This window comes from Symphalangus syndactylus, chromosome 15 (genome assembly GCF_028878055.3).
Source record: "Symphalangus syndactylus isolate Jambi chromosome 15, NHGRI_mSymSyn1-v2.1_pri, whole genome shotgun sequence".
Lineage (NCBI taxonomy): Eukaryota > Metazoa > Chordata > Mammalia > Primates > Hylobatidae > Symphalangus > Symphalangus syndactylus.
The window spans coordinates 59428688-59500776 of record NC_072437.2 but is presented as its reverse complement, the minus strand read 5'-3'; the positions used below and the strand labels follow the sequence as shown (position 1 = coordinate 59500776).

The following is a 72089-nucleotide window of genomic DNA, read 5'->3' as shown; positions in this document are numbered from 1 at the left end:
ACTGCTGATTTTTTTCTCCTGAAACTTTAACAAAATCATTTATCAGTTCTAAAAACCTTTTGGTGGAGTCTGTATGGTTTCCTAAGTGTAGAATCATATTGCCATTGAAGACAGATAGTTTGACTTCCCCTTTTCCTGTTTGGATGAATAGGAGTGGTGAGAGTGGCTATCCTTCTCTTGTTCCTGTTCTCAAGGGGAATGTTTCCAGCTTTTGCCCATTCAGTATGATGTTGGCTCTGGGCTTGTCATAGTTGGCTCTTATTATTTTGAAGAATGCTCCTTCAGTGTCTAGTTTGTTAAGGGTTTTATCATGAAGCGATGTTGGATTTTATTGGAAGACTTCCCTGAATCTATTGACATGATCATATGATTTTTGTTTTTAATTTTATGTGGTAAATCACATTTATTGATTTGCGTATGTTGAATCAGGCTTGCATCCCAGGAATAAAGCTTACTTGATTATGATGAATTAACTTTTTGATGTACTGATGAATTCAGTTCACTAGTGTTTTCTTGAGAATATTTGTGTCTGTGTCCATTAGGGATATTGGCTTGTAATTTTCTTTTTCGGTTGTGCCTTTTTCAGCTTTTGGTATCAGGGTGATGCTAGCTTCATAGAATGAATTATGGAAGCATCTCTTTTCCTCCAATTTTTGGAATAATTTCAGCAGAATTGATTTCAACACTTTTTGTATATCTGGCAGAATTCAGTTGTGAATTCATCTGGTCCAGGGCTTTTTTATTTTCTGATTCATAAGTTTTTTTATATTACTGGTTCAATACATGATCTCGATATGTTCAGGGTTTCAATTTCTTCCTTATTCTAACTTGAGAGGTTTGTGTTTCCAAGAATATATGCATTTCTTCCAGATATTCTAGTGGGTGTGCATAGAAACTGTCTGAGAATTTTTTGTATTTCTGTCAGATTGGTTGTAATGTCACTTTTGTTGTTTCTGATGGTGCTTATTTGGATATATTTTCTTTTTTACTGTTAATCTAGCTAACTGTTGATCTTGGTTTCCTTTGAAAGAAACAACTTTTGGATTTGTTGATACTTTGTATGAATTTTTGGGTCTCAATCTTATTCACTTCTGCTCTGGTTTTGGTTATTTATTATCTTCTGTTAGCTTTGGGATTAGTTTATTCTTGTTTTTCTATTTCCTAGGTGCAATGTTAGGTCATTAATTTGAGATCTTTCTAAATTATCAGTGTAGGTGTTTAACACTATAAACTTTCCTACTAACAGTACTTTTAGCAAATTTTTGAAGTTAGATCTCTGGTAAGCAAGTAAGCAAATTAAAATTACCATCTAGGCATCTATAATGAGTTTGATATATTTTGTTTTCTATAATTCTAGGAAGCTCATAAATTAATTTATTCTAGAACTTTTTTCTTTTCCATTAAGTAATTGATATTTCAGGTTGAACCTAAACTGAAATTAACATTTGATACATACGTGTTTCGACCTGCCTAAGTCAGTCCCAAATGAGCTAATGCCTAAAGTGTCCTTTCAATGTTGTTGTTGTTTTACAGGGAGCAGGCAATCTCCAGAGGAAAATTACATTAATAAATATCCCCAGTGGCTTCTAGGTATTGCTGTTGAATGGCATTATTATTTTGTTTGTGTGTGGTGTGTGCTCTAGGGGAAAATCATATTTATATATCAGAACCTATGTAGTTTATTATCTTCTCTGAGGAATTTTTTTATTATTTTATTGTTAACTATAAGTCTCTTCAGATTTCAGTGGGACTCAATGTGAATAAAACAATTTAAGATATTTGAATAGCCATGAATTCAATTTATCTTTTTGAGACTGTAAACTGAACTCATCTATTCCCACAGTATTTATTTATTTTATATCCCTTGTACATTTTGGAAGATGAGTGAGGATTTTATATTCTAGTATACACTCATAGGGCCTTTCTATAAAAAAATCGTGATTTATAGCATTTATAAAAAATCAGAAAAGAAGCCAACACTATGTAGAAAATAAATCTGATAATTGCATGTTTCATAAACGGTATAAGAGTCAGAAAAGATGAGTGACAGAGCTATAATTTAGTGTATCATAGTGAGTATATGAAAATGAAACGTATTTTTATGTTTTATGATATTGCTAGAATTTCATGATGGATATATAGTTCTATAACTCAGAGTAATCTGTTACTGGGTCCATGTTTAATTTCATTGTTTATATAAAGACATTATTATAATAAGAAGTGCTCTCAAAGACAGGAAAGAGCAGGGTAACATTATGCGTATGTCATCATTCATATATTAGTGAAGAGAGAGTACACATTAGTAAATTAATCATTAAATAAAAAAAAGAAAAACCATATAATATATTCTCTTGCTTGAAAGTCATTATGTTAAGTGAAATAAGACAGGTAGAGAAAGATAAATATCACATGTTTTCTTTAATATTTGAGAGCTAAAACAGTATATCTCATGGAGATAGCGAGTAGAATGCTGGTAACCACAGACTGGAGGAAAAGGGGTAGGTGGAATGAAAAGAATTGGTTAAGGATTACAGAAATATGGCTAGCTAAAATGACTAGGTTCTAGTATTTAATAGTACAGGAGAAAACTGTAGTTAACAAAAATTTGTGTATATTTCAAAATAGTTAAAAGAGAAAATTTGTAGTGTTCCTAATACAAAGAAAAAGGTTTGAGGTGATGGCTATTTCAATTATTCGGATTTGATAATTACACATTGTGTACAGGATCAAAATATTTCATGTATCTACAAATATGTACAACTATTATACATCAATTTTAAAATGAAAAAGGTTTTTATTTATAAGCATTCATGAAAATTCATGATTTGTTTAAGTTTTTATCATTTATTTAAGAAAAGTTATAATAATAACTCAACCCAAAGGGAAAAATGTTTTTAACATATAGAGGATTTTAGTCATAGAGGTTTAAAAAATTACAATTCGAATAACAAATATTTTGTTTCAGAGAAATAATAGATCATCAATACAGACTTTCAAGTATGAAAATATGTTAAGGTAACAAAATTTTGTGAGGTGAAAGAAGGTAACTTCAAGAAGAAGAAAAAAGAATGTAAATCTTCCCAATAATAAAAAATGTTTTGTTCTCATATTTTTAAAACAAATTATAATGACTATTAAATTACTATTCCATCAGGCATTGGAAAAATGATGTAATGCTTTTATATTTAAATTTTAGAAAATTGCATCCTTTGCCACTCTTTCAATTTCTGATGAAAAATTTACATGTAAAATTAAAATGTGCAAGTGAGTACATGGTTTTGCAAATTCTTTTAGGTGCTTCATGAGCAAAAAGTTTGAAAACTGTTGGCATTATACCTTATACTAATATTTTTTAAGGATATCTGTAAAAGTGCTAACTGAATAATTAAGGCAATTCTTCAAGAATAATTATAATTTTGAATAGCTCTTTTACTGAGAACTAATTGAAAAAAGTTTTATACCTGTCACTTATCTGCATAATTGACTCACTTTCATAAATGTGTAGATATTTATGTATAGTTTTAATCTACATGATGGATACAGGAAAGCAAAGTTCTTTTCTGGTGGCACATACAAATGACTTTTTCTTCCTTGTTGCTTCTATTAGGTTGGTGCAAAAGAAATTGCGGTTTTTGCCACTAGCTTCAATAGCAAAAACCGCAATTACTTTTGCAACAACCTAATACTACTCCATTCTTACGTGTCTGTGCATGATGAATTTGGTCACTAGAGAAGATATGGGTGTAGGAAAATAATATTTATTGAGTGAATTTAATTTTTCTTATATAAACACAGTTAAAAATGTCAAATTTCTGAAATGTAAAGTCTTTGTTTGATATTTCCATCTGAGTCATCTTAAGGTTGAAATCTCTTGATTTCATTTTGCCTTGAGAATTTTTCACAGTTTCTTGGCTTTTTTTAGGTGAATAACTTTGGATTGTATCCTGGACAATTTAAATATTACATTGTGAGTCTCTCAGGCCTGTTAAAATTATCTGGAGAATGTTGATTTTTGTTAGCTTGTTTTATTATGAAATCAGCTTGACTGGATTCAGACGGTTCTGTATCATAGATCGAAAAGTAAGAGCTAAAACTATAAACTTCTATGCAAAAACACAGAAGATCATTATTGTAACATGGGGTTCGGCAAAATGTTCCGGTATAAGACAGAAAATGCAGAAACCACAAAAGAAAACAACGAAAAATTTTTATTTCATCAAAATTTAAAAACTACTGATATTTGAAATATACCATCTAAAGAAAAATGAAGAGACTAGCCACAACTGAGAGAAAATATTTGCAAATCACATATTTGTCAAATGCCTTTTATCCAAAATGTAAAAACCTCTTACAACTCAAGAAGACAACTCAATTAAAACATGGGCAAATGTGTGAACAGACTCTTTGTCAAAAAAGATATACAAATGGGAAGTAACATGAAATGGCAATTGGTATCACAGGTTATCAGAGAAATAAATAAAATGAAAAAATAAAAGCCAACACACTGAGAAGTATGGATAAAATTAAAAACATACAATAAAAAGTGCTGGTGTGGAGAGGAACTAATAGGATTGGAAGATGGTACAGCCATTTTGGAAAACTTGCAGATTATTATAAAGTTAAATACATACCTAAGGAGAGCCTCAATAATTCCATTTCACCCAGGAGAAATGAACAACATGTTTACAGAAAGTCATACCCAAATGTTGAGAGCAATTTTATTTGTAATAGTCCAAACTAATAAACAGCCTAAATGTCCATCAGCTAGTAAAGAGATAAACAAATTGTGGTATCTATGTACAAAAGAATACCACTAAATAATAAAAAAGATATAAATTGCTGACATATAAAATTACATAAATAAATCTCAGTAGCATTATGCTGAGTGAAATAACCCAGACACAAAGGGCTATTTGCAGTCAGTTCACTTCTGTGATATTTTGGAAAAGGTAAAACCACAGAAACTGGAAGCTAGAGGGACAGATCAGTGGTTGCCAATGGCTGGCTGGTCAGGGTAGGAAACTGACAACAAAGGGGCATGAGGGAAATTTTTGAGTAATGAAAATATCAGTTATGTTAGTGGTTATGTAACTGTGTGTTTGCTAAAACTCATCGAACTGTACCTAAAAAGGCTGAATTTTACAGTATTGGCATTATACCTCAATAAACCTAAATTTTTAAAAAAGAAAAGAAAAACTGAGTCATTTTTATCATATAATATAAACACCTAAGATCACACAAAAAAATACAGACCTTAAGAGTGAACTCCTTTCTTATTCCTCCTAATAAACTTATCATGGAGTTGCAAGGGGTGAGAGTAAGGGTGTAAATCACTTCAGAAAGCAAAGGTGTTTTGAAGTGCTAATATTCACATTGTGTGAACTGAAATAACTATAAAATAACTGAAATAATATAGAGTCCATGAGTGAACTCTATAGCTTTTGAGAAAAATTGCTGATTGAGCCTTGTAACAGAAAATATTTTTTGAAATATCTATGTGTTTACAAATTAGTAGAAATGATAAGTGATCACTGACTTCATTAAAAATAATGAGAAAAATTAGAAACTCCTAAGTTTATCATTTATTCTTGACATTTTGTCTGAATTAAAAAAACACTAAACTAAAAAATACAACTATCATATGATACAGCAATGTCATTGCTACATATATAACCAAAATAAAGAATACCAGTATATCCAAGAGATATTTGCATGCCATGTTTATTGCAGCATTGTTCATAATAGCCAAGATATGAAATCAACAGCATAAGTGTCCATCAACAGATGAAGGGACAAGAAAATGAGGTACATGGCCGGGCATGGTGGCTCACGCCTGTAACCCCAGCACTTTGGGAGGCAGAGGTGGGTGGATCATGAGGTCAGGAGATCAAGACCATCCTGGCTAACATGGTGAAACCCCGTCTCTACTAAAAATACAAAAAATTAGCTGGGCGTGGTGGCGGGTGCCTGTAGTCCCAGCTACTCGGGAGGCTGAGGCAGGAAAATGGTGTGAACCCGGGGGGCACAGCTTGCAGTGAGCCAAGATTGCGCCACTGCACTCCAGCCGGGGCATAGAGTGAGACTCCGTCTCAAAAAAAAACAAAAAACAAAAAACAAAAGACAAAAGAAAATGACATACATATATACAATGGAATATAATTCAGCCATAAAAAGGATGAAATTCCATGACTTGCAGCAACATGGATAGAACTGGAGGCCATTATGTTAAGTGAATTAAGCTAGGCACAGAAAAAAAATTTAACATGTTCTCACTTACATGTGGGAGCTAAAAATTAAAAAAGATTGAACTCTTGGAGATAAAGGGAAGATTGATGGTTACCAGAGGCTAGGAAGGGTGAAAGGAAGCAGGGGATAAAATGGGGATTGTTAATGGGTGTAAAAATATAGTTAGATAGAATGAATAAGATTTAGCACAATAGGCAATAGGGTGACTATAGTTAACAATAACTTACATATATTTAAAAATTACTAAAAGAGTGGAATTGGAATGTTCCTAACACAAAAAATAGTGATACATGCTGGAGATGATGATTGCTATAATTACCCTGATTTGATCATTATGCATTGTATACCTGTATCAAAGTGTCACATATACCCCATATTTTTATACAACTATTGTGTACTCATAGTAATTAAAAATAATACATAAATAAATATAATTCTTTTATTTGTAAAAATTTAAAAAGCAGAGATGTAATATTTTTAAAAAACATGATTAATCACAATGTGATTTTATTCTACTACTTTGATGGCCTGGTGTAGTAGTATTCCACATTAATAAGAGCTATGTAAACCCAATATGGATTTAAGCTAAATACTTCTTGAATTTACATTAAGGAATGATTGACCAACTAACGATAAGAGAAGTAATTGCAATAATACAGGGGAAAATATTTTCTGAAATGTATCTTAAGAGATTTAAGATTAAAATAACATAATATACACACGGTATTTGACATACTAGTAAATGATTTATAATGAAATAGCTATCATTGTTATTTGATTAGTTTGATTTTTTTTATGCCTCCTGATAAACTTATTATGGAGTGGCAAGGGGTGAGAGTGAGCATATCAATCACTTCAAAAGGCAAGGATATTTTGAAGTGCTAATAATTGGTTAACTTGCAGAGAAAATTGAGTTAGAATGAATATGTACATTAGAAAACTTCAAAATTCAAGGTTTTGAAGTTGTATATCATTAGTATATTATTGCAAAGTATATTTTCTTCCTTAGTTGTATGTGCTAAATATGTGCAAACCAAAAAGAACAAAACTTGCCATTCTGTTATTGTCATATTCTCTTTATCATAGAAATAAACAATGTTTAATGTATGGTGAACTAATTTGCTAATCTGATCGTTTACATAATCCTTTGCTGAAGATCAACGCACATCTCTTTCACCACTGCCTTTATTGATTTTTCTATTTGTTAGGCTATCTTTGCTGGCCATCTTGTAAGTACTTCATTCAATGGATGGAATTTACCTTTGCGCTAATTATCTACAAATTTACCTATTGTTTTAAAGTTTTTAGTCAATCCTAGGTATAGAAGGTGATCTGTAGTAGAGGATATTAGTGGTGGATTCTCATGCTCCAACTTGTTCTCTATTGTTAAGATGTAGGTACAGTTTCCATGTGTGTTTCCTCAGAATCTCATGTTGAGATGTGATCCTCAGTGTTGGAGGTGGGGCCTAGTGGGAGGTGTTTGGGACTTGCAGACAGATCTCTGATGAATGACTTGGTGCCCTCCTGGCAGTAATGAGTGATTTTTTGCTCTGATTTGTTTAAAACAACAACTGATTGTTTTAAAAATGTGAGATTTGCTTGTTTAAAAGAGTGTGGCACATTTTTCCCCCTTCTCTCTTGCTTCCTTACTTGCCTTGTAATTTGATGGCTCCTCCTTTGCCTTCTGCCCTGATTATAAGTTACCTGAGACCTCATTAGAAACAGATGGCTGTACTGTACTTTTTGTGCAGCCTGAAGTACCATGAGACAAATAACTTTATTTATTTCTTTATAAATTACCCAACCTCAGGTATTTCTTTAAAGCAATGCAAAAATGGACTAATGCAGGTATCTTGAGTGGTTATATGACTGGGCAAGAGATGCGGAGTAGAAAACCAACCAGAGTAACCATGTCTTGGGATTCATGGGGTGACGCTTTTCTGGCTGGAAATCTCTGTGGTCGGTGGTGCCTTTGCCCAAGTTTTGTTCGCGCCAGCTAGGCTCGTTCCACCCACTTGGTCTGGCAGGCTGCACTTTGCTCGCACTCCCAGCCTGAATCCCATGCCTACCAAGAGCTAGAGGAGCGGCGAGGGCTGTGTGCACAAGCAAGCATGGGGTCCAGCCACCGCACACAGCCAGGCATACTGGCTGCAGCGGGGCTGGCAGCTCCCGACACTGGCTCTTTGTGAGGCTACAGCTTGACCAGGTGTACTGCAAGGAGCTTCCACAACTGGCACTGGGAATGCGGTGACACCCGGAAACTTGGGCCGCCCGGGAACTTGGAGACTCCAGGAACCGCAGAGCCCCAAAAAGGGTGTCACAGCCCTGGCTCAGGGAACTCCTAGGTCTGGGCTCTCCCTGCAGCTGTTCTCTCCCTCTTTTTTCCCTCCTTCTCATCACCCGCAACACAGTGAGCAAGGGTCATGTTTCAGCCCTGTTTGTGTTACAGCTCTTTTAGCCCCGCCATTTGGGAGGACTCAAGTTCTTGTCCTGCGTCCAGGAAGAATGAGGTATGCAGACAAGTGGAGGACGAGCAAGCTGAAGAGGAGCTTTATTAAGAGACAGAACAGCTCAGAGGAGACCTGCATTGGTTTGCTCCTCTGTGCAGGCAGGGTGTCCCGACCAGTGTTCAGCTTTCAGCGGAGAGGAAACCCTGAAGTGGGTAGTTCCTCTCCACAGGCAGGTTGCCAGTTTTCTCTGAGTCTGGCTGCAGGTGGGCGGGGTTGTTGGGCTTCAGACTGGGGGAAGTGTGTGCCAATGGGTTCATGGGCAGCATGGGTGGGCCCAGAAAAGACATCATATGTTCCCATCAGCCCAGACCCTAGGCTTCAGGCTGTCCATCACTTGAAGGTGGGGCTTCACTGGGGACCCCCACTTTCTACCCAGGACCCTATCTGACTCCTGCGGTTGCCCAGGTTATTTGTGCCAAGGGGCAACTGCAGGCATGTGCTGAGCCACCCTCAACACCCCTTCAGCCTCCCTTCTTTGCCTGTTGGCACACAAAATCTGGAGAGGGCTGAGGCGCAGGGGGCTGGCATGTCAGCACTGCCTCAAGCTTGCGCACGTCCAGCCGGGTTGCAACAGCTCCTGGGCTCTGCCTCAACTTTGTTCCAAGATTGAAGTGGACACGGAGCAGGAGGAGGCCAGGCTGAGGGAGCAGGCAGTTCCAGGCCTGTGGAGCAGGCGCCAGGAGCAGGGAGAGGCCAGGCAGTGGGGGCAGGCATTTCTAAGCCGCGCGGAGAAGGAAGGCCTTTTGGGGCCCCTAAGAGTGTAGAGCTTGGGTCCACAGCCATTGCCTGGACGGCTGCAGCTGCGCCCAGGGAGCGTGAGGCTCCTGCCTGTTCCTGGCCGCCAGGAGTACAGGGATGCCCAGGTCCACAGCCTCAGGTGGGAGGCTGCAGCTGGGATAGAGCTCCTGCCCTGCCAACTCAGAAGGGGCTGGGCTTCCGCCTGTTCCCAGCTCCTGCCAACTCTGTGGAGCGTGCAGGCCCCGCTGTGCCTCCCCGGCTGCAGCAGCCGCTCCAGACAGATCACCGATGCCATCAGCAAGAACAACTCTATCACCTTTTCTCTAATTTTCTTTTGTTTTCTTGTGGTCAGTTAGAAAAAAAGCTACAGGGAAAAATTATATGACTTTTAAAAATAAATGTCTATCTGTGCAAATATTTCTTTACAAACTCATAAAATATTTTCTTAAGCAGTTTGATAAAAATATCATGCACCAAAGTAGAATAAAAACATTAGTTACTGCTAACCCTGAAAAGATCAATTTAATATTTTATAGTTCAGGAAAAAAGCAATTTTAATTATAAATCATTCAAAAATATTTAAAAATAATTAAATTTTTCATTTTTATTCTCCACTTGATCTCAGTCAAAAGGCCTAAAAGTGATTCATTTTTATTCTCAACATGACAACATAATGAGCTAAATTTTAAAAAGGAGGGGAAAGCCGAGCTAAATCAAACACTTATTCCTTAAGAATAAACCTAGTTGTTAGCCACATAAAGTATTGTTTTCAGAAGTAGGAGTATCTTAAATGCTTTATAAACTGTTTTGCATACACAATTCACTGTATAGTTAGTATATTGATTTTAAAAATTCCTGTGTTTCCATTTAGAGAAACAGTTAAAATATAATTTTTGCTTAAGAGTGGAACACAATTGTTCCAGAACTAATTATTCTCTGTAATAAATATAAAACATTATATTGACTAAAACAATGGGTTTGTGCATGTACATTTAATTCATAAAATTGGGTCATCTTAAAGGAAATATCGTTTCTTTTAATTTTGTCCTAAAATGACAGTTATAATAAATTACCAACAGAAGCCAACTATGTAATCTAAGGCTAGCATGGTGATTATTTGTAGGAGTTGCTGGTCTAAGACCAGAAATAGGCCAACATAAAGTAAGGTAAAAGGGAAAGGGAGAAAATGAGGGACTTCTCTGATATTTGGTAGCTAACATTTATGGAATCCTTAGAGAATTATACCGTGGCAGCCATTCTTATCTATTGTTTTTTCCTGTTACTTCTGATAAAGAAGTGCTCTTCTGCTTTGAAATCTACTTATCATAGGAATTAGTTCATGGAAAATTTGGTTTGCCTTTATTCTGAACTTTGCTAACCTGTCCATAGATGATACTTTAAAGTGTTGGTATAACTATTATCACTCTTCCTGTTTCAATGATTTTGAAACACAATGAAGTTTGAAACACTTCTTTCATTTGTGTAGAACAGAATATATATCTGGTATCATTTTCTCACAGTATGAACAACTTCCTGCAACTTCCTTCTTGTTATGCAGATCTAATTGTGATACATATTCTCTGTGTTGTCTTTTTAAAATTTACTTTCATTTTTGAATTTTTTCCTGGACATAGAATTCTAAGTGTACAGTTTGGTTTCGTTTTTCTCTTTGTCGTACTATGTCTGTTAGTTTGTGTGAATTCAGGGAAGTCTGAGGAAGCATTGCACAATGCTACTCAGCACAAATTGTTCTCTCCCCCTTCCCTTTAATTTTAAAATTTAATCACTGATTTTTGGAAATTTGAATATAATGTACCTTGGTTTGATTTTTTTATGTTCATGTATCTTGGGAATTATTGATTTTCTTGAGTTTGTAAATTTAGATTGTTGTTCAATTTAGAAAATATTTGGTAATTTTTTTCTTCAAATATTTTTATGTTCCCTCAACCAACCCACTTCTAGAGTTTGCTTGATATTATCTTCTTCATCTATAATGATCTTTTCATTATTTTAAAATCTTTTTTCTGTCTTTGTGTTGTATTTGAATGGGTACCATTTCTGTGGCTTCTGGTGCACTGATTTATTTTCTTCTTCTGAAATTTATTTATCATAAATCTCATCTGGTGAATTTTTTATTAAATTAATTAAAATTTCTACCTCCAAAATTTTTATTTTTAATACTCTTTATATTTAACCTTATTATATTAATCTTTTACTAAATAATTAAGCATATTTATAATATTTAGAGTAACATGTTCAAATGTTTCTCTGTTAATTTTATCTCTACATATTTGTATTTTTTTTCTATTCTTGGGGCATATTATAACAGTCTTTTTCATATTTACAGTTTTGGATAGAATGCTATATTGTGAATTTTACATTGTTAATTGCTGGATTTGGCTGATATATTTTACAGTGCTGGACATTGTTGGTAGCAGAGAATTAATTTACTTATGGATCTAACCAATATTTACTAAATAATTGTTATGCATAAGATATTCGAGTTACAAACATAAAGCACACATTTCATAAACAATACCTAGGGAGAGGACAATTGTAAAAAATACATGACTAAATACAATGTAATATTTATTATCATGGAAATGCGATGGGGTTTAAGGGTATCTGAGAAAAATATTATGTTTCTTAGTGAAAGGCAGGGAAGAACATAGAGGAACCAATACTGAAAATAACCTCTAAAAACCTCTTAAAAAATTAAAGGTAGAGTTTCCAAGAAAAGAAGCAGAAAAAGACTATATGTAAGGGCTCATATGTATGAGAAAAAAATGTGAGCTGAAGCAACTGAAAGATAAAAGTGGGAAGAAGAGAAAAAACATGGAACAATGAAATGTGATAGAAAATGTAATAAAAAAGATTGATTATATTTTAAAAAGTTATATCTTTTGTGCTGCTTTTTTATATAAAATATCATATAAAATTAAACTGAGAATACTTCAGAGGGGAGGAAGTGAATAAAGTTACAATGTTCAAAAGTATTTAGTGAATGTTCTAACATATGCTAGACTTTATAAGATAAGGATATATGTTGTAACCTTTAGGGTACCCACTGAAAGAATATTGAAATATTGTGAAAATAATAAGGATGATTACTTAGAAGCCTGGAAGTATATGTATTTAATATGAGTAAATAAATTTATTTAATGTAGTGCTCTATCAATTAAATATTTGCAGAAAAATAAAATTTGACTTATCTCTAAGTATGCCACAAAATCAGTTCTTGGTAGATTATAGAACTAAATGAACAAATAAAACCATAAATTATATGTAATTTGTTGAAAATCACATAAATTTTAATTTATATAATTACATATTACATATATAATATCTTCAGTATCTTAGGTTGTTAAATATTTGTTTTAAAATACACAAAAACATGCACAAAATAATAAATTTTATTATTATGCTACTAATAAAGATATTTTTTCATTTAAAAAACAATTAAAAGGGAAAAGACAAGTAAAGAGTTTGAGAAGTTATTAATATTTGCAGTGCCTATAACAACCGAAGGACTTGCATCTGGAATATATAAAATAAGTCTGTAAATTATTGAGAAAGGAAGAAGAGTAGGAGCTCTAATATATATATCTCTTACTACTATTATGCCAAGGAAAAGGATTCCTGAATCACACAATATATGAACTATGAAATGACTGTATTTAAAAGGCAATGCTAAACTCTTTTAGAACATTTGCACCAATTCAAAATTCCATCAGCAATCTGTAAATCATCATTCTTGACCATTTCTTTAACATTTAAATTTTTCCAAGAAAATAGGTATAGAATTTTATTTTTGTGGTCTTGATTTGCATTTCCTTGACTAGCAAAGATATTAAACATTACATATTTATTGATCATTTCCGTTTCATCTGTGAAATATCTGTTCAAGTCTTTTGTCTATTTTTCTGTGGATCCTTTGTGCTCTTTACAAGTGAAACTTAATTGCTGTTTAGAATCACAGGCTACATACCTGCTATTAAAAAAATGTTAATCCAGCAAATATAATATTTACTTCATCCCTTTAAAGCAGCAGGAGCCTGTATAGGGGAAGATTCTTCTCTATGATAAGATCCTGGGTTCTTTATGCTAGCTGCATTTGCCTCACCCTGCACATGTGCTGCAGTAAGAACCCTGAAGTCGGAACATTCCACGGCTGTGCCTGCACCTTGCTGAAGCTGTCCTGGCCTCAAGGAAACAGCCATCATCTCAAACCTACATTTGCTGAGGCTCACGATGCTCTTGTGTTTTAAACTTTCTTAAGCCCTTTGTACTAAAGACAATCAAGCTTCTTTTATAAACAGTGACTGTCTACGGTGTTTAAAGTCACCATAGGAATCCATGACCCACTGGGGGAAAATTCCCAAGTCCTGTGTGACATAAGGCTTAAAGTCTCACATGAGAGTTAGAGAAAACTTAAACAACTTAAAAAATATTTTCAGAAACTAGTTGTATTTTACAATTATAGAATACTTCAAATCACAAGTAAACCAGGCTCCACCGAAAGTCTAACTCAGTACCAATTCCTCTTCTTACATGTTTCTCAGTGTTCCCTGACCTGGTACAAGATCCAGATACTCCCCCAAATTTAATTCGTTCACAAAATAGAGACTATCCCAGTAGAACCCACTAGAATTCACATTGAGGAAGATAAAGAAGCAGAAGGACAAACACATGTAAAAATGAAAAAAAAAAGGATTAAAATGAAAGAAAGAATATCATAACGGGACAGCCTCTTGAAATAGGAAACTCTGTCATGAAAACTCTGTCATGACCTTGCTTGCAAGTAAGGAAAATTATGCTATCTTTAGGAGTAAAATACTATGTAAACCCTTGCTCTTAATATAAGCATTTAATATATAAATAGAAAATAAATAGACTATGAAAATGTTTCTCAGCTGAAAAGTGGGAAGGGTGTCTAATAGACAAAGGCTGAAGAGTCAAAGTTCCTGAGGTAATCATCTTTTTTAAAGATGGCTGCCTGCCTGGAGATGAGGCAGAGAATCCATCGCCCTATTAACTTTTAGTTGACAGATGAAGGTTGTAAAATAAGAATGGTTTTCAGAACTGTAGATAAGCACCGACTGAGACTTTCTTTCCTTTGTCTCTTTTATACAGAAAACACAATACACTGAGGCCTTGGAATATGTTTCTTTTTAAATGGCCCCACCAACCAGAAAATCAGATATGGCAAAGAGGCACTGGATCCTGAATATCTGTGCAAATAAGCCGAAAGAAAAACAGAAAAAACAAAACATCACTTACTACTAATACTAGGACAGCATTATTTCCACACAAGACTGATGAAACACTGCAGTTACAAACTACTTTTTGTTTGTGTGTCTTGATTTTGTTGTTTTGTTTTTTTAATCACCATCTCCATTCCGGGGGCCATTTTTATCATATATCTCCAAGAAAGATATGGGTATAAGCATACATAGAAACAGCAGGCATCAATTTCTAAAAACTCTACGTCAACTTCACCTAAGTGAAGTTCTTTTCTTGCACTGATGAGAAAAATGTAAACATCAAGTATGTATGAAAATAATCTGTAGTAGAAAAGGAGATGACCAACATGTTCTGAATAATTGAAGCACTGCCTTTCCTAAATTTACTGACTAAAAAATTATTGTAACATTTTAGGAAACCTGATTCATCTTTTAAAAACTGCAAGGCTCGCTTATATCTGTGAATTATAACAAAGCCTTCAATTATCAAAGTTAAATACAAACATAAAATTCAAGTTTTTGTATTAAACAATGTAATTATTGACTAAGATCAATACATTTAGTAAAACGAATGGCTGTTGGAAATAAACACAAGTGAATCAAGGACTGAGGAGACCCCTCCAAAAAAAAAAAGAATACCTCATACACATAAACGCATATGACAGAAAGATAAAATATTAAAATATGAAGAAAAATGAAGATTAGGCCTACATATAATAATGATTTCTAAGTTAAAAACAGATTAGAAGGCACATAAAAGATACAATATATGAAAAATAGTTTTTTCTTAAAAAAGCAGCCTGTTCTTATTATTGGGCATTTATATCAGTTCATCTCTCAAACTTGATGAAAAGGATCCATATTTAGATAGAAATGTTTTTGAATTTTCAAAGTTACACATAAAATATACTTTAAGTAAGAATATTAACAATATGAGGTTACTTTAGGATAATAAAAATCATATTGATCTCAGTATTTTCTGTACTAATGCAAAATAATGGACACTGATAAAGTGCAACAATTTGAAAGAAAAGAGTTGTGACTTAGACATATTAAATTTAGTCAAGTTGTCCATATTGTGACAGAGGATAAATACATTTTCAGACATTTTGCAACTCAGACAAAAAATGTTCAAGATAGCTTTATATAAACACTGTTAACTCATATTCCTGAAAAATGGGTTAAGACAAATGGAACTGAATAATTATCTACATTGATTCACATTAGAAGGAAATATTTCTGAACTGAAAACAATTGGCCCATTAATCATAACTTCAAGGGCTGGATATTTTCAAGAATTTTTTAAAATACAAAATAGCTACAGAAACAGAAATTTTCTAAATTTGATGTGTTACATGTCTCAATTTTCCATCCACAGTGTACTTTCATTTAGTTGAAAATAAGAAGCAACTACTTCGTAGCAGGCAATAATCTAAGGTTAGTGATATCAGTGGTAAACAATGCAAATACATTTCAAACTCTTACGAAGTTTGCATTCTAGTGAGGGGTTAAAGAATCACTCAAACAAGCAAATAGATAAGCAATAATAAATGTTCAAAGAAAATAGAATCCTTTAATATGCTAATGTGATGTATTTAAAGTCAGGCAAAGGCATCAGAGCCAGGATGAAAACTGAGAATGAGAAAAAATTAAGGTAGGTATATTATTCAGGACAGGCTAGGGTATGTTTCTGTAACCAAGGGCTCTCATATTTCAGGGTTCAATATTACAAAAGCTTGTTTTTCACTCATGGTTTCTGTCCCGGCAGGGTCAGTGGAGCCTATGAAATATAAAATCACACAGGGACTAGACTGATAGATGCTGAAATATCTCATAGATGCACTATTTGGAACATGCAGCTTTCTATTAAAAAATAATAAAGAGTGATATTATATGATTTTTCACTGAGCATGTAAGAGACCCATATTATTTCCACGTTTAATTGGCTAGAATCATATGCCTAACTGAAAATGTTTTGGAAATGTAATGAAGTACTTGGAAGATTTGGTAAGCATTACTACTATTGATGCACCAGAAGAATGTAATGTCACAGAAACAAAGAAAAGAAAATTTTGAAAGAACATGAGATAGATTATATTTGTAGGCTGCTACTGATTTGTGGTCCAAAGTAAACTTTACGTGATGATATGGATGCCATTAGTGGAGTAACATATATAACTTATTGTGTATCTTGGAAACTTTGAGAGTGAAAAGTGAATCATTAACAATTAGTGCAACAGGGGTAAGGCAAGACTGTCCAATGAAAATTGGAAAATATATTCACAGTAGTTATCCATGACCTATAAAATAGTGGTTTCAGCAAAATAGGGCCAAAACCTTGCTCTAGTAGATTGGGTTGAGGCTAGGGGATGAGGTGAGCAGCCTGTCAGATGAGTTATTTTGTGAAGAGAATCAGAGAAGCAGGAAGGGAATGTGAGTTATAGGTTTTTTTTTTTCATTTTCTTTCATTTTTATAATGCTAGAGATACTAGAGAATGCTTTTAAGGGGAATGATTGACTTAAGAATGAAAACACACACACACACTTAGGTAGGTGTAAATGGAGTGTAATAGAATTGATATCCTTAAGAAATCATGGGTAAGTAGGATCCTGAGCTCCAGGTGGGGCTGAGGTAAGGAGAGGGTAATATGTGTTTGATTCAAGCAACAATCTTTTCTATAACAGGAGAGAACGTAGAGAGCAAAGCTTGAAATCAAGGTAGGTCCATAAATTCTAGAATTTTCAGATGAAAGTATTTTTTAACTGTGGCTTTTATTTTCTCAACAAGCAGAAAGCAAGGTTATCAGTTGGAAGAACTGCAGAAAAAATATGTAAAAATCATTTATAGCAATAAGAAAGCCAGTTATACAATTATATTGACATTAATTCCCATTTCCCAGTTCCTCTAGAAGACCCATCAAAACGCCTTCCAGACCCTGTCTTCTTTCTTTTTATGGTATGTTAGCTTGAATTTTGTAAAATTCAGGTTATATTTCTGAAAACACAAGCCTATTTGCATATTGTCATAAGTTGAACGAGCATAGCCAGGACCGTACATATACTTCTAAGCCATTTTGTCTCCACTAGGGTGAGCTTTGAGGATAACAGTCTATTCCATTGTTGTTTTCCAAGCTGTCCCATTGGTGGTGGGAGGGTAATAATGATGAGCCTTGATATCAAAGATTCTTTTTGTGATGCCTTTGAATTGAGTCCAGCCATCCTTCTGTGTTTGCTAAGCTCTGAGATCCTGGGCAAACATTACCCTCTACAAAGATTCTTGACTCCTAAAAGTTTAAAGTGTTTAATAATTTATTCTTCAGCTCAAACTCAGAGATCCTTTCACACAGGTATTTACATACTTTGAGTTTCCTGGGAAAAGATGAATTTTGGTATTAGCTGGCACACACTCTATGCCAAATCAGTATTTCCCAGGAAGGGGGTTGAAAGAAGGCTGCCAACATTTTATTGCTCCGGGTAAGTCTATGAAAATGTCATCATTCATAATTAACCTAATTACATGAAACAAAGAACATTTTAACACAAAATCAGAAAACACAAAATCTATCATTGCTCTAGATTGAATACATTTAATTATTTCAGACTTACCACAGTTTTTATTACCACCAGCCCTAAATCAAACCTTCTCCAATAGTATGACATTTTTGTTTTTAGTCTTCTACAAGTATCTTATTTCACTGCTTTCTATACTAACATTTTATGATGGTTTTGCCTATCTTTCATGCCAGTGTGTATGTTCCTTGAATATGTAGAGGTTTGTATTATACTGTCAAACTTCTGTGCCACATAAATGGCCCTTATAAGTATTTTTTGAAAGAAGAATGGGCAACTACAAATCAAAATCAAAATGTTAATTAGCCATTCGAATGACTCTAATTTGCTTGCTTCTTTTCCTTCAGAGAGACAAAATGTATGAAAGAGATTTATACAAAGTTTAGACATTTTCTTATAGTTGGTTTTCTTAATTTATAGTTTCTTTCCATAGTTTGAAACATGCTAGTTATATGCCATGTGTATTTGCCCCTGTCGCTTTCTATTACCTGAAGAAAAGTTTTTTAATTTTTGGCTCATGTTCTTCAGATTCCATTAACAAGATTATTCAGTTGAACTAGCACATTTTGTACTGGTAGTTATTAACACAAATGTAGTAGCTTCTCTTTTGTCAGAGTAGCACAGTCACTGCTTAAATGTATTTGGCAGTTTGTAGAGGCTAATGTCCACATTTCTCAAAGCGAGATAAAAACTTGATTTTTCAAAAATAGCAATAGACTACTGCATTTATTACCTAATAGATGCTAAATTCCTATCTTGGCATATATTATGATAATTGGCTTACAGAGATAATCCTTATCTTTAGGAATCTTGGGGTGATAATTGACAACTGTGCTTATATTAATTTATGAACTTGCATTAACTTTTGCTTGAATAATAACAGAAAACAATTCTAATTAATTTAAGACAATGCATATCATACTTTTTTTGATTTGAGACAATAAACCATTCTGACACTTTTCCACAGAATATTTCATGAATTAAAATTAATGCATGCTATTTGAATTTGTTCTTGTATGTTTATTTGATTGTGCTTCTTTCTGACTTTTTTACGTATTCCTGATACTTTTTCTAAATGCTTTATATTTTTCTATCTTAATGCTGGAATTAGAAAACAAGAGTATACGTTACAGGCCTTCAATCCATCATAACTGTGAAGCCGGTTCACTAGCAACCAATTTTAAGAAAGGACACTCACTGCGTGGAAGATAGCAAATATCATCACCATGCCAACCACCAGGAACAGGAGTCAGAACACTTCCCTCCACTGCATCCCGGGCTGCAATTTCACCAATTGCCTAAGTCTGGTGAGACAGAACACACTTACATGCCACAAGTTATAGGAGATTTACTACTTACAGATAGGGAGCAAGGGGCCAAAAAAAGCCTACAATCTATTATGGGCTGGTCCCCTAAGGCTCAAAAAAACTGCCTGGGGTGGATTGAGTTTTGACTGTGCATGGCCCAATTGTACCACAGCTGAGGAACCTGGAAAGGCAGCCTGCTTATATAACACAGTGGTCACAGGACTCACTGCACAAAGCTTTGAAGGATACCTTGCTTCCAGAGGTGAGAAGAACAAAGCTTGGGCTGTCCCAGGATGTTTCTCTCTAAATTGAGGTGTTACATTCCCCACGAGGAAGAGGAAGAAGGCTTGGACTGTTTGGGACAATTTCGCCTTAGGTCAGGGTTTTGCATTACCAGCACATTCTATAGTTATTCTGAGAATTACAAGCAAGCAGAAGACAGGAGAAATACTGAGTTAGCCAAGGTTGTCTGGAGACCATCAGGCAATAATCACTCTGAAATACTGGCTTCATGCCCAAGTTCACATGGTCTCACAAGGGCAGTGGCTTGGCTCTGCTTAGCCTAGCTCTAACACGAGAATCTGACAAGACTGAGCTCCCCAGCAGGTCTATCCCTCCTGCCTGGGCTCATTACACAGCTATTCTTTCTCAATTGCTGGCACCACTCAGAGCACGGCCAGGGAGCTGAACAGAAATACCCAGGTCTTGAGGCATTTCGGTATGTATATCAGGGAAACTAAGATATGGAACTAAGGTAGTTTTAGAGTTAATTCTATTGATGTTAACTTAGGGAACATCTTAAAAGAGTAAATGATTCCAGCATAGATGTCTTCTGTTTCATTTTCTTACCACTCCAAATGCATTCTAGGTTTTATACTTAATAGTTTCATCCTGAAACTCTGTTAAAAATTACAGAAAATTATACTCTTCCACACAGACACCAAAAAGGAACTGAGAGAGTGCTGCATTTTGAAGATTTTTTGACAGATTTTAGCACTCTTTCAAACATCAGTATTACAACACTATGTAGATGTAGAAAGTTGTTCTTTGCTTCCCATATAAGTTATGAAACCTGGGTATTTTAGGGTGCAGTTAGTTTTTAAGTTTTTTGATCCTAAAGTATTTACCAGGTTTCATTTTGTAAATGCCTGTACTTTTCTAATGAATATGCTTAGTGGATTCTAGAACTTGGAAACATTCCATAAAATGAAATGACATAATTTCCTGAGTGGGATGGATTGCCAGTTGATAAATAACAGCAGCATGTTCTTCTTCATACTGGTGTTCTCATGAAATTATAAAATTCTGTCATAAAAAATAAAATGCGAATTAAATTTTGTTCCTCTTAATTATGAAATGTTTTCTTTTTTGAGCATTTCAAAGGCTGCCAATATTATAGTGTAGTTTACTTTGTTTCTTTGTTTCATAAGTATCAAGTATTGTGAACCCCAAATATCTGAGATAGGTCTCAGTTAATTTAGAAAGTTTTTTTGACCAACATTAAGGATGCACCCATGACACAGCCTCAGGACATCCTGACCACATGTTCCCAAGGTAGTAGAGGCACAGCTTAGTTTTACACATTTTAGGGAAGCATGAGACATCAATCAAGTTATGTAAGATGGACAGATGTTGGGTCCCGAAAGGCGGGACAACTCGAAGATGGGAGGGAGCTTCTGGGTCATAGGTAGATAAACAACAAATGGTTGCATTCTTTTGAGTTTCTGATTAGTCTTTCACTGATTATGCAATTTACAGAAGTAGTCACTTATGCCTTAGTCTGATTTAGTGAAACAATAGGACAAAGGGAGCAATCAGATAATGCGTTTGTCTCACGTGAGCAGAGGGACGACTTTGAGTTCCGTGCGTCCTTCGTCCAGGAGGAATTGCCTTGTGGGCAAATTGTGAGGGAGGTATGTGGCTTTTTTGTGTTTGTAGCTATCTTATTTAGGGGTAAAATGGGAGGCGGATTTGCCCTATGCGGTTCTCAGCTTGATTTTTCCCTTTGGCTTAGTGATTTTGGGGGTCCTGATATTTATTTTCCTTTCACAGTAAAAACCTCAAAAACATAAGAGTAAGTGAAAGAAGCCAGATACAAAAAACCATAATATTGTACATTTTGTAAGATTTTATTTAGACAAAATGTTCAGAAAAGGAAAATCTATAAAGAAAAAAGATTTTTGGTGGCCTACGGCTGGTAGTGAGCATGAAGAGGGACTACAAATGGGCATGTCATTTATTTCTAGGACAGTGAAAATATTTTAAAATTAGACTGTTATGATACATGCTGTAAATATACTCAAAAATCATTGAATTGTGTAGAACAATAAGTGTGTTTTATGGTAAGTAAATTATATACGAATAAAACTATTCAAAATGCTAAGTATTTCATCCAAGACTCATATGCATTATAACAAGGAAATTTGAGTTTTTCCTATAATATGAAAACTATTTAATAATGTCCAAATCTCTCTTATTTTGTCAATGGCTACCTGATATCTTTCAAAATTATCACAACAATGTGGAATAAATACATCAATACAGGGCTAGTATATCACCAACACACAAACAGCTTTTATTAATATAACAATCACTTCCGATACTGAAGTAAGACAAGCTTTCCCTCGTAATTCTGGCTCTTCCCTAAGAAAGCTTGAAGCACTCTGGTATAAGGGTTAGACCAATTATATGGTTTGGCTCTGTGTTCCACCCACATCTCATCTTGAATTGTAATCCCCATAATCCCCACGTGTCAAGGGTAGAACCTGGAGGGTGGTGATTGGATGATGGAGGCAGTTTATCCCCTGCTGTTCTCGTGATAGTGAGTGAGTTCTCATGAGTGCTGATGGTTTTCTAAGTGTTTGACATTTCCTCCTACATACACTCCTTTTCTCCTGCTACTATGTGAAGAAGGCTCTTGCTTCCCCTTCACCTTTCTCCATGATTGTAAGTTTCCTGAGGCCTCCCCAGACATGTGAAACTGTGAGTCAATTAAACCTCTCCCTTCGTAAATTACCCAGTCTTGGGAATTTCCTTACAGCAGTGTGAAAATAGACTAATACAACCAATCTTAGAGAAACTTCTTCAGCTGGTTAAGTAAATGTTGAAAGTTTTGGAAAATCATAGGATGTATTGAAAGTGTACTTCTCAATATCTCCATTGTACTAGGAATCCAGAAAACTGGGATGTGGATCTGTGAGGTTTATTATTTAAGTTACAGATGCACCAAGGTGACAATATAGTAGAACTTCCCTCCAAGGGATGTAAAGAACAAGAACAGATGAGGTAGCTTGGAACATCAGACAAATATTAATCACATACACTTTGGGAAAAGTAATTTACCTTACATATAACAGATATAGGGCTAATTCATTTTACATACTAATAGGTTGTTATAATTAATAATGAAGAAATAAAAAATAAATGGTTTAAAAAGGGAGATAATATGTCTGTTTTAGATTGTTTGCCAGGTCGGGCTACCCAGAACTTTATGCAGTGGGATTCTGAGCTCTGGTCATCTTGTTTTTGTCCAGCTATGATTGCTACAATTTTTCCTCTTACTAAGTATGGGAGCACAAACACACGCTGATGGACACCTTTTAATTCCGCATATACTCTTCCCTGCCTCCATTCTGCAGTATCAGCTCTGTCTTTTCATGATATTCAGGGTTGGGTAGCTTCAAATAAACAGTCATGTACTGTATAACAAAATTTCAGCCAGTGATGGACTGCACAAATGACAGTAGTCCCGTAAGACTATACCATATTTTCACTGTACCTTTCCTATGTTTAGACATGCTTAGATACACAAATATTACCATTGTGTTACAATTGTCTACAGTATTTAGTAAAGAAACAAGCTGTACAGGTTTATAGCCTAAGAGCAATAGGTTATAGCACATAGTCTAGGTGTGTAGTAGGCTATACCATCTAGGTTTGTATAAGTGCACTCTATGATATTTGAACAATGATAAAATCACTTAATGATGCATTTCTCAGAATATTTCCCTGACATTAAGTGACACATGACTGTATAGTGATTTACTTCTTTGCCTACTGGTGCACTGGTTTGAGGAGTCCAAAATGACCATGTAATATCACAGGTTAGGTTCAGTGCAACCTGATGAAAACATACCATCTCTTGATTCCAGCTCCTCTTATTCTGCTAACTCTAAAGTTTTAGAAACAATGAAGCACAAAACAATAAGTGAATCATAGACAATAATGATGACAAAGGTCACTGCTAATTATACAGTTGTTTCATAGGTTCAGTGTTTTACTATATTGGGAGACACAGTACTATATAATGACTTTTTGTTTAACTTATGTACAGATTCTAAATGTTAATATTCTAATCCTACAGAATAACATCGCCAATGATGGATGATTTCAGTCTTGAAGAGGCCATTTCAAGATGCTGTCAGGCCAGACATTTCCAACTAAAGCAGTATAAGGTGCATGCAGTGGATCTTGTGAGTAAGTAAGTGCTCAGTTTCATATCGATAAGTGGGTCTTTTGTTCTGAAGTGAGGTTATATGAGATATTATGTTAAATCATACGCTATTTACCCAAAGATGGTGCTGCTGATATAGACTTTGCAGGCAGATTACACAAATCCTTTAAAAACACATGCATCAGTCTAGCAATCAGTATTTCCTTTAGAATTGAAGGGGTCCAATGTAATCAAGTTTCCAGTAAGAAACTGGTTTTTACCCTTGAGCTATGTTACTATGTCAGGGACTCAGCATTGGTGTTTACTGCTGGTAGGTTACACTCACCAAATGCAGAAGATAGACCACCTTTAACCAGAAGAAGCTCACACTGTTGGACTCATACATACCTTTCATCTCTAATAACATGGCTGTGATGTTCTTGTCTTATTGTGAATACACTCAGGATGGCTAAGGGCAGAGACTGAGTGACATCTGCTGGAGAAGAATTCTGTCTTCTTGTTTATGGAATACCTCCTCTACAGCAAATGCTGCCTGGTGAACATTGCACTTCCCTAGATTTATCCATATTCTCTTATCACAGAACATTCCTTTTCTGGTTCTCCTATTCTGCTCTCCCCAGTACCCTGAACCATCAATGGTCAGATGTGTTGATATTCACCAAAATCATTTTCATTAATTCTTTCGGTTAATCTCTACATGGGGCCAGTCATCTTCAGTTCACAGTAACATATTTTATTAGTCAGGGTTCTCTAGAGGGACAGCGCTAATAGGATAGATGTATATATGAAAGGGAGTTTATTAAGGAGTATTGACTCACACAATCACAAGGTGAAGTCCCACAATATGCCGTCTGCAAGCTGAGGAGCAAGGAAGCCAGTCTGAGTCCCAAAACCTCAAAAGTAGGGAAGCTACCAGTGCAGCCTTCAGTGTGTGGCCAAAGGCCCCAGAGCCCTTGGGAAACCACTTGTGTAAGTCAAAGAGTCCAAAAGCTGAAGAACTTGGAGTCCAATGTTCGAGGGCAGGAAGCATCCAGCGCGGGAGAAAGATGAAGGCTGGAATACTTAGTCAGTTTAGTCTTTCCACATTCCTCTGCCTGCTTTTATTCTAGCCACACTGGCAGCCAATTAGATGGTTCCCATCCAGACTGAGGGTGGGTCTGCCTCTTCCAGACAGTGATTCAAATGTTTATCTCCTTTGGCAACACTCTCACAGACACACCCAGGAATAATACTTTGCATCCTTCAATCCAATCAAGTTAACAGTCACTATTAACCATCACACATATTCAGTTGAATTTTCTTAAAATCAGACATGGATTTTTTTCTTCTTCACTAGTTTTTCCAGGGAAACTACTCACGAGGCTGTATGTGGGACTTGATGAAGCAACTTGAGTGTGACAGAGGATAGTGAGAGTCTTAGACACTCTTTGATGTTCTCTCAGACCTGCTTGGCCTTGATCTTGCATATACTGTTTTCATCATATAATCGACTGCTGTGGAATCTGCTTGACCTAATCACTTGGGATAATTTATAAAACCTAGCTCATGATGAACAACTCTGGGCACAAAACCACTTGATATCTTGTGATAATACTCTTAGGTTCTACCCAAGCTCTGTAGCATAAGAGGAATTGCTTTTTATTTTTAAATTAAACGTTTCATTTTGATATGATTGTAAATTTACATAGAGTTTTAAGAATTAATACAGGAAGGTACTCCTCTACCTTTTACAAAGTTTTCCTCAGTGATAACATTTTGCAGAACTGTAGTACAGTATCACAACAAGAATATGGAGATTGATTCAATCCACCAGTCTTATGCAGGTTTTGTTAGCAGTGGAAGTTATCTGAATTACCATGGCACCAAATATGTTAGCGGCGGCAAATGTATTCTAACAGGTCTGCAGTAACCTCAGTTCTTGCCTCCTCAGAAGAAAGAATTCAACCAAGGAGCATAAAGCAGACTGGGAGACCAAGCAAGTTTTAGAGCAGGAGTGAAAGTTTATTAAAAAGCTTTAGAGCAGGAATGAAAAGAAGGAAAGAATGTAGGCTTGTAAGAGGGACAAGTGGGCTATTTGAAAGACAAGTGCAGGGTTGGACCTTTTGATTTGGGTTTTTTTTTTTTTTTTAAGACATAATCTCGCTCTGTCGCTCAGGCTGCAGTGCAGTGGAGCAATCTCGGCTCACTGCAAGCTCCGCCTCCCGGGTTCACGCCATTCTCCTGCCTCAGCCTCCCGAGTAGCAGGCGCCCACCACTGCACCCAGCTAATTTTTTTTTTTTTTTTGTATTTTCGCCGTGTTAGCCAGCATGGTCTTGATCTCCTGACCTCGTGATCTGCCCACCTCGGCCTCCTAAAGTGCTGAGATTACAGGCATGAGCCACCGTGCCCGGCCGATCTGGGGTTTTATACGTTGGCATACTTCCGGGGTCTTGGCATTACTACTCCCCACTCCCCACTCCTTACTGGGAAGCTGCTGATCACCAGTGTCAGGTGTTTTCTATCTATTAGAAGACTGCCCTTTCCTGATGCTGGCTGTGACCAATTATTACTTAGAGAGATAGTTAACAACCGCCTGACCATCAACTGATGATCACCTGTCACTCCTAGTGTGTGTTGGGGACAGCCCTCTCCTGGCCTGCTCATACCTGACTAGCTACCCACTGTAACAATTTTATCAGTGGACTCTTTGTTAGTTTAGTGAAGGGAAAGCCCAGTGTCCCAGGGGATATTGTCATCTGGTGGATTCTCTAGTCTTACATAATAAACCTATTCTCATATGCTTTCTTCTCTAAGTTTTCTGAAATGTTTCTTTATATTCTTCCAATACAGTTATGAAATTTTTAAACCACAATTACTGTGGCCCACAGATGATTCAAGAGTTCAAGATACCATTCTGTAAATGTATTAGGGTAAACTTGTCAACAAAACTGACAGGATTTGCTACATTATCTCAGACTCTTTTACTCACCCATCAGAAAAACATAAATAAGTAAATAAAATTTTTGAAAAAAAATACGTGAGCATGAACTTGATAGATATCCTTACAGCACATGTTATATATATCCCATACATATGTATATCCAAAGAAATAGTAAAATGTTATTTTATATTTGCTATTAAATTGACATAAGCCCTATGGCATTCATTCATTCCATATAAATTTTGTTATGCATAAGAACCTGATGCTGAGAAAACAGCAGAGAGCAACACAGACAAATCTCTCTACTTTCATGCACCTTGCATTGAAGTGAGCAATAGTCCATTAAAAACGATTAACATATGCAGCGTATTACATGCTGATAAGTACAGCAGAGGAAACCGCCTGTGAGGGAGTAGTGTTTCCAGGGAAGGTTTTAGTTAAATCGTGTTTCTAGGCAAATTAAATAGTATTACCAGGGAAGGTTTTAGTCAAAAGAAGACATTCACAGCAATCTTTTGATGAGCTGAGAGCATGGTCCTTGTAGATATCTGGGGCAAAGAGTGTTGCAGCCAGAAGAAACAGGAAGTAAGATAACCCTGAGGAAGAAGTGTGACTTTCTGGTTAAGAAAGGAAATGAGGCCTGTGTGTCAATCGTGGGATGAGCAGCAGGAAGGGCCACAGGAGATAAGGGTCAGTGAGGTAATTCAAAATCATATTTCCTAGCAGGTTTCAGGTCACAGTAAGTTGTACATACACAACTTGGGGACCTTACCCCAAATGAGATTAAAAAAAATACATGGGAAGCTATTACACGGACAAGTGAGATTATCTGACAGTATTTAAGGGGATCTCATTAATTCTGTGTTGGAAAAGATTATAGGGCAGAAGTGGGGAACTATCAGTCATTAAAGTAATCCAGGTATGGATCCACAGGTTAACTGTGACAGGGCTAAGAAACCAGCACTAGCTGGTTTCTGACTATAGTGTTATAGCTGGACTGCAGCTCCTAGGGCACAAAGCCAATGTCACTCTTTGACATTCCTCAACACAGCAGCTGTGTGAGGAGTGGCTACACAGATTGTTCTACAATGTGATTTGTTGCTAATATTAAGTTTTTAAGAACTACTCATGCTGATTCATAAAACTCCAGTTCATTTTTTTAAATGACTGAATATTATTCCATGGGATGAATTGATCGATCTATCTATCATCTATCTATCTATCTATCTATCTATCTATCTATCTATCATCTATCTATCATCTATCTATCATCTATCTATCTATCTATGTCCATTTGTGTGTGTATATCTATCTACTTATCTATCTATATTTCTATCTATATACCTATCTATCTCCATTTGTGTGTATATATATATATATATACATATATATACAAACAAACGGTAAATATTACATAAATACTATATTACAATGATAGTTAAGAGAGTGGCTTCTAGAGCATATTGAGAATAACTTGAATCGTGGCTCTGTTTTTTACTAGTTTTGTGCTCTTAAAAAATTTGCATAATTAAATTCTGTATCAGTTTTCTTATCTTCAGAATGGGATTAATAATACCTGCTTTCTTTTCAGGGATTTATAACAATTAAATAACTTAACACAAGTAAACAATACAATTTTTTAGAAATGCAATTGTTTAATTGGACTAAATGCTGTTATTATTATTATTATTATTATTATTCCACTGATGGTGGTGTTATTTATCTATACCCTCCTGGATGGACTTTTATATTATCAATTTTGCACTATTTTAAACAACACTGCCATAAACCCTCTTTATAAGTGGTAATAAACATTTTATGCACTTTTGAACAAGATGTTCCCCCTGGGTATATATTCCTATATATCCTATGCCACAGGGTAGGTCTATCTTCAATTTTCTGGATACCATAAAATTGTTCTTCAGTATAGTTATAATTGTTTATACTCATACCAGCAGTGTGTAAGACATAAAGTTAAACCACAGCATTACCATCAATTGCTATTGTCACACTTGGCACCACAAGACAGTAACCTACTGTTGTGTTTCCATAAATAGTAGCACGGCCAAACACCTTTGCATATTCTTGTGTCTTCTACTTAGAAACGTCTGTTTATAAATTTAGCTTATTTTTATTATTTATGAATAAATTTTTATATATTGCAATTGTTATTTAAACATTTTACTTGTTTGTTTTATAAACATCTACTAAGTTTCTGTGGTTTGTCATTTAACTATGTTTACATTGTCACTCTGTAGAACAGATTTGTGCTATAAATAAAAAAGTAATAACATTAGAGTTTTATATTTTTGTTATATTTTAAATTTTAATTCACCTCAGATTTATATCTGTCTATAGAGTCATGTATTTATTTACCTGATTTAATTCTCAGAGAAATAATTTTATACCCTGTTTACAGAATAATCTATTTTTTAATCTAATGTGAAATGTGATGCCATCAAATTCCCAAATGTATTTTATTGTATTTCTGTACTCCTAGTCTGTTTCATTGATCTGCCTATTGATTAACTCATTGATTAATTCATTTGTTAGTATGTCAATCCCAAATATTTTAATTGGCATTGTTTAATTAATGTTTTGGATCTGGTACGCCTTTTGTTTCTTAATTATCTCAAGTTTTCAGGTGATCATAACCTCTTAGTATTCTTTATTTATTATTTCCTGTTTTTCCGTTCTCATCACTGGATTTTTCTATTTCAGAGTGCCAGCTATTCTTGCTTGTTAATATATCAGTTGGGTATTTCTCTGTGAACAATGGCAGCAACAAAACTAACATGGTTGGCAAGTACAAGTCAATTTATTTAAAGCATATTGAAGGGCTCACACATTTTACAAAAGGCCAGAAGATGAGGCTGAGGAATAATCAGGATCAAAGAGATCTCCAAAAAGACAGGAAGTAGGAAGCAGGAAGCCTATTACTGAGACAGCTTGAAGAACAGGTTGTTGAGCCCCTGCCTCTGCCAGTCTCACCAGGCCCAGTGAGAAGTTTCCATCATGTCCTTTTTCTCCTGTGCCATGTGCTTGAATCTGGTCTCATGGAAGAGCATGTTCTTTGGTGGTCTTTGGCTGCATTCTCTCTTTCTGTCTTTTCAATAGCTGGTAGAAGAGGGATTCAACACCTCTGTTGCTTCTATTGCTTCTGTAGCATCCTCTGCAGGGGAATTGAAGATGAGGGAGAGCTCAAATGGGACCTTCTGAAGCTTTTATTGTGGCACCTTAGCTTCATTTTGTCTTGAAATTCAATATCCTGTTTCGGGTCCTCTGCATAGAGTCAGAAATGCATTTTATATAGTTGGAGATATAACCTGGATTTCAGATTCTATCCTATTTTTATCCACCTTCTGTCCACTCTATTCGCAAACACTAAAAAATTTCCCCAGTCTGCAACTTCCTCCATAGTTAGTGTTACCAATTTTACAACCTCTCATCTTCACTCATGTGAACTTCTGACATAGTCTTTGAACTGACCTTTGTGCTTTCATTCGTCTTTATTCTGAAACCCATTTTCCACACAGCTTTCAAAATGACCTTTTAAAAATGCAAAACACATCATATCACTCTCCAATTTTTAATATTCCTGTGTCTTCCAATTCCACTTCAAATAAAACTCTAACTCTTCTGTGGCATGCATCAGCTGGATTGTTACCTATCTCTAAGCTTGCTTTCTCTCGGTTTTACCCTTGCACAGACCAATCTTGACAGGAAACATGATCAACCTGTTTTCTGCCCCCGGTCCTTTGTTCGTCTTCTGGCTTCTGCTTGGATAACTCTCCCTCCTGATTTTTGCCCACCTGGTTCCTCCTCATCATTCAAGCTATAATTCAAATATCTTTTCCATAGAGAAACCTGGCTACCCTGTCTAATGGTGCCCATTTTCTCGCCCCAGTTACTCTCCATCACATTATTCTTAATGATATAGTTCAATCATTTATCATGACATGAAATAATTTTATGTTCTATATTCTTATGCTATATATCTCTCACACACTAGAGTTTAAACTATGTAAGATTAGAGGCTTGTGCTGGAACATTTTTATGAGGAGTGTTAATGTCTGGAATAGTTGCTACTATTTAGAAAGCACTCAGTAATGCTATGTTGAATGAATAAACGAATGAATAAATGAATGAATATGTGCAGCCTAATTCTTATGCTTCTGTTACGGGCAACCCTTGTCTTTGTAGATGCTGCTTATTTGGTATTACTCTTTCAGCTGATATTTCCACTAACAGACCCCACCAGAACTCAGGAAAGAATCATAGAGGAGAGAAAGGTATAATTTGTTCTTATATCACCCCCCACCCCGATTCTACTTTGCTCCAAGTAGCAAGGAATTTCTGACAGTCGTGAGTGTTTATTTACCTTCCTTTCTCACTCAGTACTCCATCTTCTGTTCAGAGTTGGGTACAGTCTATGCCAGAATATTATTTTTCTTTCTTAGCTGTGATTTTTTTTTAATTTCACAGCATGCAATTATGCTCTTGTTTATTTGGCCGTTTGATATCTTTTTTTGTCTTTGTATGAATTTCAACAGTTATTGGAAGAAGAAAGTCCAATCTGTTTCATGTTACCATCTGTTGATAGAATCTCAATTTTTGTTTTGAAGTTTAAAAGATTATAAAACTGAAGACATTTCACTATATGAGAGTGTGAGTGTGTGTGTTCATATGGATGGAAATAATCCTGAGAGAACGTAACTCATCATGACTAATGAAATCTTAAAATATAATAAAATCACCTGAACACTTCCAACAGATATTTTAAATTTTTAAATACATGCTTTATAACAATCATTAACTTTTCTTCTAGCTACATAGTTTTCATTTTCAGACATCATCAGAAAATCTCCTCATATGTTTTATGTATTTATTTTATATTTTCTTGCTTTTACATAATTTTTCAAATATTGTTGTGCTAGGGCTGGGTGCATTGGCTTACATCTGTAATCTCCCAGCACTTTGGAAGGCCAGGACGGGTAGATTGCTTGAGATCAGGAGTTCGAGACCAGCCTGGTCAACATGGTGAAACCCCATCTCTACTAAAAATACAACAATTAGCTGGGCATGGTGGCAGGTGCTTGTAATCCCAGCTATTCGGGAGGCTGAGGCAAGAGAATCACTTGAGCCTGGGAGGTGGAGGTTGTAGTGAGCACAGATCATGCCACTGCACTCCAGCCTGGGCAACAGTGAGAGACTTCCCCCGCCCCCCGCCAAAAAAAAAATTGTTCTGCTAGGCCATAAGCTAAATGATTACTACAATTTCTCTTAACCTAAAATAATTGCTGTCAACATTTATATGAGTTTTTTAAATACTTCAATTTTGTAAATTTACTTTGGCATTATTTGTATGGAAATTTATAACCCTTTCCTTCTATAAAATAAACAACATCCTTTCAAGGCAAAAACTTGAAATTTAAATGCTCGTTTGAGTCAAACAATCTATAAGCATTGGGGACCTGGCTTTAAATAAAGGCATAAAATGTATAAATGCTCAGTCAGCTTAGCACTAAATACTCTAAGGCTCACAAAATTATTGCTAGTAACTAAACATCTGGCTTCTTTGCTATAGCAATTAAAAATTCTAACTCTTGCAAATTTGGCATGTTATATAATATGGTGGTTAATCATTTTAAAGTAAAAACAGATATCTTTTAAGTTCAAATCTAACAAATCTTACGTGAATTTACCTGTAAGAAAACAGGTGTTGGCCAGGCGTGGTGGCTCACGCCTGTAATCCCAGCACTTTGGGAGGCCGAGGTGGGCGGATCACGAGGTCAGGAGATCGAGAACATCCTGGCTAACACGGTGAAACCCCGTCTCTACTAAAAAAAATACAAAAAATTAGCTGGCCTTGGTGGCGGACGCCTGTAGTCCCAGCTACTTGAGAGACTGAGGCAGGAGAATGGCGTGAACCCGGGAGGCGGAGCTTGCAGTGAGCCGAGATCGCGCCACTGCACTCCAGCCTGGGCGACAGAGACTCCGTCTCAAAAAAAAAAAAAAAGAAAGAAAGAAAACAGCTGTTATTCATCTAAGAATTATTTATCTAAGTGTGTGATAAAATTAGGCAATAAAAAATTGTCTGTTAAAATAAAATTATACCCAAGATTAAGAATATTTTAAAAATTGTTTTAGACTGATTGCATTAACAGCCTCAATTGTTTCCCTCTTTCTGTGTCCACGTACTTTGCGATATGACTTTGCCATTCACCATATTGAAGAATTAGTGTCCTTCATTCCTTCAACTTGGGTTGATTTTGTGACTTACTTTATCACAGAGATTGTAGCAGAAATGATATACCAATTCTGAGATTATGCCTGAAGTTTTGCGTATTTTCTCTTGTGTTCCTATGCCTCCCCTATTCTTATGTGTGAACATTATGCTTCAACTTGCTGGGCCATGAGAAACTGCAGCAGGACCTCCACTCGCTCTTCAGACTACAAGCCTAACCTGCAGGTTTTGAACTTGGCATCCTCCATAATCATGCGAGCCAATTCTTAGAATAAATTGTTTTCTCTGCATATATACATGTACACATCCTACTGATGCCCTTTCTCTACAGAACAGTAATTAAGACACCATAAGAACCTATTGGACAATAAAATACAAGTTGAGGGGAGTTGCCATATTGGCCCTACCCAAACCCAGTATAGACTAATCAATAACCAATTAATCCAGCCAAGATGAGCAGGATCTCCTGACTCCAGGTGATTTTAAATGCAAGAGCAAGAAACATTTTTTCTGCAAGTTGATAGAATTTTTATGTTGTTATGTAGTAGTATTATAACAATAAATTACTTCTAATTATTGAGCTCTTTTTAAAACTTAAAAAATATTTTTTGGATTTCAACAGGGCATTGTTTACTAAATGAGTAACAGAGTTATATTTTGTTCACATTTTTAACAGAAGCATATTTCTGAAGTTTTGCCAACTCATTATTAATGACAACTGAATTTTTGAAAATTATCACCATATTTATAATTTAAATATGATCACTCAGGTAGAAACTCTAGAGAAGTAAAATTGTTTACATTTAGTTATAACCATCTGAAAGCTACTTAAAATTATTTAGAACTGAATTCAAACACTTTTGACTAGTTTTCGATAGAGATGGAAGAGAATTTTTGATAGAAAGAAGGATTCCTGCTGATGTAAACACTTGTTTTACTCGTTGCCATGTTTCATAAAAGATCTACAACACATAGAACTAAATGTTCAAAAAAGTAATGAAGCATTTAGATACTACAAGTTTCTTACTTATACCTAATGGCTAAAGAGAGTAAATTTTATCATAACTAAAACTATCCATCATCAATAACTTTAAACCAAAAAATGCCTGAAAATTAGGGGAAACTTTATAAAAACAAACTCATTTAACTTAAGATAAAATCAATTTTAATTTTTTCATCAGCTTACACACATAAAAAAATACACACATTCTGGTACACACATATATATATAATATATATATATATATATATATATAGAGAGAGAGAGAGAGAGAGTGAGTTTGTGCCCTACCCTAGTATTTCAGAAAATTCCATAAGCATATCTAAAAAGACAAAATTAACAAAATCATAGCAATTATTTGAATCTCTTTATTTTCAGAAATTTTTGTATCCCTTGGTAAGACACTTATAAATAGATATGTTTCCAACAAGCTGACACTGAACTGATAAACTTATTTCCATTCTGTGTAATTCATATCTCTACTTATTTATTATATTATGAGAACTTTTATTTTTATTTTATTTTATTTTATTTGAAATGGATTCTTCCTCTGTCACCCATGGCTGGAGTGTAGTGGCACAATCTCGGCTCACTGCAATCTTTGCCTCCCGGTTTCAAGCGATTCTCCTGCCTCAGCCCCCCGAGTAGCTGAGATTACAGGCACCTGCCACCACACCCAGCTAATTTTTTTATTTTTAGTAAAGACAGGGTTTCACCATGTTGGCTAGGCTAGTCTTGAACTCCTGACCTCAAGTCATCTGCCCGCCAGGGCCTCCCAAAGTGCTGGGATTACAGGCATGAGCCACCACGCCCAATGTCCCCAAGCATCATATAAAGTTCCCTACTTTGGAAATTCAGACTTAGACACAGTCCCTTCCCACAGCTGCCTCATAATATAAAGGGAAGCAGACTTTAGAATGTACTCATAATAGGGTTTAGCATAAGAAGACTAATGACACATAAAATGGACAAAATTCACATACAAGTGGCAATGGACAATTTCCTGCAGGAGATTATAACTTAGTTCAGCACAATATGTTGAGATGAACTGGTTAAGGACTTCAGAAAGAAGCACATTTCAGACAAGAAGAAAAAGCATGAAAAACTGATAAATCAAGGTTTATTACCATGATCATCTGCAAAACTTGTTCAAAATATAAATGTATTTTTTTATCCACAAGTCTCTTGTTTTTTTTTTAATTTATCTTCTACCTAATCTAGATTTCATGGTTCATCCTTTTAACCACTAATAACCTATTTCTGCACATTTCAAAAGTTGAATAAGAATCTGAGTCACTTCTAATTTTTGAGGTTGTAGTAATATACAAGATGTAAATGCCAAATAGTGAGTGAAAAAGTTGGTTTATTGTTTGTATTTAATGTAAACAAAATTTGTGCTTAAATTAATGAAGTGAACTATAAGTGCAACAAAAACATAATTTTCCATTGTAAAAGTTATTGCAGAGTTTGCAAAAAGTATGTCCTCTGCAGATATTATAGTCTAACAGTGAGATTTAAAGTTTAAACTATTGAGATGAATGTTTTCTTTGAAAATGTTCTGAGTTTGACATGGGCATACCTTTTTATTCAGAATAAACATCAGATATCTCTCCTTGAGGTCCACTTGTGTATTATATAGAATGATGCCAAAAATATTCTAATGAATATTTGCTTGTTACCTTATTGTGCACTTTTGTTGGGTAAATAAGTAGGAATGGAATTAAAGACATGTTTAGCTTTAGTTGACATTTCTAAATAGTTTTTTAATTGGTTATGAAGTACAATAGTGAGAATGACCACTCCCACATATTCTGTTGGTTCCCAGCTGATGCATCTGGATGTGGAAAAGAATACACCATATAATTAGCGCTAAAGGCACATAGCACATTCTGCAGGACAGCAACCCAAACTTACATTTGTCTCCCAGTCATCAACATAACTGAGCCTGTAGGAGTTACATAATCATTTCATCAAATCAGCTGCTTCCATGTGATATAAAATGCAGAAATGCCTGTGAATAACTAAGGAATAAAATTTTTGCTACATTTAAGTTGTAATAAAATTTCCACTGGTTAGAAGTGATATTGTGTGGAATATCTATCTGTCCATAAGGCCACAAACAGACGTGCTGACAGGCAGGCTTTGGCCAGAGAAGGCAAATACTAACTTAGAATATATGTCCCAGTGAGGATAAAGCAAAGCTCTCTCCATAAAAGGGAAACTTCAGTGCTATCAACCTAGCATCAGATAGTTGCAAATTTCTACAGGTGATGCTACTGTATTAAAGCTTCTATGTGGTTTCTATTGTTGTCTAATAAACTGTTGTGATGGTAAGACCATTTTCTATGTCTATGCATCACTGTAACGAAAATAGCAACTTTTTACATGGGTCCATTGTACGAAAACTGAGAGCACTGTGAATAACACTAACTGACAAACATAACAAACATCCAATATCATCTCTTCTACCTGAACAGTTAGTCTTTTAGACTGTTGATGCTCTCTAGTAGGCATCTAAACAGTGCATAACTATCTTGGCCTAGCCCAATGAGTGCAATCATATATTATACACCTAAAATTTCTTGTCATTAATATTCTAATTTTTTTCTTCCTAAGAATCGGACAACCTGACCAACCCATTGACCACTGCTCATGAGTGAGTGTAAATCTGTATCTCAGATCATCAGTAACACAATGAAAAATTACATTTAAAGCCTACGATTCTGCCTGCTGTCAAAATTCCTGTTTCCTGCCATCTTTCAGAGTCATCCCTGGCTATAATTGTATTACAACAATTGTCCTCTTCAAAGTGATGCTGCCATGCTATGGATCTCTATCAACCAAATCCTTGCATTTCCTTTTCCATTAGTCATAGGGTAATCTCCACGAAGTTCAGTTGAAGAAGAGACAGTAAAGCTATAAGAGCCGATGCCATAGGCCTGCAATTTACTCATGCCTTCCATATCTTCTAGGTTTATTTGGTGGATACATCACATACATTTTTTATTGGAATATTGTTATACAAATCTCATTTTATGGTTTCATGTATCAAACACTTCAGGTTCATGACTAGGCATCGCAGTCAGAGATTCATTTGATGTCCTATGGTCAGGAATTCAGTTTTTACCATTGCTGAGTACCTAGTCAGGAGCTGTTTTTTAAATGGCAGAAAAGAGTATGGCCTTATGTCAAACCTTTAGGGATCTCTACTATTCTTTTCCTACTGAGGCTTAAAAGGAATTCCATAGAGCAAACACTGCAACCAAGTAGTGTGCCTCTTTATTCACGACGGGCAATGCAAAGCATAGCAATTTATCTCTCATTTTATAAAGGACTTCCTGAAATGCAACATACTACTCTAGCTTCAAATACTTCTATGATAAGCACTTATTTTCCAATCTCTATAAGCATAATACTCATAAATATTCAAGTGTGATTGTTATAATTTTTCTGCTCATAAAGTCCTCCTATGGTCTGAATGTTTGTGTTCTCCGAAAATTCATATGTGGAAACCGAATCCCCAGTGTGATAATATTAAGAGGTGGGGTCTTTTAGGAGGTCATTAAGTCATGAGGGCAGAGCCCTCATAAATGGGATTAGCACCTTTATAATAAAAAGGTTCAAGGGAGATTCTTTTTCCTCTTTCACCAAGTGAAGGCACAATTAGAAATGCCATTTATGAGGAAGAGGCCCTATTTCAGGCACCAAATCTGAACTCCTCAACCTCTAGAACTATAAGCAATATATTTCTGTTGTTTATAAGTTACTTAGTTATAAGGCATTTTGCTATATAAGACTAAGATAGGTCCAATTATTACAATATTATAAACTAAAGGCCCAGTGTGATTATTTTTTGATATTGGATAAGATATTGTTGATGACCTGCCCCATTTTTTTTTTTGCTTTCCTGGAATAACGTCCAAATAAACACTACACTCAAATTTTTGGCTGCTTTTGGAAAATTCTAGTCTAAGACAACTAACAAGATTAATAAAATTCCTCTGAACTATGATGTGACAAAGAGAGGTAATGTAATAAATGTTACTGCTCATTCTACAAATGCAGCCTGCTTCAGATATCATTTATTAGTGAGTTAGTAGCTATATTCTCTACGTGTTTGTAGATTTACTTTAAAAGAGTTAACAGGTCTTGAATTGTAGCTGATTGGCATCACCATCTAATTATAGTTCTAATAATTTATTATCATTCTCTGCCCCACAAATTACTTTCTTTGGGCAATGGGGCTAAGGTGGGAGTCATCACTTCTTCATCTCTCAGAATTTTCAGTGGCATTAATCTTTGATGTTTCCTCCAAAAGGAGTTAAACCAATGCCTTTAATTTAAAATGAGGGTGGGAAGTTACAGGGGTTTTTATTAAGCCTTTACTACCGTAGGAACCCTCATGTGAGTCCAGCAGCTATCAATGGGTTCATAATTCAACTAGAAGTAGTGTTAGATGGACTTGAGCTCTCTATTTAATCTCTGATTTCTTTGTCTCCATTGTCACTCCTAGACCTCAGTGGCATTTTGAGTCTCTCATGGTCAATGCATGCTCCGAGTTAATGTCTAATACAAATACAGCTATTAATGTTTTCCAAATCTACAGTTACCCAGAAAATGGAGGATAATCAAAGGAATATTTATGGAATACACATGTGACTATGAAGCAGGTTCTTTCCTTGAAAAGACACAGTCTCCTCTTCAATCTAGGCACCAGGTCTGGAAACTAGTTTAGTGCTAAAAACTATGTTAAAGACATAAATTCCCACTACCATGAATTATGCTTCTTAAATTTTTCCTTTGATGTATGTCAAGCAACACCTTAACCTGGTATATATTTATTTTTAGATACCCTGTGATTAGTTAGCCATCACCGGAGATCGCTCATTAAATAGTACTTTGCAACTATTTTAACCCTATGGCTTACTGTGATTCTTGTTCTCAGGTAATCTCAGACAGTTAAAACAAATTGGCTTCTACTCCTCCAGGATAATCATGTCATTTCTACTGAGATGCTGGAATAGAATTCCATCCCAGGATCCCACACATCGTCTCTGACCTACAAAGGTGAGGCACCACAAAAGGCTTCAAAGTTGCTGGTGCCTCCTTGGCCTAGATAATGGAACATCTTCTAGTAATTTGTTGGATTCACTAAGCAGTTTGCACATAATAGATTTGACCTAAGAAACTTATTTTCTGCAACCTAAGATTTTCCCCTCCATAGTAGACCTAGAAAATTCCGTAATTTCAAAGTTATTAAATTTAGTCCAATATTTAGTTTAGGCTTTGATTACACAACCTAGCAGACTCTTGAGATCACTCCAGGGAACTCAAGTCAACATACTGAATCTTGGTTTCTAGAAAGGTACATATTTGTAAGGAATTTTACCCATATAAGTCTTATATTTACTCCTCCTTAATCTAATGCTCTTAAATACCATTCCCACGTAAAGAAAATAACTGGAAATTTGAACAACCGGAACATTATGTGATATATTTTAACAAGAAACTCACCTGCTATGATTATTAATTTACTAAAAAGAACAGTAAGTTGAAGATGATCACTCAGGAAATGCATAAAATCTAGATAAGAAATGACAGAGACTTACACCTGAGATATATCAGTGGTGATGGTAAGAAAGGATTGAATTCTAGAGATAAGTTGAAAATAAAACTGGTAAGATTTACTGGTGTTATTAGTTTGAATTTGTTATTTAGTATAGAAGGCCAGTTTCAAGAAACTTGATCTCTTCCTCACACCATATAAAAAATCAAGTCAAGATGGATTAAAGACTTAAGTGTAAAACCCAAAACTATAAAAACTCTAGAAGAAAATCTAGGCAATACCATTCAGGACACAGGCATGGGCAAAGACTACATGCTGAAGATGCCAAAAGCAATTGCAACAAAAGCAAAAATTGACAAATGTGATTAAACTAAAGAGCTTCTGCACAGAAAAAGAAATGCTTCATTTTTGGCCTACAGTCACTTAACACTCTATAAAAGCTATTGAGAATTCCAAAGAGATTTTGTTTATATGCATAAAACCTATTGATATTTATTGTATTAGATATTAGATATTAAAATAAAAAATTTCAAATATGTATTTGTTAATTCATTGAAAATAAACAATAGTAAGCCATTACAAGAGGCTTATCATGCATAATTTTATCTGAAAAATCTGACTATAATTGCCTAAAATAGTGAGAACAGCATTGTTTTACAATTTTCTGTATCTCTTTAATATCTGGACTAATAGAACACACTTAAATCTTCATAATCAGTTATATGCTGTTTGGGTTAAATTATGTGAAGTCTGTCTGGTCTTACACAGACTTGTTACTAGAAAAGGTAGGCATATATTAATAGCTTTTTCAGATAATTATGTGTCTATTTCTTTAATACTGCAACAAAACTTAAAAAGAGGTAGTTTTTTAAAGGTTAGTTGCAAGGGGGAACCTGAAACCTTATTTATAAATTTCATACTCTTTTACATTAGCTCATTTGAACTTTGAATGAATCTTTTATACTTGCATGATTTTGTAACATCATACACTGATCATTTGGAAAATATTAACTCATGGTGTTGTGCAAACCATTCCAATTCTGACACATTTTATTATGCAACATCAAATATCTCATTCATAAATACCACCATGAATCTTATTTGAAAAGACTTGAAGTATTGGGAAATTGTTAAGCTCCTGGTGGCAGATACAAGCTTTGTGAAATTCTAATTTTCCACTTGAAAGCTAGAATGTTATCATTGGCAACAAATGCTCTCCGTTTTTTGAAAAGACAAACTTGCTTTATTTATTTTCAAGGAAATATCAGCACAGTGCCTAAATCTTGACTACTATAATTTTTGTTCCAGCAATTCTTTCAAGTGAAAACCCTTTTCCACAAAATAAGTAGTTAGTTCAGCTTGTAACTGAAGGAGGTGCATAAGTGCTTTTTCTCTAGGAAATTTAGTGAACATTGATATTCAGCAAAAATACTTTTTCACATACTCTCAATTTTGTCACATATGGTGAGGAGTTAATAAAATAACAATTTGTACTACTTCATTAGGACATTTTTAAGTAAAGCTGTCGTGTGTGTGTGTGTGTGTGTGTGTGTGTGTGTGGAGTGTGTGTGTGTATGTGGGTGCTGTAAATGCAAGATAGAGAAGAATATGATGATTTTCTAGTACTGTCGGTGCCACTGTTTTTATTTGTGTTAAATTGCCAGCAGGTTATGCACTGTTGCTTTTGCTTCATCAGGGCAAATCCTAGCTCAGTTAAAAAAATACACCAATGAAATCTCAGTATTTTTTTTTTATTATTTTAAACAGAAACATGCATCAGATTTTGAGTTCCACTGGCCTGGCAACTTTATGATTCAGGAGCTGGTGAAATAAGCACAGGGTGAACCCATGGATATTCTGGGTCCACTGCGTGTTGGAAATTGGCAAACATCGCTTTTATCACAGGACTCCACGGGCCCTCTCTAACCCATGAATGACAGTAGCATTCTGTGCATCCAGGAGTTAATGATGCCTCAGAGCCAGTGACGAGTAGCTATACAAACATCTCAGTATACTCCTTTCCTCCATATATTATATCCTTGGAAATGATTCTGAGTGCCCCTAGCAAATGACAGAAGGAATACTTGCCGTATATCCTTGTGTACTGTCATGCAATCTTTCTTCGAGTCCTGGGTCTATTCTTTCTTTGTGAACTAATCCATGTCTGTTTGCAGACGAGGATTTTACTCACTCTATTGTAGTGGGTAATATCTGGACCTTATTTATTAAGTTAAAGTTATATATATATTTTATATATATATATATATACACACGTATATATATATATATATAACTTTAGACATATATATGGCTAAAGACTTTAGTCATGTATATATACATATAGGCTCCATCATCAAAATTGTCTCAAGAAACTCAGCATCTCTGATTTTGCTTGTGTGTGTGTGTATATATATATAAATAAATATATTAAATATATAAATATACTATATACACATATATACACATATATATACACATATATACACACATATATATACATACATATATATATACATACATATATATATATACACATACATATATACACACACACACACACACACACGCATATATATGTCAAATAGGATTTGTAAAGACTGGTTGTATATTTTGCCCCTAGGAATCCCATGACTGATTAACCACCTTCCAAAGATCTTACTATATCAAACGATTCTGATAACCAGTCAGCATGGCTGAATTTACAGAACAGTATCTGGTAATCATAGGTTGCCTTTTAGCTTCTGCTGTTTCAAAATCATGTTTTTCTTCTAGTATCTTTCATAGACTATGAGTCTAGCCATTGCCGATCTTTTTAAAGATGTGGGTATTATCTTCTCCAGTCTACTTTTCGTCACCTTACAGAGTTATCCGTTAGGCTCTCCTGAAGTATATAGTTAAGGTGAGAAGATCCCTTTTATGATAATCTACATGAACGTTTTATTTTATTTTATTAATCTTTTGCATGTTCTTTATTAGAATATAAAAGGAATTTCAGACCTTCTAATCTCAAGTAGACCAGATTTCAGTCAACCATTTGAGTAATCTTCAAAACTATCTGAAGATAATCAAATTAATTCTTTGAATGGAGAACATTGTTTTTAATACACCCTTATAGACAGATATGTTTGCCTCATCTAAAATATGTTTCTTTTTTATGGTTGTAACGAATGAAAAAATCAATTTCTACAAATATTACTCAGCTATAAGTTATAATAATGCTACAATATTATTGATATAAGAAACTTCTTTGAGGTAGAATTTTGCACTTGTGTCCCTGAAAATATGTTGAGATCTGGGCTGACATATGGATGTACTGGCAATTGGAACAATTTGCGTGCAATGTGAGGTCAACTGGCATTCCCTTGCAAGTTTATACCCTGAAGAGCAGTCACTACATTGTTTCTAAATAAGCCAAGACAAGCCCATTAGACAAGTCTGTCACATAGTTGTACCCATGGTATCTAAATTCATCTAAAGATCTCATTCAAATTCTCATAGTTCCACTTTATTCCAGAAGTTTCCTAATTTGAAACAACAGATATGACAAGAATATGAATTAAACGCATATGGTAACTTGGCCAGGTTCAGTGGCTCATGCTGAACTAGTCCTAGCACTTTGAGAGGCAGAGGAGGGAGGATTGCTTGTGCCCAGTAATTCGAGGCCAGCCTGGGCAAAATAGTGAGACCCCATGTCTATTAAATAAATAAATAAATAAATAAATAAAGGGCTTGGTGCGGTGGCTCACGCTTGTAAGCCCAGCACTTTGGGAGGACAAGGCAGGTGGATCACGAGGTCAGAAGATAGAGACCATCCTGGCTAACACGGTGAAACCCCGTCTCTACTAAAAATACCAAAAAATTAGCCAGGCGTGGTGGCACGTGCCTGTGGTCCCAGCCACTCGGGAGGCTGAGACAGGAGAATCGCTTGAACTTGAGAGGTGGAGCTTGTAGTAAGCCGAGATTGTGCCACTGCACTCCAGCCTGGCAACAGAGTGAGACTCCGTCAGAAGGAAGGAAGGAAGGAAGGAAGGAAGGAAGGAAGGAAGGAAGGAAGGAAGGAAGGAAGGAAGGAAGGAGAAAGAATAAAATAAAATAAAACATATGGTAAGTCATCAACTCAAAGTATCAGATCCAGAATATGCTGTGTGAAAAACAGTCCTGCAATTACAAGAAATTATTTTGGAGAGTTGAATTTCCCTGGCTTTTTGTGCTTTGAGCCATTAATTTCAGTTTTGTGTTTATTCTCTACTCTTTGTAATACAGATTGAAGGAGGCAGACCATGCACAAATAATATGTCTCATTGCAGCACACATTTGTTTTTTTGGAGAGTTACATTAATTGGTTCTTCATTCCAGGTAACCAGATAATATAATTTATACAACTATTTTGCATATGCCATGATCTACTAGTGTCCCATTTTCTAACAATAACCAGAGGATAATTTCGTTAATCATAGCCAATCAAATAAATTAATTTTCTTCTTTAAGTGTCTGCAACCACTTCTGGCTCCAATATTGCACCATTCAAAATGAGATCAGAAAAAAAGCAACTACTGTTAATACTTTAGGGTAAATTATTAATATAAGAATATAATTGATACAATCTTTGAGCACTGGAGAAAGGGATTCAATAGGCTATTCTTATAAATAGTGAATTCAAGGCAAGAACAAACAAACTACAATTGCTTAAGTTCAAGAAAATCAAACTGAAATAGCCACTCCTCCTCTTCTCTCATATCTTTCTCTTGCTATCCAAGAAGAAAGAAACTTGATATATAAATGCTAAGTACAAACTCTATCATCAAAATCGTCTCAAGAAACAGCATCTGTGATTTGGCTCATTAGAAGATTTTAAGGCAGGAAAAAATATATCTGTTTGTCCTATTTTGCATTCAAATATGTTATGAATTCAGTCAATTGATGAGATTTAATTTGCATCCGAACTCCAACTAAAGAGTCTGTAGGAGTTGGTTTATGTTTTCTAGTTTCTATATTAAAAAGAGACACAGAATAAGTTGTAAATGAATACAAGCGTGTATCTTCTATTTTCAGTTCACTTACTATGTCTGTATATTGCTTATAATCTTCAGCAGCTCCCTACAGTCTTCAGTTCAATTTAAAAAATATTAATTAAGCGTAAATTATGTTCTAGGTACTCTGATAGTTGATAAGAAAATGGTAAGTTTATAAAGTCTAACATCAACAAGATAAGGCAAAAATTAAGTAAATAATTTAGACAAGTGAATTGAATAGGGAAAATATAGTGTAGTATGGCAATGCATGGGGGAGGGTTTTAAAGTGGTGTAGAGTGTGAAGGAGTGAGTTGTAAACTGAAAAAGAAGAAACAAACTAGTTAAGCTAATCTATGTGTGGACGGCAGGGCATAAGGGAGGGAAAATATATCAGGGAAGGATAAGAGAATAGAAGATATGCTTAAGTCATCAGAGAATGCAGTGCATCATAGAAATAAAGAATAAAATATCATGGAGAATGAGAAGGAGAATGGCTCAAAATAAAGCTGAAAAGGTAGAAGCCATATGCTTTAAGCCAGGTTGAAGGTATGATTTTTAACTTGAGGGCAGTGGCATTCCATTGAGAAATTTAAGAAGGAAAATGAAATAATCATACACTTGATTTTTCAAAAAAATGATGAACAATATGGGTGCATAATGAACAATATAATGAAGAAGACAGGGAGATAAATAGGACATTTTGCAAAAACAAATACTTAAAGCCAGAATGGCTATTACCTAAAGTGGACTGAGGAAACTACAGATAGAAGGAAAACATTAGATTTTTGGTTATGATAATCACTAATTCAAGCAGTTATTCATTCAGACATTTGACATGGATATAAACAATAACTAGGATAAACTATTAATATCATATTGTTCTACATATCCTGTCATTTCAGGTGTTCTTAGTATAAGTTGTGATAATATAAGGGGACTTTAAATGCTTGTATACAGGGGAGTAGGATCTTCATGCTTCCACCATCAAACAAGTCAAAATCATTAAAAATAAATAACCGTTATCTTATATTTGAAAATTATAGAGAATGTATAGACATTACACCAAAGTGGACTGATATTAGTTTCTATACTAGGACCTGCCAAAATTATACTAATTAAACAATTTGGTATTTTGAGATATTTATTTATAAAATTAGCTATCCCGATTATTTTAATATTTTACTTATCATTGCAGGGAAGAGGTAAGTTTAGACATATAAATATATATGTTGCATATATATGCGTGCATTTTATTCTTATCTGTATATATTATTTAAGATAGAATACATTTTCCACAGTAGTTAATATATTTTATAAACTTTTTCAGAATCATATTCTTTCTGAATATTCTAATCAATCATTTAAATGTAAATGAGGATTTCATTTTTTAGGCCTTATCAGATTTCTAATGATTTTTAAAAATAATTTCAACTTGTATTTTAAATTCAAGGCGTCCATATGCAGATTTGTTGCATAGGTATATTACATGACACTGAGGTTTGGGACATGAATGATACCGTCACTCAAGTAGTGATTTTCATTGATATGAAAATAATAGTAAGTCTTCAAACAGATGTGATTTCTTCCAACACATTACCTTACCCAGTGTTTATTTTTTTAAAAGAAGCTAAATTAAATTACAACCTGTAATTCAGGAAAAAGCCACAAGACATTGGGCCTGGTAATGATTTCTTGGATATTTCACAAAAAGCACCAGTAACAAAAGTAAAATTTGACAAATCAATTCAACTATATCAAAGTAAAAGTCTTCTGAACAGCAAAGGAAACAATCAACAACATATGACCTAAATAATGAAAATATTTGTAAACCATACATCTGATATGAGATTATCCAAAATATGTAAGGAACTGCTACAACACAATAGCAAAAACACCAATAACCACATTAAAGAAATGAGCCAAGTACTTGAACAGTATTTCTCCAAAAAAGAAGATATAAAAATGGCCAACAGGTATATGGAAATAGGGTGAACGTGACTAATCATCAGGAACATACAAATTAAAATCACAATGAGATTTCATCTGACATCTGTTGGCGCAGCTATTATGAGAGAGAGAGAGAATGAGGAAGAGAGAAACAGAGAAGGAGAACATGTGATGGTAAGAAGGTGGAGAAATTGGAACCCTGGTACACTGTTGGTGGAAATGTAGAATGGTGCGGTTGATGTGTAAAATAGCATGGCAATTCCTCAAAAATTAAAAATAGAGCTACCATATGTTCCAAAAATCCCACTTTTGGGTATTAATCCAAAACAATTGAAAACTGTTTCTTGAAAAGATACATGTGCTTCCATCTTCATTGTAGCATTATTTACCATAGTCAAGATATGGAAACAATCTACAAATTCAACATATGAATAGGTCAAGAAATATAGATACACATACAGTGAAATACTGTTCAGCCTTGAACAAAAAGGAATTCTGCCATATGAGACAACATGGATGAACTTTGGGGACATTATGTAAAGTGAAATAAATCAACCTCAGGTGGACTAATACGGCATGAGTGCACTTATATGAGATATCTAAAATAGACTAATGGGAACAAAGAATAGAATGGTGGTTTCCAGGGCTGAGGGGAAGGGCAAACAGGGAGTTGCTATTCAGGGAATATAAAGTTTCAGTTAGGCAAGATGGATAATTTCTACAGGCCCTCTGTACAACATTGTGCCTATGCTTAGCAATACCATATTGTGCACTTAAAATTATACTGAAGATAGCTCTCACGTTAAGTGTTCTTACCATAATAAACAATAAATACAAATACATAAAATCAGTATATTATGCAAACAATTAAATGGTTACTTCTTATTCTAATAGTTCAAGAGTCTAGACTGAGGGTTGGTTTTAGGCCCAAAGAATTATTTAATCTTTTTATCGTTTTATTTTACAAATGATCCTAGACATCTTATGTAACTGGTTACACATGACTTCACATCTCAAGCCCTGCCAAATGTATGTGCATTTATAATGTACCCAATACTTTTACACTCCCTTGAACGACATATTACGCTCATTTATTCCATGAGAAGACAAAGATTAGATGTTGCATAATACTACATCTAGAATTCTAATTCCAAATGTATTACTTTTTTCAATCATTCTTGCTATCTCTTAATAACATCCAGATGACTGAATGACATGATAACTGTAGTTAAACAATGCCTCTGCAATTGGTCAGATAATTGGAGAGAAAATAATTTTCCTGTAATTTATCTAGGCAATTTACTTAATTCTGTATTGATTTTTATTTATGTAAAAAGAAATAGTTGAAGACTGTTGATTTGCAGGCTACAGAGAGTTTAACAGTCCATAAAAATACTTAAATTCAAATAGAATTTGACTAAGCAGGAAAAAGACTTTTGAATCCTACCATTCTTTACACTGCTATTTTCTCTTCAAAGCACAAAAGTTACAAACACGAGAGATTTTTGTTGTTGTTTCTACAGTTCATTTTTGTATCCAAACTAATTGCTTTAGATTAACAAACAATTGTTCACATACCTCTGGGCAGTAACATATACAATTTAGGTAATGTGATATACTCAATGTACATTGCTGAACTTATTGCTGATGCTCTAAATCAAGCAATATCAAGAAAAATGTACCCTGAAATGTTAAGACTTTTGGTTTCATTTGTTATGTGCAGTGCTACAGAAATCCAGATATTACAACTTGGCATAGTGTAAAGAAATTATTATAATATTCAGGCTTATAAAATCCTCTTCTTTGTGTCAGAATTGCCTGACTTCCATATTGTAATGGAATCTATGTGGGCAATGAAATTCTGGTAGATTTTGTATTAGTTTTAGTACCTTGGATATAAGTAACAGAATCTGATTCTCGCCGCTTATGCTAAAGGGTAAAGCAACATGTCTGGACTAGGCTAGAACACTAGGCTTCACAATACTTAGAATAAAAATAAATCGTGGTGCTCACATGAAGGAGAATCAATATCAATTGACCAACAATGAACCACACATTCTAAGGCAAAATCACCTGCATTGTAGTTTACCTTCATCTGGGACTCCTAGAATCTATACCACAAACACACACACACACACATGCACACACACACACACACACACATCTTAGTAGGTACCTTTTTTCTATTAATGTTTTTTTAAAAAAAATATTTGGAGAAAAAGAAGCTAAAATTTATGCTTAAATTTATAAATAATGATATGTAAAACTGGAGAATTGTATTTCATTTAATTACAGTAATTTTAAACTACAGTGTTTTTCCTTTTTTTTTTTCGTATTCTTCTCTTTCTTTTTCTTTCTCTTTAGTCTGAACGGGTCACAGACCATTTAATACACTGTTGAATATTTAAAACGTTAGTTATTTAAGTAGCAGTAGGTTACTGTTTTCTCATAGAATAGGGCATATGTCCTGACCAGGCTGGGTTTTACACATAAAAAATACAAATTTATCATGCTAACTGCAGTCCAAACAAAGCGTAAATAATGATAAGAAATTTCACTATACACTTTCTTGACTGATCTGGAGAGGCTTGATTAGAATACATTTTTTTCACTCTTTGATGTTTTGAATGCTTACACGTTATGGATTTGTTAGCATTTCTGTGATACGTTTGCCCTCTATAATATAAAGTCAAGTTGTGTGTCATTGCTATTCTAGCTTAGTATACTGTCACTATAATATTGAAATCTGTTCATAAGTAATGAATGGTCAAAAAACTTGCCACTCTGCAAAATCAAAACTGAACCTCATAGAAATAATCTCTCTTTTTAAGCAAAATAAACTGTAAACAATTTATACTTATTATTTAATCAGGCAACAATATCCCAGTAATAGATTAATATAATCTTATGAAAAATCAGTTGCTGTCTGAGAACTGTCATACTGATTATTTATTTCTGGAAAATTGAATCTCAGTTTTGGCTCTGAAATCCTAAATAGAGTTCTCTAAGAGGTATGGTTTCATTGTAAGCAGAGGTAATGTCACCTTAATCATCATGACCCTTCCTTGAACAAAGAGGATAAAAATGTTTCTCTGTTATGTAAAAAGGAAAAGTGACTACAGATAGATAACCTATGATTAATGGCTGCTAATTTTTTTCAGAGGATATTGCAACTAAATTCCAGGAGAACAACAATAATGATAGATATTTTAGGTCAGGAATTGGGGAAAACGAATTAAACATTTATGGTAATGCCAAATTCATAAAATTTTAAATCTCTGAACACTTATTTCAACCAAAGCACTATTTTTGACATTGCACATACATAATCTTATTTTGTATCCACAATCATATTTACTATATGATACTATTGGATAGAGATGCAAAGTCAACTCTCAGTGTTAGAAAGCTAATAAAGGATTTTAGGAAAGGTGTTCTTAGTTAAGGCTTTCCCTCTCAAACATACACTATTAACTGGGAAGGAGCTAGTCCTTAAACAGCTGGCCTGGCAAGTAGCCGTATAAATGAGAAGCTTTGAGCTTTGAACTTAGCCAGCCTGGCAGCTTGGTCCATAGTGCCTACAGCAGCATCCAGAGTGGCCCAGGTGCAGGTCATTAAGTATGTGGTGGTGGGAACTGGAGTTTTAGGTAAAACTTGACTGCTTGTCAATTACACACCAATGTATTTTGTGTAGAATGTATGTCCACTGTTTCTGAAAACTCTTCTTTCAATATGATAGATAGAAAACTGGTGAATCTGGGTTTATGGGACACAGCTGATTTAGAAGACCATCACAGATTATGTCTCCTATCCTATCCTATCCTCAAACAGATTTTCTTTTTCTTTACAAGTCCTGCATTATTTGAAAATGTCTGTGCTAAGTGGTATCCTGAAGTGTGACACCATTGTCCCAACACTCTCATTAACCTATTGTGAACCAAATGATCTTAGAGATGATAAAAGCATATTAAGAAACTAGAGGTAAAGAAGCTGGCTCCTATCACCTGTCCACAGGGATTAGTCATGACTAAGGAGATGAGAAATGTAAAACACCTATAGTGCTTGAGCTGTGAGGCCTCAAGACAGTGTTTAATGAAGTTATCCCATCAGTTATCTGCCAACTCCATAAAGAAAAAGGATACAAAATGAATGTACAAAAATCACAAGCATTCTTATACACCAATAACAGACAGAGAGCCAAATCACGAGTGAACTCCCATTCACAATTGCTTCAAAGAGAATAAAATACCTAGGAATCCAACTTACAAGGGATGTGAAGGACCTCTTCAAGGAGAACTATAAACCACTGCTCAATGAAATAAAAGAGGACACAAACAAATGGAAGAACATTCCATGCTCATGGATAGGAATAATCAATATCATGAAAATGGCAATACTGCCCAAGGTAATTTATAGATTCAATGCCATCCCTATCAAACTACAAATGACTTTCTTCACAGAACTGGAAAAAACTACTTTAGAGTTCATATGGAACCAAAAAAGAGCCCGCATTGCCAAGACAATCCAAAGCCAAAAGAACAAATCTGGAGGCATCATGCTACTTGACTTCAAACTATACTACAAGGCTACAGTAACCAAAACAGCATGGTACTGGTACCAAAACAGACATATAGACCAATGGAACAGAACAGAGCCCTCAGAAATAATACCAAACATCTACAACCATCTGATCTTTGACAAACCTGACAAAAACAAGAAATGGGGAAAGGATTCCCTATTTAATAAATGGTGCTGGGAAAACTGGCTCACCACATGTAGAAAGCTGAAACTGGATCCCTTCCTTACACCTTATATAAAAATTAATTCAAGATGGATTAAAGACTTAAATGTTAAACCTAAAACCATCAAAACCCTAGAAGAAAACCTAGGCAATACCATTCAGGACATAGGCATGGGCAAGGACTTCTTCATGTCTAAAACACCAAAAGCAATGGCAACAAAAGCCAAAATTGAGAAATGGGATCTAATTAAACTAAAGAGCTTCTGAACAGCAAAAGAAACTACCATCAGAGTGAACAGGCAACCTAGAGAATCGGAGAACACTTTTGCAATCTACTCATCTGACAAAGGGCTAATATCCAGAATCTACAATGAACTCAAACAAATTTACAAGAAAAAAACAAACAACCCCGTAAACAAGTGGGTAAAGGATATGAACAGACACTTCTCAAAAGAAGACATGCAGCCAGCAACAAATGAAAAAATGCTCATCATCACTGGCCATCAGAGAAATGCAAATCAAAATCACAATGAGATACCATCTCACACCAGTTAGAATGGTGATCATTAAAAGGTCAGGAAACAACAGGTGCTGGAGAAGATGTGGAGAAATAGGAACAGTTTTACACTGTTGGTGGGACTGTAAACTAGTTCAACCATTGTGGAAGACAGTGTGGCAATTCCTCAGGGATCTAGAACTAGAAATGCCATTTGACCCAGCCATCCCATTACTGGGTATATACTGAAAGGATTATAAATTGTGCTGCTATAAAGACACATGCACACGTATGTTTATTGTGACACTATTCACAATAGCAAAGACTTGGAACCAACCCAAATGTCTATCAATGATAGACTGGATTAAGAAAATGTGGCAGATACACACCATGGAATACTATGCAGCCATAAAAAAGGATAAGTTCATGTCCTTTGTAGGGACATGGATGAAGCTGGAAACCATCATTCTCAGCAAACTATCACAAGGACAGAAAACCAAACACCACATGTTCTCACTCATAGGTGGGAATTGAACAATGAGAACATTTGGACACAGGAAGGGGAACATCACACACCAGGGCCTGTTGTGGGGTGGGGGGAGAGGGAGGGATAGCATTAGGAGATATACTTAAATGACGAGTTAATGGTGGCAGCACACCAACATGGCACATGTATACATATGTAACAAACCAGCACGTTGTGCACATGTACCCTAAAATTTAAAGTATAATTTTAAAAAATTTAAAAAAGAAAAAGGAGAGAAAATGCCTGGTGTTGATATTCTTGCCCTCTTTCACCCTTGTACAACCTTTGTACACTTTGCACAAGAATTGTGGAGTCTTGAAACTCAATGCCAAGTTTTTGTTAGAGTATTATTTTTTCTCTAAAACCATTTTGAGCCAATAAGTAATCTCAAAGCTTTATTTCTTTAAAATGTAAGAATTAACATTTTCATTCTATTAAAACTCAGCCCTAAAATGGCAAGCTATCTTAACCACTAATATTTATTTTTCAATAGTTCCAGTCTTACTCAGATTGAGTTGCCAAAATACCCTAAGTTGCACTGTGAACCAGGAACACTAAGCATGAAACTGAATAACAATTGTTTTCAAGAAAATTCTAGCTTCTAATGTGAGGAAAGGCAGACACTTTCTAACTAGTTTTCTGATAAGTAAAGCAAAACATCCTCCTTCAGAAAATGGTGCCATTTAATACATTTAATCATTTGTTATCCCATGTTCATTACATAACTTTGTGCTGTATATCAAAATGGAATGAATATAACAACTCAGCTCTCTGGACCAAACTTTTTAATTTTGTAATATAAAAATCTTAACAGTTTTTTAGCATTTGCTGGTATTTTGTAGAGAAATCTTATTCATCTGTTTGTTTCCTGTAATGAAATATGCTGGTCCTATTCCAATAAGTACTTGGAGGGGTGTGTGAAACACTTGATACAATCAAATGATACCGATTTTTCCTTTCCATATTTAGTGCTTCCTTCAGGAGCTCTTGTAAGACAGACCTGGTGCTGAGAAAATCCCTCAGCACTTGCTTATCTGTCAAGGATTTTATTTCTCCTTCACTATGAGGCTTAGTTTGGCTGGATATGAAATTCTGAGTTGAAAATTCTTTTCTTTAAGAATGTTGAAGGTTGGCCCCCATTCTCTTCTGGCTTGTAGGGTTTCTGCAGAGAGATCTGCTGTTAGTCTGATGGGCTTTCCTTTGTGAGTAACCCAATCTTTCTCTCTGGCTGTGCTTAACATTTTTTCCCTCGTTTCAACCCTGGTGAATCTGACGATTATGTGCCTTGGGGTTGCTCTTCTTGAGGAATATCTTTGGGGTGTTCTCTGTATTTCCTGAATTTGAATGTTGTCCTGTCTTGCTAGGTTGGGGAAGTTCTCCTGGATAATATTCTGAAGTGTGTTTTCCAACTTAGTTCCATTCTCCCCGTCACTTTCAAGTACACCAATCACACTTAGATTTGGTCTTTTCACATAGTCTCATGTTTCTTGGAGGCATTTTTCATTTCTTTTCATTCTTTTATGTCTAATCTTGTCTTCACGCTTTATTTAATTAAGTTGATCTTCAATCTCTTATATCCTTTCTTCTGCTTGATCAATTATAACACAGTCTCTCAGACAACAGTGCAATCAAATTAAAATTCAGGATTAAGAAACTCACTCAAAATTACACAACTACATGGAAATGGAATAACCTGCTTCTGAATGATGACTGGGTAAATAATGAAATTAAGGCAAAAATAAATAAGTTCTTTGAAATCAATGAGAACAAAGACACAACATACCAGAATCTCTGGGACACAGCTAAAGCAGTGTTTAGAGGGAAATTTACAGCACTAAATGCCCACAAGAGATAGCTGGAAAGATCTAAAATTGACAACCTAACATCACAATTAAAAGAACTAGAGAAGCAAGGGCAAACAAATTCAAATGCTAGCAGAAGACAAGAAATAACTAAGATCAGAGCAGAACTGAAAGAGATAGAGACACGAAAAACCCTTCAAAAAATCAATAAATCCAGGAGCTGGTTTTTTGAAAACATTAACAAAATAGATAGACTGCTAGCCAGACGAATAAAGAAGAAAAGAGAGAAGAATCAAATAGACACAATAAAAAATGGTAAAGGGGATATCACCACTGGTCCCACAGAAATACAAACTACCATCAGGGACTAGCATAAACACCTCTACACAAATAAATTAGAAAATCTAGAAGAAATGGGCCGGGCATGGTGGCTCACGCCTGTAATCCCAGCACTTTGGGAGGCCGAGGCGGGTGGATCACAAGGTCAGGAGATGGAGACCATCCTGGCTAACACGGTGAAACCCTGTCTCTACTAAAAAAAAAAAAATACAAAAAATTAGCCAGGCACAGTGGCAGGCGCCTGTAGTCCCAGCTACTCAGGAGGCTGAGGCAGGAGAATGGCGTGAACCCCGGGGGGCGGAGCCTGCAGTGAGCCGAGATCGCGCCACTGCACTCCAGCCTGGGAGACAGCGAGACTCTTGTCTCAAAAAAAAAAAAAAAAAGAGAAAATCTACAAGAAATGGATAAATTCCTAGACACATACACCCTCCTGAACTAAACCAGGAAGAAGTTGAATCCCTCAATAGACCAACAACAAGTTCTAAAATTGAGACAGTAAGGAATGGCCCACCAACGAAGAAAACCCGAGGACTAACGAATTCACAGCCGAATTCTACCAGAGGTACAAAGAGGAGCTGGTACTATTCTTTCTAAAATTATCCCAAATAAGAGACAAAAAGGGGCTCCTCTCTAACTCACTTTATGAGGCCAGCATAATCCTGATACCAAAACCTGGCAGAGACACAACAACAACAAAAAATTTCTGGCCAATATTTCTGATGAACATCGATGCAAAAATCCTCAATAAAATACTACTGAACAGAACCCAGCTGCACATAAAAAGCTTATCCACCAGGATCAAGTGGGCTTCATCTCTGGGATGCAAGGCTGGTTCAGCATATGCAAATCAATAAACGTAATCCATCACATAAACAGAACCAATGACAAAAACCACATGATTATCTCAATAGATGCAGAAAAGGTCTTCGATAAAATTCAACACTCTTTATGCTAAAAAACACTCAATAAGCTAGGTATTGATGGAACATATCTCAAAATGATGAGAGCTATTTAAGACAAACCCATAGCCAATATCATACTGAATGGGCAAAAGCTGGAAGAATTCCCTTTGAAAACCAGCACAAGACAAGGATGCCCTCTCTCACCACTCCTATTCAACATAGTATTGGAAGTTCTGACCAGGGCAATCAGGAAAGAGAAAGAAATAAAGGGTATTCAAATAGGGAGAGAGGAAGTCTAATTATCTCTGTTTGCAGATGACATGATTGTATATTTAGAAAACCCAATAATCTCAGCCCAAATATTCCTTAAACTGATAAGCAACTTCAGCAGTCTCAGGATACAAAATTCATATGCAAAAATCACAAGCATTCCTATACACCAATAATAGATAAACAGAGAGCCAAATCACGAATGAACTCCCATTTACAATTGCTACAGATAGAATAAAATACCTAGGAATACAACTTATAAGGGATGTGAAGGACCTCTTCAAGGAGAACTACAAACGACTGCTCAAGGAAATAAGAGAGGACACAAATGGGAAAACATTCCATGCTCATGGATAGGAAGAATCAATATAATGAAAATGGCCATACTGCCGAAAGTAATTTATAGATTCAATACCATTCCCATCAAGCTACCATTGACTTTCTTCACAGAATCAGAAAAAACTACTTTACATTTCACATAGAACAACAACAACAAAAAAGTCCATATAGTCAAGACAATCCTAAGCAAAAAGAACAAAGCTAGAGGCATCACACTACCTGACTTGAAACTATACTACAAGGCTACAATTACCCAAACAGCATGGTACTGGTACCAAAACAGATATATAGACCAATGGAACACAATAGGGGCCTCAGAAATAACACCACGCATTTACATCCATCTGCTCTTTGACAAACCTGACAAAAAACAAGCAATGGGGAAAGGATTCCCTATTTAACAAATGGTGTTGGGAAAACTGGCTAGCCATATGCAGAAAACTGAAACTAGACCCCTTTCTTACATCTTATACAAAAATTAATTCAAGATGGATTAAAGATTTAAATGTAAGATTTAAAACCATAAAATTCCTAGAAGAAAACCTAGGCATGCTTTTCTATACCATTTAGGACATAGGCATGGGCAAAGACTTCATGACTAAAACACCAAAAGCAATTGCAACAAAAGCCAAAATAGACAAATGGGATCTAATTAAACTAAAGAGCTCCTGTACAGCAAAAGAAACTGTAATTAGAGTGAACAGGCAACCTACAGAATGGGAGAAAATTTTTGCAATCTATCCATCTGACAAAGGGCTAATATTCAGAATCTACAAGGAACTTAAACAAATTTACATGAAAAAAACAACCCCATCAAAATGTGGGTGAAGGATATGAATAGACACTTTTCAAAAGAAGATATTTATGTGGCCAACAAACATATGAAAAAAAAGTTAATCGTCACTGGTCATTAGAGAAATGCAAATCAAATTGACAGGGAGATACAATCTCATGCCAGTTACAATGGTGATCATTTAAAAGTCAGGAAACAACAGATGTTGGAGAGGATGTGGAGAAATAGGAACACTTTTACATTGTTGGTGGGAGGGTAAATTAGTTCAACCATTGTGGAAGACAGTGTGAGGATTCCTCAAAGATCTAGGTCTAAAACTACCATTTGACCCAGCAATCCCATTACTGGGTATATACTCAAAGGATTATAAATCATTCTAAGACACATGCACACTATTCACAATAGCAAAGACTTGGAACCAACCCAAATGCCCATCAAATGATAGACTGGATAAAGAGAATGTGGCACATATACACCATGGAATACTATGCAGCCATAAAAAAGATTGAGTTCATGTCCTTTGCAGGGACATGGATGAAGCTGGAAACCATCATTCTCAGCAAACTAACACAGGAACAGAAAACCAAGCACTGCATATTCTCACTTATAAGTGGGAGTTGAACAATAAAATCATATGAGCACAGGGAGGGGAACATCACACACCAGGGATTGTCAGTGGGTGGAGGTCTAGGGGAGGGATAGCACTAGAAGAAATACCTAATGTAGATGATGGGTTGATGGGTACAGCAAACCACCATGGCACATGTATACCTATGTAACAAACCTGCATGTTCTGCACATGTGTCCCAAAACTTAAAAGTATAATAAAAATAAAATAAATAAATAAATAAATGAAATTAACTTGAAATGGAGCAAAGGCTTAAATCTTCAGTTTAACTCTACAAGCATTATAGAAATAAATGCGAAAGAAAATTTTTATGTGCTTGAGTAGGGAAGCTGGTGATGCAGGAAAGACAAAACTAATAAAAAGAGTAAGTAATTGCAGAAGGGTTTTGAACATGCATTTCAGCAAAGATAATATCTCAGTGGCCAGTGGACAAATCATTGCTCATCCTCAATCATAAAGAAAATGGAAAATAAATTTACAGAGAGAAATCACACAAAGCCACAAAAATAAAAAGACAGAAAATACCAATCAATTTTGAGGATATAGAGCAAAGGGACCTGTTATAGAAGGGGGAGTGTAAATTGACAGAATCACTTGGGAAATCATTGTGACATCACATTTACAGGATATTTTTTCTTCGTAGTGACCGAACGTAAAATCAACCAAAATACACATCAGCTATACAGATTAATATTAGCTTCTTATATAGTCGCTGGAAACCATCATTCTCAGCAAACTATTGCAAGGACAAAAAACCAAACACTGCATGTTCTCACTCATAGGTGGGAATTGAACAATGAGAACACATGGACACGGGAAGGGGAACATCACACACAGGGGACTGTTGTGGGGTGGGGGGGAGGGGGGGAGGGACAGCATTAGGAGATATACCTAATGCTAAATGACGAGTTAATGGGTGCAGCACACCAACATGGCACATGTATACATATGTAACAAACCTGCACGTTGTGCACATGTACCCTAAAACTTAAAGTATAATAATAATAAAATTAAAAAACATGCAATATCACCTGTGTAACAATCATATGCATGTTCTGTTTAATTTCAGAATCTAAAATTAAATTGTTCAATTTTAAAAATAAAAAAAGTATTATTCCTACAGCAAATAAGAAAAGTGACTCTAATTACTGAAGATATGAAATAAAAGATATGAAAAGCAAAAAAAAGTCATACAAGAAGATACTGTCAAATAATGAAATATGAATAAAATATAATTATATGAAACACTGCTGTGTCTCACAAACATAATATTGAATGAAATTATGAGTGCATATTTTATTATTCTATTTATTAAGTTCAAAAACAGATAATACTGAGGATAATACAGATAATGGTTATTGAGAGGTTCAGGAAAGGGGCTTCTGGTGTTAAGTAATATTACATATTTTTTAATTGGGTGGTGAGTACATGGATGTATTTAAATTGTAATAATTATTCGAGCTACATAGTTTGGATTTACTTTTTTTAGATATACTTTTCTCTATAAGTCTTATATTTCTAATTAAAAATTTACAATTGATATGCACAAGGTAATTGTGACAATTTAAGCTCAATAATTAATACAGTGTGTGATTTATTTGCATTTCTAAAAATATGCTTATGCTTCTTATATTCTTTTTTTTCTTCTGTGTCACAGATGAAATGAATTCACACATCCAATAGGGCTGGAAGTATTTTCTAAGATATAAATATAATTTAATCTATTTTTGTGAATTAGAAAAATGTTCTTAATAATGTTTTTTTTTTCTTAATTTCAACAAGACCACAATGAGTTGTTTGTCTGAATAAATAAATGTGTCAGAAAGCCAGGAGTAATTTGGAGAATTCAGTGGAGACTTGGCACCCAGGAACATTGAACAATGGCTGAAAATTTCTCAATTTTATGATTGAGCAGAGCTTTGATAATACTACAATAGTGACTAGCAGCAGACTATCAAAGAAAGAAAAACCAAAATGAGATGAAAAATCTATTACTCAGTTTGAGTATTATCACAGGGAATTCTTTAAGCAGCCAGTGTACAGTGGTACACATTCTCAAATGAATTCTATTAAGATGGTCTTATAAAAGTGTTCTTCAAGATAGTATTCTATTTTTAATTGGTATAGATAAGAAACATATTTTCTTTGAGCCTAGGCATTCATGATTGCTCATCTGTTCACAGCCATTCCTTTCTTCGATTTTAGTAAATGAATTCTTCATCAGTGTAGTCCACAAGAATGAAATATGTATATAGTATCTGTCTTCCTCTGTTTATTGAAGAGAGCACATTTTCATCACCGTTTTTCTCAAAATATTTTTCAAATATTTTAACTAAGTAGAATTACATCTTACTTCAACTACATGAAAATAAAGCATGAAATTAATGAGAATTTTATTATTTATGAAGAGTAGCATCAAAGATACCAACTTGGTCTATAAGATCTAAAGTATTTAGACTTTTAAATTTCTCTCCTTTTATACTTTTCTGATGCTGTATGTCATATTTCTCTTTAGACTTCTCAAACCATAGCTCAGCTCCAGTAATATGTGTACAGTAGTGATAATAGGTTAGTCAATATCATATTCACAAAATAATACAGCTAGGTATATCTTATCATTTTAATTGATTAGTTCATTTTCAATAGGTATACAGGTACATGAAAAAAATTAAATTGTAAAAAAGCATATAGAATAAAATAATTTTTGCTCTAACACCTGTTCCCATAACTACCATTTTTTCTCTGCAGAAGTAACCAATGTTACAAGTCATGGGTATATGCTTTCATAGGCATTTTGTAAAAACATGCAGACACATAAAATTTTTTATACAATATAGTACTGTATATATACAGTTGTGTACTGCCTTTTTCACATAATATTATTTAGTGGTGGGTGTTTTGCCCTATCTCCTTCTGTCAAATTCTTTAAGAAGGATATGTTAATTTTATCAACTGTGAGCACTAAATTTTACAAGGACTTATGTACTTAAAAATTAAAAGTCAATAAGTTTATTTTAACATTTTCTGACTAAAATATGTATTTTATTGTGATGTTATTTTTAAATGATGGATTAATGCCAATCTCCAATAGGAACCAAGGTTCCTTGAGGAAATGGATGATTCTAGATTGGGTTAAGACATACACAAGATAAGCCTGGAACATCTTGCAATGCCAGAAAATGAGGATGTGTTATGCAAAAGCAAATCAGAACAAAACAAAGAACAACAAAAGAACTATTTATGCAGTTAGATCCAAGATGGCACAGAAAGCAGCCTCTAATGTTCGAATAATTTAACCAAATAAAGTACTGTTAGATTATCACTCCAAGTTTAAAATAAATATTCATGAATTTATGTTGATACGTACATTTCTTTTTTGCAGAAACATTTCAAATAACTTATATAGATACTCCATCCTTAAGGGGAGCACAACTCCCAACTACTTAAGTATGAGCTGTGCATACTAATGTCCTTTCAAAGAGTGTAGTTTGTAAAGAAAAATAATTAACTTTACAGTAGCGAACCTCAACAACTGCTAAGATGATCAGGGTCAATACCAACAGTGGTAAATCACATTGATAATATGTGTCCTTGGGCTAATGTGATTAAAATGCACTTAACTACTGTAATCTTCATCTTCAAAACCCATAACTCCAGTCTAACCTTGTGAAAAACAGCAAATTTCAGTGGGTTATCATACAATATGACCAATCAAAAGTATCAAGGTCATCAGAAACAGGGAAATTCTGAGAAACTGCCACAGTCAAGAGGAAGTTAAGGGGATATAATGACTATAAATAATATAGTGTCTTGGATGGCATTCTGGATAAGAACAAAGACTTTAGGCAAAATCAAAGGAAATCGGAGTTAAATAAGGACTGTAGTTAGCAACAACAAGCTCATATTGGCTCATTAACCTCAATAAATGCACGATATTAATAAAATACGTTAAAAAGAGAAAAAAATGGGTGAGAGACGTATAGAGACTAAAATAGTATATTTTCTATATTTTTAATTTTATAAATATAACACTGCTCTGAAAATCGAAAAGTCTATTAACAACACTCATGAGAGTGGCAGTCTTCTTGATTAGCCTGGCTCAGAATCTGTCTCACAAATGCCTTGGCTGGGCGCCCTATGGAGGATGTGTTAAAGTTCCTGAGACAACACAACTAGAATGTGTTACTCCTCCAGGTACCTGTCCCTTATCCTCCTATCTTGATCATCTAATTAAAGCAAAACTTTGGGTCCTTAAAAGTTTCCTTCTCAGCTTTATAAAACAGAAGGGGGATATGTGGTAAAGGCGATGAAGACTTGCCTTGGGAAGCTCAGTGTTTTACTTCTATTTTTCTTTTTTTTTTTTCTTTTTTTTGAAATGGGGTCTTGCTCTGTTGCCCAGGCTGGAGTACAGTGGCACGATCTCGGCTCACTGCAACCTCTGCTTCCCAGGTTCAAGTGATTATCCTGTCTCAGCCTCCCAAGTAGCTGGGATTACAGGCTCCCACCACCACGTCTGGCTAATTTCTTGTATTTTTAGTAAAGACCGCATTTCACCATGTTGGTCAGGCTTGTCTCGAACTCCTGACCCCAGGTGATCCACCCGCCTCGGCCTCTCAAAGTGTTGGGATTACAGATGTGAGCCATGGCGCCCGGCCTACTTCTATTTTTCAAAACGTGATCTTTCTGCTGTCCCTGAAACTCTAATATAATGACAAAAATCATAAACGAGGGCAAAGAACCTCAATAGCAAAGAGAACAGTAAGAAAAGCCATACCAATAAATTTGAAAGACAGCAGAATTAGTGATAGCTTATTTATCATACCCCCAAAAAGCTAACATTTATGAATAAACGGAGAAGCCCAAAGCCAAAGATGCTTGCAGGACAAAATCGTAGAAAACTAGAAACAGTAACACTTCTGAGACAGATTATGCAGATAGAGGTGGGAACTAGTAAACAAGACAGAACACTAAATGTCATGCTATGGAGCTACGTGATTGTCCCTTTACCCATAAAGGAACAGCAACAAAACTTTTGGCTTATTCTCAGAAAATACAAATCTATGGGCATGGGGACACCAGTCACACCAGAGGGCAGGAGTTCTACACTGAAACAGGCAGATTAAATGAGCATCTTCTGTTTGAGATCTGAATCAAGCATTCCCTCTTTCTCTCCCACTTAGCTCTAAAACACTTGTGCCAATCATGCAACCATTTGACAGGAGGGCAAAGAGAAACAGAGAACTCTGAGTCTCCTCAGCAACCAGGCAGTCAGTTCACCCAAGAGTGAGGGCCACAGTTGAGCCAAGCCTGCTCATGCACAGAATGCTCAAGTCTGCTTCTCAGGGCCTTGTTCTTGGAAGTGAATAGCTGCAGATTAGGGGGCATTCGAGGGCAGCCTACTGTAACACCAAAGACAGATTGAAATAAATAAACAGGAGGCAGGAATTCAGAGGTGACAGAGAAGATACAGGAAGCTGAACAAAGATTCAAATACCTGTAACTGAAATCCTCAACAAGCTACAGAAAAACAGATTATTCTATTTTATACTTGGAATAAAAACATGAAGTGTTAGAAAGGAGCATTCGAAAAACAAGGAAGAGTTTTTATATGTTAAAAAATATGATAGAAGGATGAAGAGAAACTGTCAATGATAAATGTAAAATATAATTATAGAATGTTCATAAAATGTAGAGCAAATCTATCAAGAAATTAAAAATAGGGGAGTGGATGAAAAACATCAAAAATGCAGAAACTCATTCCAAATTTCAGTCAAATATTTTAAGTAAAGTTTTCCTGGAAAAGGAGAATAGCACAGAAGAGAGTAATATGTTCTTACAGAAAGGATTCAAGAAATTTCCAAGAAATAAGTCGTACTCCAATTTAAAAATCCCAAATTCCCAAGAAAATAAATAAAAACAATAAAAGCAACACTCAGTGCCATTGTAAATCACTGGAACACTGAGAGCCAAGACAAGATTGTTAACCCCTCCAAAAACGTTTTCAAGCATATGAAGAACCAAGTATTATAAGAATATCAAATTCTTACCATAAACATTAGATACCAGAAAGCGAGAAGAAAAATTACAGGGAAAGAATTCCAAGCTATAGCTACCCTAATGAAGCATAAAAATGGAAGAAAAAAAAGCCAAACAGTGTCAGACTTATAAGTTCTTAAAAAATTTACTTCACTTGTACTTTTACTGAGAAATGACTGATTAACATTTAATTAGAAAAAAGGTGGAAATTGAATTAAGAAAGCGTAATACATGGGATTCAAGTCACAATGTCACATACAGAAGAGGAATACTTGTCACTCCCAGCATGATGGTGAAAAGAGAGCCCCAGATGAAAAGCTGTGTATATTAGATACTATCGATTCTATAAGGAAACAGGATAGAGTGTCCAAGGAGGAATAGTTCCAGGAATGAATACAGATATAATTGGTTACTTTATGAGTGTGAGTAAACTTTCTCCTCTGGGGAAAAGTTTGGAGATGCTTTAATAACAGACAGATGTATATGGAGACATAAACAAAAATGGAGTCTACCGCTTATACAGTAGGAAAAACAAAAAAAGTTATTTTAGACAAATGATAGTACTTATAACACCCTACATCGCTGTGAATATAATTTAATAGTAATAATAACATATTAATTTATTCAAAATTATGACATGACTTTATTGGGAAAATGAGGAAAGAGAAAATGTATATGTTTAAGTAGGTCAGAAAGAGTACAGGAAGGGTTAAATAGTTGTTATTCTGAGTCAGAAAGCATTAAAAATGGCTAAGATAAACAATGAGTAAAATAGAAACAATATTTTAAAATATGGAAGAAAAGAGAAGAATAAATAGTAAAATATTGATAGGAGCTGCCCATGAAAAACAAAAATATAAAATGTAGAAATAGGCTGAGGACTTCAATACATGCTTTTCAAAGATGACATACAAATGCTCAACAGGTATATAAAAAATGCTCAGCATTACAAAGTTCAACTTTGTTCAGTTCTACTGATTTTAGTTATTTCTTTTCTTCTGCTAGTTCCTTTGGGTGCAATGTTAAATTGCTAATTTGAGATCTATCCATTTTCTTGATATAGACTTGTAACACTACAAACTTTCCTCTTAACACTGCTTTACCTGCATCCCAGAGATTTTTGGTATTTTTAGTATATTGTTGCTGTTTTTATTTCTTTCAAAAGGTTTTTTTTTTTTTAATTTCTGCCTAAATTTTGTTTTTAACCCAAAATTCATTCGGGAGGAAGTTGTTTAGCTTCCACAAAATTCTGTGAGTTTTGAGAGATGTTCTTGGTAAAAATGTAAAGTAGTACAGTTATTATGGAAAACTGAAGGGAGGTTACTTAAGAAATGACAAATAGAACTACTACATGATCCAAGAATCCTACTTCTGAGTATATATCCAAAAGAAATAAAATCAGTATGTCAGAGACATATGTGCTCCCCCATCCTCATTGCGGCATTATTCACAATAGCCAAGATATGAAATCAACCTAAGTGTCCACCAATATATGGATAAAGAAAATGTAGTGTACCTATCCATATAGGTATACACACACACAATGGAATACTATGCAGCTTTACAAAAGGAAGTTCTGTCACTTGTGACAACATGAATTAACTTGAAGGACATCACATGAAGTGAAATATGCCAGGCACAGAAAAACAAATACCATATGATTTCTCTCACATGTGAAATCTAAAACAATAAAATTCACAGAAGCCCAAGGATACAATGGTGGTTACCAGAAGCTGGAGGGTAGGGAGAATGGGGAGATGTTGGTCAAAGGGGACAAAGTTTCAGTTAGGAAGAATACGTTTTTTGAGATCTATAATGCAGCATGGTGACTCTAGTTAATAAAAATGTATTGTTTATTTCAAAATTGCCAAAATAGTACATTTTAAGTGTTCTCACCACAAAAAATTGTAAGTATTTGAGGTAATGGATATTTTAGTTAGTTTGATTTAATCATTCTATATTGTATACATACACCATAATATTACATTTTATCCCTTAAATATATACAATTCTAAAATGTCAATTAATAATAAAAATGAATATAAATCACAAAAAAAGCTAGAATTTTTCCATAGGCAAATGATAAACTAGCATCAATGCTGGAACACTGACCTTTCTCACTTTTTTTTCAAAAGAAGAATAAATATGTGCACTTTTGAGTCATCAGTGACATCAGTGCTGCATCTTCCTGGTTATGATCTTTTAACTCCAAAAGGTTTCCTTGAAACACTGTAGATATCAATGGAGATATAACTAGGGTTAAAATATGAATATTATATTTTAAATACCCTGATTAGATTAGAAGAAAATAAACATGGACTATACTTAAGACAGCAAATTGAGTGAATATAGGTTAATCTAAAAAATATAAGGTTAGAAACCCAGCATACAGATGTGGAAGTTGTGTGTCTATGTGGTCCCAACAGCAGCCTGCCTGACCTGGAGGAGAGGTCATAGCATGGAGCTGCTGCCACCACCACTGTGAGGTCAGACCACTGGCTGCAGACGGGGACTATTGCCAGCAGAAAGACTGATGCTGCTACACGGAGACATTAACTGGAACTGAGAGGTGACACAGCCCTCGCTCACTCTCGGCGCCTCCTCTGCCTGGGCTCCCCCTTTGGCGGCACTTGAGGAGCCCTTCAGCCCACTGCTGCACTGTGGGAGCCCCTTTCTGGTCTGGCCAAGGCCAGAGCCCACTACTTCAGCTTGCAGGGAGGTGTGGAGGGAGAGGCGTGAGCGGGAACCGGGGCTGCGCGCGGCGCTTACGGGCCAGCTGGAGTTCCGGGTGGGCGTGGGCTTGGCGGGCCCTGCACTTGGAGCAGCTGGCCGGCCCTGCCCGTCCCGGGCAATGAGGGGCTTAGCACCAGGGCCAGTGGCTGTGGAGGGTGTACTGGGTCCCCCAGCAGTGCCAGCCCACCGGTGCTGCGCTCGATTTCTCGCCGGGCCTTAGCTCCTTTCCCGTGGGGCAGGGCTCCAGACCTGCAGCCCGCCATGCCTGAGCCTGCCACCCCCTCCGTGGGCTCCTGTGTGTCCCGAGCCTCCCCGATGAGCACCGCCCTCTGCTCCACGGCGCCCAGTCCCATCGACCACCCAAGGGCTAAGGAGTGTGGGCCCACGGCGCAGGACTGGCAGGCAGCTCCACGTGCAGCCTGGGTGTGGGATCCACTGGGTGAAGCCAGCTGGGATCCTGAGTCTGGTGGGGACAAGGAGAACCTTTATGTCTAGCTCAGGGATTGTGAATACACCAATCAGCACTCCGTATCTAGCTCAAGGTTTGTAAACACACCAATCAGCACCCTGTGTCTAGCTCAGGGTTTGTGAATGCACTAATGGATACTCTATATCTAGCTACTCTGGTGGGGCCTTGGAGAACCTTTATGTCTAGCTCAGGGATTGTAAACACACCAATCAGCACCCTGTGTCTAGCCCAGGGTTTGTGAATGCACCAATCCACACTCTGTATCTAGCTAATCTGGTGGGGCCTTGGAGAACGTTTATGTGGACACTCTGTATCTAGCTAATCTGGTGGGGATGTGGAGAACCTTTGTGCCTAGCTCAGGGATTGTAAACGCACCAATCAGCACCCTGTCAAAACAGACCACTCAGCTCTACCAATCAGCAGGATGTAGGTGGGGCCAGATAAGAGAATAAAAGCAGGCTGTCCAAGCCAGCAGTGGCAACCCACTCGGGTCCGCTTCCACACTGTGGAAGCTTTGTTCTTTTGCTCTTTGCAATAAATCTTGCTACTGCTCACTCTTTGGGTCCACACTGCTTTTATGAGCTGTAACACTCACCGCGAAGGTCTGCAGCTTTACTCCTGAAGCCAGCGAGACCACGAGCCCACCAGGAGAAACGAACAACTCTAGATGCGCCTCTAGATGTGCCGCTTTAAGAGCTGTAACACTCACTATGAAGGTCTGCAGCTTCACTCCTGAGCCAGCGAGACCGCGAACCCACCAGAAGGAATAAACTCCGAACACATCCGAACATCAGAAGGAACAAACTCTGGACACGCCGCCTTTAAGAACTCTAACACTCACCGCGAGGGTCCGTGGCTTCATTCTTGAAGTCAGTGAGACCAAGAACCCACCAATTCCGGACACAGAACCATCTGTGGCTTCAGGCCAGTAGCCCCTGACTGAAGAGTTTAGATCCCCTTACTCCTGCTTCCACTGCAACCCAAAGTCAAAGGGTTAAGCTGTGCAGACAAGTTCTAGGCCAAGTAGAACACCTGGTCTCTATTCTTAGATAAGGCAGGAAGAAGGAGAGGAGAAGGAGCTAGCAAACTAGGAAAAGAAAAAAAAAAGGAAACTGCAGGAGCTACTGGAACTAAAAAAGGAGAGAATAAGCAAATAATGACTATGGACACAGGATTGAAATTTCTCCATTTCTCGGGGATAAAAATGTCTTACAAAATGTGTTCTGTTCATGCACCAAGAAAATCTCTTTTCTTATCTTGTTCTGAGCACTGTAATACACAAAATACAGGGTACTATATGTAACTGTACATATAGTAACATACCATATGCATAAAATAATTTATACTGTAAAGTAACATACAAAATAATTTTAATAGTGATTGTTTCCAGACAAATACACTGGAAAGGATGGGAGTTGTATGCATGTAGATTCCATGTGGAACTATGAGTCAAAGTAACTATCACTTTTGAGTTATTTCTTCAGTTCATCCTGAGTTTTGTCACTTCGAAATAATGTGTTGGATATTTTCATCATTATCCAGGAGTATTTCTTGTGAGTGAGCTGATTTATTCTGATTCATTTTCCTTTTAGTACATTTCCAATCCTCTTGGGAAATCAAAAACTAACAAAAATATTTCTTAAAAGTTTCTAAAGTGGGCACATTCTGGCAGAAGAGGCCAGATAATCTGAGATTTTTTTTTTTTTTTTTTTTTTTTTTTTTTTTTTTTTTTTTGAGACAGAGTCTCGCTCTGTCACCCAGGCTGGAGTGCAGTGGCACAATCTCGGCTCACTGCAAGCTCCGCCTCCTGGGTTCACGCCATTCTCCATTTAAAATCTTTCAACAATGTCATTTCTGATAAAATGTTTTGTTCCCATTTATATATTAGTTCTACATTGCCTACATTTGAAACGTATAGATTTAGAACTTGTCGTGTTCTTCATAAATAAAAGAAAGGGTATATTCAGGTTTTTCTAAAGCCCCTGGTTTGGAAATTTGGCTAACGTTGGTTGATTCAACCAGTTCAAATATAAGGCTCTTACTCTTGAGAGGTATGTAACGAGAAGTCACCAAAGTAAAGTCACAGAGAAATTGGTGCCATTTAGGTTGTAAATTAAAATGTTAAAAAAAATTGCACTTGGAAAAAAGTTTTTAAAAAATCAAATGTATAACTGATCACAAAATAGTATGTGACAGAAGATCTCATACAGCATAATTATATAAGATTAAAACAATAAAATATTTAGGATATATGGGGTATGTATGATAAATTACTCTTGGTAGAGGAAGAGAGAGGGTATGGAAAGCATATAGGCAATGTCCAAGATATGAATAGTTTTTCTTGTCATTTTATACAGATAAAATATTTAATTTATTTCTTTTATAATTTAAACATCAGTTTTGAATATAGCTTGATATAGATGACATGCTGCATAGTAAAAACAATGGCATTTGGAATAACTCAAGTAAGAAATCAACAACTTTTTGAATTTTCACATGGTAGCATGCTTATTTTTCCATTGGTAAAGACAGAGACCAAGATGGACATCAGTAACCAGACAGCTAGGAGAATGGGCAGAATAACAAGTATTATTTCTAAGAAAAAAAATGTGCAGCCTGAAATTTAACTTAAAAGATAAAAAATGCACATTATCTCTAAATTGGCTCTTGGCCACCTTGTTCTGGTATTGCAAAACCTCCAAATCATTTCATTTAAAGTCCTTATTGCATTTGCAACAAAAATTGCCAAGTAGGACCTAATTAAACGAAAGTGTTTCTGCACAGAAAAATAAATTATCAGCAAAGTTAACAGACAACTTAATGAATGGGAGAAAGCCATGCATTCCCAAACTATTCACAAGCTATGCAACCGACAGAAGTCTGATATCTAGAATCTATAAGGAACTTAAACGGATCAACAGAATCTATAAGGCACTTAAACAGATCAGTTAGCTAAAAACTCATTGATCTAATTTAATAACCCTGTTAAAAAGTAGTCAAAAGACATGAACAGATGCTTTTCAAAAGAAGATGTACAGTCAACAAATGTATGAAAAAATACTCTTCATCACTAATCATTAGAGAAATTCTAATCAAAACCACAATGAGATATCATCTTCCCCATATCAGAATGGCTATTACTAAAAGGTCAAAAAACAGATACTGGTGAGGCTGTGGAGAAAAGTGAATGCTTTATACACTGCTGGTAGGAATGTAAATTAGTTCTGCCACTGTAGAAAGAAGTTTGGACATTTATCAAAGAACTTAAAAAACAGAACTAGTATTCAACCCGGCAATCTCGTTACTAAGTATATGCCAAAAGGAAAATACATTATACCCAAAAGGCACATGCACTCATATGTTCATTGCAGTGCTATTCACAATAGCAAAGACATGGAATAAATCTAGATACCCATCAATGGTAGCTTGGATAACGAAAATGTGGTACTTATACACCATACAATACTACACAGTTATGAAAAAGAAGGAGAAAATGTTATCTGCAACAACATGGATACAGCTGGAGGTCATTATCCTAATTAAAATAATTCAGAAACAGAAAATCTGCAGGTTCTCATTTATAAGTGGGACCTAAATATTGGGTATTCACAAACATAGAGATGGCAACGATAGACACTGGGGACTACTTGAAGGGTGAGTTGAGAAGGGAGACAAGGGTTGAAAAACTAACTATTGGGTATGATCCTCAGTACCTGGGTGATGGGATTATTCATACATTCATACCCCAAACTTTAGCATCATGCAATATACCGAGGTAACAAACTTGCACATGTACCCCCTCAAGCTAATATAAAAGTTGAAAAAAAAGCAAAATGCATTACAAGCCTTGTCATACCAATGAGTTGCTTGAATAGGCAGAAGCGTATTTTGTATTTTTATGTCATATTTGTAGTGCTTATCAGGATGTATATTAATAAATTCTAGATAAATGTAAAACACACACACATAAAAGTATGTGTGTGTCCAAAAAAAACAGAAACAGAAAACCAAACACCACATGTTCTCACTTATAAATGGAAGCTAAACATTTAGTATATATGGACACAAAGAAGAGAACAACAGACACCACAGACACCAGAGCTACTTGAGGGTGGAGGGAGGTAGGAGGGTAGGGATTGAAAAACTATGAATGGGATATTTTGTTTATTACCTGAGTGGTGAAATAATCTGTAAACCAAACCTCAGTAACATACAATTTACCTACACATGAACCCCTGAAAGTAAACTAAAATAAAAAAAATAGATATCTAGGATAATGAATGTGTGTGTGTGTGTGTGTGTGTGTGTGTGTCTATATATACACTCAAACAAATAGAGGGGAAGGGGGAAGGAGGGAGGCAGGGGAAAAGAAAGGATGAGAGAATTATAAAGCAAATGAGTAAGTTTATAATTATGTCAAAATACATAAGTTATCCCATAAGTTATATTAATAAACATCCCATAAGTTATATTAATAAATACTTTGAATAATGACAAGTGGAGATAATTTCAAATGGAAATAATTTTACAATTACAAGTGGAGATAATTTCAAATGGCTCAGATTATTGTTGCAGAGGTCATTGATATCTAAAATAACTTTAGATAGTTTTACAATTACAAGTGGAGATAATTTCAAATGGCTCAGATAATTGTTGCAGAGGTCATTGATATCTAAAATAACTGTACAAGTTGTGATTAGAAGCATGAAAAAATGTCAAGTGGGAATATGTAACAGCAATGGATTAATTCTGCCTTTGACATGGTATGTCATAACATTTCAGATAGTCTGTATATAAGTAAATGTTAGAGGTGCAGTTACAGTTCCTCAGAGTTTATTAAATATATTTCAGGCAGATATTAGAATAGGAAAAAGGCATATAATGCCCTATAAATGTTCAGATTAATTAATATATAATACATACTACCAAATACTTAAAGATTAAGTCAAAATAGAAATCTGATTCTCTAATAACCTCTTCAAATGCTTCCAGTACCACAAGCCATTATCTCTTACAATTATTGTTCTTGGGGTCCCAGTGTAATTTAACAGAATTCAACAATTATTTGTCCAGCAGCATCTTAGAAAACACCAGTGACGGCATGACTTTTAGGTTCAGAAAATATCCAGACTTAGGGAAAGAAATTAATTTATTTTAAATTCCACTATTTATTACTTATTCCTCATTGCTCTCATTTTAATCCTTACAGTTCCTTATAAATTTACAAGAGGACAAACTTTATTAATATAAAAACC

The 72089-nt window shown here is 35.4% G+C and overlaps 1 long non-coding RNA gene across 3 annotated transcripts; it reads right to left on the bottom strand.

Annotated features, from left to right (window-relative positions):
* Positions 1-29787: 29787 nt before the first annotated feature.
* Positions 29788-66055, bottom strand: LOC129463654 (uncharacterized). 3 transcript variants are annotated; one of them, XR_008651268.2, is made up of 5 exons: positions 66023-66055; positions 65745-65861; positions 32694-32828; positions 30478-30537; positions 29788-30270 (listed from the first exon to the last, which is right to left on the bottom strand). It is a non-coding gene; the product is annotated as an uncharacterized lncRNA (long non-coding RNA). The 3 variants fall into 3 exon arrangements; XR_010115867.1 differs by having other exon boundaries at positions 32694-32825; XR_010115866.1 differs by lacking the exon at positions 30478-30537.
* Between the last annotated feature and the right edge of the window lie 6034 nt (positions 66056-72089).